Source organism: Gopherus flavomarginatus, chromosome 18, assembly GCF_025201925.1.
Source record: "Gopherus flavomarginatus isolate rGopFla2 chromosome 18, rGopFla2.mat.asm, whole genome shotgun sequence".
Classification (NCBI taxonomy): domain Eukaryota; kingdom Metazoa; phylum Chordata; order Testudines; family Testudinidae; genus Gopherus; species Gopherus flavomarginatus.
Window position 1 is genome coordinate 558297 of NC_066634.1, and position 67418 is coordinate 625714.

The following is a 67418-nucleotide window of genomic DNA, read 5'->3' on the forward strand; positions in this document are numbered from 1 at the left end:
ACTAGCCCCCAGCACTTATCTCCATCCCCCTCCTGCTTCCTGCTCGGTGCCCCCACCACCTCTCCCACCCCCCTCCTGCTACCTACCCCCCTCCGGTCCCCAGCCCCCTCTCCCACCCCGCTCCTGCTACCTCCCCCTTCCGGTCCCCAGCCCCCTGGCCCCTCTCCCACCCGTCCCCTTCCTGCTACCTCCCCCCTGGCCTCTCTCCCACCCCTCCCCCCCTGCTACCTCCCCCCCGGTCCCCAGCCCCTTGGCCCCTCGCCCACCCCTCCCCCTCCTGTTACCTCCCCCCTCCGGTCTCCAGCCCCCGGCCCTCCCCCTCCTGCTACCTCCCCCCTGGCCCCTCTCCCTCCTGCTACCTCCCCCCCGGTCCCCAGCCCCTCCCCCCTTCCTCCGCACCTGGCACCGGCAACCCCACTCGACTCGGCTGCGCCCGTCTCCCTTCGGTCCCCCCCTTCTTTTGCGTCACAGCCGCGGCCCCGCCCACGAGACATGATCTCACAATGGTCCCACCCACCACGGAAGTGAGTGCGCACCAAGGGGGCGGGGCCTGGGGGCCGGAAGTACGTTAAGGACAGGGACTAAGGACTCGCTGTACTGTGACTGGCTGGAACGCTGCCATCTCCTGTACTCTGATTGGTGGAGCTGGGGATACCCGGAGCGCTGATTGGCAGAACGCCTGATTGGTGCCCGCTTCACACGCAACGTTCTTCTCCACGCATTGGTGAAGGGGGGTTTACACCGCGCGTGGGTCCCCGGCCGCTGACACGTGACACCATGCTCGGGTACCCTAGGGGCTGTCACGTGACACCATGCTCGGGTGCCCTAGTGCTGTCATGTGACACTATGGTAGCCCCCCCCCGGCCGCCGTCACGTGACACCATGCGCGGGTGCCCTAGTGCTGTCACGTGACACTACGGTAGGGCCCCCCCCCCCCGGCCGCTAACACGTGACACCATGCTCGGGTACCCTAGGGGCTGTCACGTGACACCATGGTAGGGTACCCTAGTGCTGTCATGTGACACCATGTTCGGGTGCCCTAGTGCTGTCACGTGACACTATGGTAGGGCCCCCCCCGGCCGCTGTCACGTGGCACCATGCTCAGGTACCCTAGGGGCTGGCACATAACACTATGGTAGGGTACCCTAGTGCTGACACGTGACACCATGCTCTGGTGCCCTAGTGCTGTCATGTAACACTATGGTAGGGCCCCCCCGGCCGCTGACACGTGACACCATGCTCAGGTACCCTAGGGGCTGTCACGTGACACCATGCTCCGGTGCCCTAGTGCTGTCACGTGACACTATGGTAGGGCCCCCTGGCCGCTGTCACGTGGCACCATGCTCAGGTACCCTAGGGGCTGTCACGTAACACTATGGTAGGGTCCCCCAGGCGCTGACACGTGGCACCATGCTCAGGTACCCCGGGTGCTGACACGTGACACCATGCTCGGGTACCCTAGTCCTGTCACCTGACACCATGCTCGGGTACCCTAGGCGCTGAGGGGTGGGTCGTGTCCCTGCCCCCTCCCCGCCATCTATCCTGTGATTGGTGGGATTGGGCCCCCCACCCCCAAGGTTTGTGTCAATAACATGAAATGGGCGGGCAAGGCCCAGCAAACACCAGGCCCCAAAACTTCTTTCCCCCTGCACACTCCCAGGCCTGGTCACCAGCTACCTCCCACCCCAGTGCCACAGCCAAATCCGGGGGTCATCGGTGGTGCCCTCTTCCACCCAGCCTCGCCCCAGGGCCCCTGGGGCCTGGCGTCAGCCCACGTCAGCCCTTGCTGCTTGTTTGTTCTCTTTTCCTCTCCCTGGGGTTGGGAGCGGCAGGGTCTGGGAACATTTCATCATCCTGCACACACCTGCGGCTCTGTCCTTCTGCCAGGCACGGCCAGGCCCATGTAGCTGGCCCCGGGAGCAGCCAGCACGCAGTTTGTTCTGACCCTTCACTCCTGAAGCTCGGCCTAGAGCCTCCAGGGTGGCACTGTCTCCTGCCCTAGCCCCACGTTTTATCCTGATTGCTGCTAACGATCTGTCTGACTGTCATACCTAGGAACTCTGGCTGGGAACCAGGCAGCTGTAGGGCTCGACTCTGGTCAGACACAGAAAAGGCCAGTCCCAGAGCCCCAGCGCTGACCAACTGTGCAGGCCCACATGCGCAGACAGACCCATAGGGCCAATAGCGTTCGCTCCACCATACTGCGGGCTCTGCACACCTCTAGCCCAATGGCTGGCAAGTCTAGGGCAGGAGAGTTTTAAGGTGAGGGCGGAAGGTGAGTCAGGCGCTGGCACAGGAACGGAGGCAGCACAAAAGGTCTTTGACAGATTGGTAAGGGGGCAACAGAGGTTGGGTTCACGCGCAGCTCAGGGCCAGGGTTTGCCCCTTCCTTATTGAGTGAGAGATGACTGATGTCCATGGGGGAGCCATGAAGGGCCTCAAAAGTCAAGACAAACATGAATTGCTGGAGCAAGGGGGAGCTGTAGAGAGGGGAAGTGAGACCGGCAGTGGGACAGGCTAGGAGAATGACTGGCAGAACGTGCTCACCAGCTGAGGTGCAGGGGAGGATGGTGATCAAAGGCAGAGGGCTCTGGGAAGAGCCCCAAGAACAATCACGGGCTAGAAAACCTGTCTTCCAGCAAGACACAACAAGAGCTCTATTAAAACGTAAGAATGGCCAGACTGGGTCAGCCCAAAGGTCCATCTAGCTCCATCTCCCAACAGTGGCCAATATCAGGTGCCCCAGAAGGAATGAACAGAACAGGAAATCAAGTGATCCATCCCATCACCCATTCCTCGCTTCTGGCAAACAGAGGCTAGGGACACCATCCCTGCCCATCCTGGCTAATAACCATTGATGGACCTGTCCTCCACTAATTAATCTAGTTCTTCATTGAACCATGTTTACTCTTGCCTGTCACAACATCCACTGGCAAATTGTTCCACAGACTGACTGTGCATTGAGAGAAGAAATACTTCCTTGTGTTTGTGTTAAACCTGCTGCCTATTCATTTCATTTGGCGAGCCCTAGTTCTTGTGTTAGGAGGAGTAAATAACACTTCCTTATTTACTTTCTCCACACCAGTCATGATTTTATAGATCTCTACCATAACCCCTCGCTTAGTCGCCTCTTTTTCAAGATGAAAAGTCCCAGGCTTATTAATCTCTCCTCATATGGAAGCTGTTCCATGCCCCTAACCATTTTTGTTGCCCTTTTCTGAACCTTTTCCAATATCTCTTTTTTGAGATGGGATGACCATATCTACACAGAGTATTCAAGATGTGGGTGTACGATGGATTTATATAGAGGCAATATATTTTCTGTCTTATTAGCTATCCCTTTCCTCAAAATTCCCCATATTGAGTGGATGTGTTCAGAGAACTCTCCACAATGAAACCAAGATCTCTCGAGTGGTAACAGCTAATTTAGCCCCCATCCCTTTATATGGACAGTTGGGATTATATTTCCCAACGTGCATTACTTTGCATTTATCAATATTGAATTTCCTCTGCCCGTGGCTTGCCCAGACCCCAGTTTATTTAGCTTCACACAGAGGTTAAGGGTTGACTTGATCTCCTTCTCTCAGGACCTCGTGGGGCACAAATAGTAGGTGAGAGGCTCTTCAGCCGAGCAGAAGAAAGGCCACACCCCCTCCACCTCTGCCCCCATCACACCAGCCCCCAAGGATGGACACCAGCCTCTGCACTCTCTGCGCTGCATTTATTCAGACCCCATGGAGGGCCCAGGCTGTGGGACGTTACAGACCCCTCTGCCCTCAAGCTAGAACACCCCCCTCACCCCGCAGTTTCTCCTCTCAGCAGAGGGGGACACGACTGAATCACCACAGCAGGGAGGGGACTGACCCAAGCAGATCCCCATCCCCACCAGGCTGGAACTGGGGGCATCACTCTCCATGGAACGGGGATAATTCCAGGGTAGAGAAGAGGGAACAAGCCCCTCCACACTCAGAGACTGTCCGTAAGGGAAGGAATGCACCTGGGTTTAACACCTGCCTGGGGGAACAAGGCACTTAGAGGGGATGGGGCCTTGACTTCCCAGCCACCAGCGAAGAAATCAGTGGGGCAGGCACCCTGCCAGAAACAATCTGGCCCATCCTTGCGGGGGCCGGAGAAAGGGGACCCCCTGCCAGACCCAAGGAGCAAGCCCCCCTTCCCAGCATGGGGCAGACAGCACAGTGTCAGGGGAGGGGGTCACTGGCCATCAGCCTTTCTTTGGGGGATGCAGCCCTCCATCTCCAGCGCTTCCGGCCAGCCTTCGTACTTGTTGGTGCTCTTGCTGTTCTTGGTGTGCTGGGGGAGAGGACAGCCCACGTTAAGGCATAGAAGGGGCCCCCCAGCTTCTCCACCCCCTCAGTCCCAGGGCCCCCAGTCTCTTCCCCCCCACAAGCTGTGACCCACACTCCCAGCTTCTCCACCCCCTCAGTCCCAGGTCCCCCAGCCTCTTCCCCCCCCCCACAAGCTGTGACCCATTCCCCTACCGGGCCCCCTCAGCTTCTCCACCCCCTCAGTCCCAGGGGCCCCAGCCTCTTCCCCCCCACAAGCTGTGACCCATCCCCCTACCAGCCCCCCCCCCCCCCCAGCTTCTCCACCCCCTCAGTCCCAGGTCGCCCAGCCTCTCCGCCCCCCCCCCCCAAGCTGTGACCCATTCCCCTACCAGGCCCCCCCAGCTTCACCCCCTCAGTCCCAGGGGCCCCAGTCTCTTCCCCCCCCAAGCTGTGACCCATCCCCCCCTCCCCCAGGCCTCCACTCATGGAAATCTCTGCAGGCATGACAGGACACCTGCTGGCTGGCCCCAGGTCTGCCCTTGGGAAGCCAATCAGCTGGGGATGGGGAGATGAGTGGGGCTGGCCCCCAGGAACAGGGAAATGGGAGGGTGGGGGGCTCACCTGCTCAAAGGGGCTTTTGTCCTGCACCCCCTTGGCCCCCACGAAGACCCAGCTGTCGCGGAATCCAAGCTCCTTGGCCACACTGCTGCCGAGCTCGCTGAAAATCCTCCGCGTCTCTTCGTTCATCCTGGGGGCAGAGCCCTGGCTCAGCAGGAGGATCAGGGCCCTGCACCGAGCCAGCCAGGGCCCCCACCTTGGGGCTGGATGGGAGCTGGCACCTGCCAGAGGGGAAAGGCCCCAGGCCCCATTCCCCACCCAGTGAGGCAGCTAGTCCCCGCCCTGGGGCCGGATGGGAGCTGGTGCCCCCTAGAGGGGAGAGGACCTATATCCTGCCCCCCAAGCCAGACAAGCCCCCCACCACTGGCCCTGAGGCTGGATGGGAGCCAGCATCCCCAGAGGGGTGAGGCCCCAGGCCCCATTCCCAACCCCCCTAAGCCAGCCAGTCCCCGCCCTGGGGCTGAATGGGAGCCGGCACCCCCAGAGGGGAAAGGCCCCACTGGGCCCGCATCCCACACCCACTTGGTGGCTGGGTCGTCGTATGAGGCCACGAACACCAGGGTTCCCTCGTGCAGCGTCCGAATGAATTTCAGCAGCTCGTTGACGTCTGGGGTGAAAGACGCAGGGTGAGTGCAGGCCTGGGCCCCCCTGACCCACAGGGTTCTCGTGAGCCTCCCCCGAGGTTCCTGCCTATCACACAGACCTCCCATACCAGCGTCTCCCAACTGGAGCCCCCATGGATTCCCCCCGCCCCCCAAGCCCCTCCCACAACATCCTCAGTGGCTGCCCCACGACCCCCAGCCCTCCTGCCCCACAGGGCTTCCGAGCCTCCTCCCCCCACACTTTCCTTTCTCTCACAGACTCCCCACCCCCTGCACCAGGCTCTCCCACCTGGAGCCCCCACAGATTCCCCCCCCCCGACATCCTCAGGTGCTGCCCCCCTCTCACCTCCAGCCCACATGTCGAAGAACCTGGCATCAATGAGCTCCCCATTGACCCCTGGAACCAGAGAGAGAGAGAGAGTCAGAGCCTGCCCCACCGCAGCCCCCCTCCTTCCCCAGGCCAGCTCCCCTTTCCTGGCCCTGGTGCCCCCTCCCCAGTTCCCCACACCCTCTGCAGCCCCCCTCTTCCCCAGCCCCCCCATACTCTCTGCCCTGCCCAGTGCCCGACCCCACAACAATGTTCCCCCTCCCCCCCCCCACTCACCATTCACCAGGGCGATGTTCAGGCCCCGCCCCACATTGTTCTTCACGCTGCTCATTAGCCTGGAATGAAAGTGAGGTGAGAACAGCCCACCCACCACCTACAGGGGAACAGGGACACCTGGGTTCTTTCCCTGGCTCTGGCAGGGGCGTGCAGTCCAGTGGGCTGGGAGGCAGCCCGGACTCCTGGGTCCGCCCCACAGTTCTGCCCCTGATTAGCACGCTGCCTTCTCTCACCTTCCATGCTGAGCCCCGAACCCGCAACTCACATTTTATCCTCCAGGCAGATCTTGGGCCCGATGACGTTGGCGGCACCGCTGACCAGGCGGAAGGCGAGATGCTGCTCGGGGCAGGGCTGTGGGAGGCCACACTTATACCTCCTGGGCCGCGGCTCTGGGGAGGGGTGTGGGGAGATGTGGGGAGGTCGCCAAGACACCCTCATATCACACACCACCCCTGGTCCCCTGGGCTAGGCAGCTCCCACACCAGTCAAGGGTGCCATGGCCCCACCATGAGGGGGACGGGCTCCTGGGAGGGGGGCACTAGTGGGGGAACGTGAGCTGAGGGACATAGGACCACGGGAGTCACCTGTTAAATGGAGGGGTCCTCCTCCCTCACCCTATGGGATTGGGACACCCTCCACCCCTGCCGGTAGGGACACTTGAGGTGATGCACCAGGGTCCCTGCCCCTGTATCTGGGACCCAGCCCCCTGCTACCACAGCCTCCCATGGGGTCCTGCTCCCAGCCTGGGACCCAGCCCCCTGCTACCCGCTCCCATGGGGTCCAAGCTCCCGGCCTGGGACCCAGCCCCCTGCTACCGCCCCCATGAGGTCCTGCTCCCAAACTGGGACCCAATCCCCTGCTACCCCCCCAACCCCTGCCATGAGGTCCCTGCTCCCAGCCTGGGACCCAGCCCCCTATGGGGTCCCTGCTCCTAGCCTGGGACCCAGCCCCCTGCTACCACAGCCCCCCATGGGGTCCCTGCTCCCAGCCTAGGACCCAATCCCCTGCTACCACAGCTCCCCATGGGGTCCTGGCTCCCAGCCTGGGACCCAGCCCCCTGCTACCACAGCCCCCCATGGGGTCCTGGCTCCTAGCCTGGGACCCAGCCCCCCGCCGCCCACCCCCCGCCATGAGGTCCCGGCTCCCGGCCTGGGACCCAGCCCCCCGCTGCCCACCCCCCGCCATGAGGTCCCGGCTCCCAGCCTGGGACCCAGCCCAGGAGCTGCCCCCCGCCATGAGGTCCCTGCTCCCAGCCTGGGACCCAGCCCCCTGCTACCACAGCCCCCCATAGGGTCCCTGCTCCCAGCCTGGGACCCAGCCCCCTGCTGCCCCCCGCCATGGGGTCCCTGCTCCCAGCCTGGGACCCAGCCCCCTGCTGCCCCCCGCCATGGGTTCCCTGCTCCCACCTTGGGACCCAGCCCCCTGCTGCCCCCCGCCATGGGTTCCCTGCTCCCACCTTGGGACCCAGCCCCCCGCTACCGCTGCCCTCCACTCCCCAGGCCAGAGACTCACTGTTGTGTCTGCTTCTGGCTCCCGCCCTGCCTGAGGGGGCGGTGCTGGCCTGAAGGGGCACAGCCGAGCTGCCCCAGCCTGACACTGGGGGCAAGAAGAGAGGGGGCTGGTGAGGGGAAGGGGAAGCACCCTGGAGCCCAGCCCCCCTTCTCTCCCCAGACTGGGCCGCCAGCCAGGACCCCCTGCCCCCAGCATGGCACAGACCCAGGGGAGAGCAGGACAAGCCCCTGTCCCAGAGTAGCAGCTCCTTGGCCAGTCACTCACCTGCCGTGGGGAGGTTCTCAGGACCTGTGGGGAGAGAAAAAGCAGCCCCAGTGACTCACAGCACAATATGCCCAACCCCCACCACCGCGCTGGGGGTCCAGAACTTGGTCTCTACGTCCTTCCCCCCTGCCCACTGCTTGGGGGGCAGGAGTCTGCCCCAGGCAAAGACCTCGTCACCCAACCCCGCCAGGATTTAGGGCCTTGTACCATAGCACTGGGTGGAGTCATCCCCTGTGAAACTCCCTGCCAAAAGGCAACCGGGTGTCCTTACTGGGGGAGGGGGGATACTACAGCCCTTGGCCCCCCCAATCCCAAGGGCAGATCCCTCCAGGGGGCACCCCTGCTCCTGCCACTATAGCTGTGGATGACGTTGCCCTGTGGAACTGCCTGCCACAAGATGCCCATGGGGGGGGGGGCAGCTCTTACTGCCGAGAAGCTGCTGGAGGCGAGAGAAGCCACTCTGGGTGCCCAGCAGGAGGCTGACGAGGATCCAGGTGAGCCCAGCAGTGAGGATGATCACCACCACGCGTAGGGGACCTTGGGGGAGGGAAGCAGGGGCTCAGAGCTGGGGCATGAGGCACAGCCAGCCCCCCCAGAGCAGGCCCCCCCTTGCTGCAAACTCAGCCCCCACACCCAACCCCCCCTACTGCCCACACCAGCCCCCCACAGCCAACCCAGCCTCTCACCTGCCAGTCTCATGGCACCGTCCAAGGGCTCCCTCCGCCCCAGGGGGGCGGAAGGTGGAGTCTGAGAGCAGAGGAACCGGAGCTGGAAGGGAAGTGAAAGGTCGGTCAGAGTCCAGAACCAGCCCAAATCCTGTGACCCACCTGCCCCACAGCCTCCATCTCCCCAGGGTACCCCAACCCCACAGCCCCCCAATACCCTCACACACACCGCTTCTCCCACAGCTCCCTTCCCCTCCAGGGTGCCACAACCCCACAGCTCCCCAATACCCTCACACCTCACTTCCCTCACAGCCCCCATCTTCTCCAGGGTACCCCAACCCCCACAATACCCTCACACACACCACTTCCCCCACAGCCCCCATCTCCCCAGGGTACCCCAACCCCCACAGCCCCCCAATACCCTCAAACACACCGCTTCTCCCACAGCCCCCATCTCCCGTAGGGTACCCCAACCCCCACAGCCCCCATCTCCCCAGGGTGCCACAACCCCACAGCTCCCCAATACCCTCACACCCCACTTCCCTCACAGTCCCCATCTCCTCCAGGGTACCCCAACCCCCACAGCCCCCCAATACCCTCAAACACACCGCTTCTCCCACAGCCCCCATCTCCCGTAGGGTACCCCAACCCCCACAGCCCCCCAATACTCTCACACACGCCACTTCCCCCACAGCTCCCATCCCCTCCAGGGTACCCCAACCCCCACAGCCCCCCAATACTCTCACACACACTGCTTCTCCCACAGCCCCCATCTCCCGCAGGGTACCCCAACTCCCACAGCCCCCCAACACCCTCACACACACCCCGCTTCCCCCAGCCCCCTAGCCCCACAGAGTCCCCCCGCAGCCCCGATAAGCCCCGTGTGCGCCCCACATCTCCCAACCCCCCCGATACTGTCACACACCCCATAGCCGCTCCAACTCCCCCTCGATACCCGCTAATCCTCCTGCCCCCCAGGCGCTGCTCACCGGGCGGCTCCTGCTCGCAGCTCCGGCTCCAGCGGGCCGCGGCCCGGAGCAGGGAGGAACCGAGCGAGCCCCGGAACCCGCCTCCCGATTCTCCGCCCCCCCCTCGGCTCCGCCCCCCACCATAGCCACCCTCCGGCTCCGCCCCACCCCGCTAGAACCCGCCCCGGCTCCGCCCCCGGCTCTAGCTCCGCCCCCCACCATAGCCACCCTCCGGCTCCGCCCCACCCCGCTAGAACCCGCCCCGGCTCCGCCCCCGGCTCTAGCTCCGCCCCCCACCATAGCCACCCTCCGGCTCCGCCCCACCCCGCTAGAACCCGCCCCGGCTCCGCCCCCGCCTCTAGCTCCGCCCCCCACCATAGCCACCCTCTGGCTCCGCCCCACCCCGCTAGGAAACGCCTCTAGCTCCGCCCCCACCCCGCTAGAACCCGCCCCGGCTCCGCCCCCGCCTCTAGCTCCGCCCCCACCATAGCCACCCTCCGGCTCCGCCCCACCCCGCTAGGAAACGCCTCTAGCTCCGCCCCCACCCCGCTAGAACCTGCCCCGGCTCCGCCCCCGCCTCTAGCTCCGCCCCCCACCATGGCAACCCTCCGGCTCCGCCCCACCCCGCTAGGAAACGCCTCTAGCTCCGCCCCCACCCCGCTAGAACCCGCCCCGGCTCCGCCCCCGCCTCTAGCTCCGCCCCCCACTATAGCCACCCTCTGGCTCCAGGACCCGCCCATGGCTCTGCACACCACCCCCACTAGGATCCGCCCCTGGCTCCGCCCCGCACTATATCCACCCTCCGGCTCCGCCCCACCCCGCTAGAACCCGCCCCGGCTCCGCCCCCGCCTCTAGCTCCGCCCCCCACCATAGCCACCCTCCGGCTCCGCCCCACCCCGCTAGAACCCGCCCCGGCTCCGCCCCCGCCTCTAGCTCCGCCCCCCACCATAGCCACCCTCCGGCTCCGCCCCACCCCGCTAGGAAACGCCTCTAGCTCCGCCCCCACCCCGCTAGAACCCGCCCCGGCTCCGCCCCCGCCTCTAGCTCCGCCCCCCACCATGGCAACCCTCCGGCTCCGCCCCACCCCGCTAGGAAACGCCTCTAGCTCCGCCCCCCACCATAGCCACCCTCCGGCTCCGCCCCACCCCGCTAGGAAACGCCTCTAGCTCCGCCCCCATCATGGCAACTCTCCGGCTCCGCCCCACCCCGCTAGGAAACGCCTCTAGCTCCGCCCCCACCCCGCTAGAACCCGCCCCGGCTCCGCCCCCGCCTCTAGCTCCGCCCCCGCCTCTAGCTCCGCCCCCCACCATGGCAACCCTCCGGCTCTGCCCCACCCCGCTAGGAAACGCCTCTAGCTCCGCCCCCACCCCGCTAGAACCCGCCCCGGCTCCGCCCCCGCCTCTAGCTCCGCCCCCCACCATGGCAACCCTCCGGCTCCGCCCCACCCCGCTAGGAAACGCCTCTAGCTCCGCCCCCCACCATAGCCACCCTCCGGCTCCGCCCCACCCTGCTAGAACCCGCCCCAGCTCCGCCCCCGCCTCTAGCTCCGCCCCCCACCATGGCAACCCTCCGGCTCCGCCCCACCCCGCTAGGAAATGCCTCTAGCTCCGCCCCAACCCCACTAGAACCCGCCCCGGCTCCGCCCCCGCCTCTAGCTCCGCCCCCCACTATAGCCACCCTCTGGCTCCAGGACCCGCCCATGGCTCTGCACACCACCCCCACTAGGATCCGCCCCTGGCTCCGCCCCGCACTATATCCACCCTCCGGCTCCGGCCTCTGCCCCGCTTGGACCCGCCTCTAGCTCCGCCCCCTCCTCTAGCTCCGCCCCCCCATTATCTCCACCTTCCGGCTCCGCCCCCCCCCCCCCCCCGCTAGGACACAAGCCTGGCTCCACCTCCCGCCTATAGCTCCGCCCCCCGCCTATATCCACCCTCCAGCTCCGCCCCCTAGCCTGTAGGACCCGCCCCTTGCTCCACACCCGCCTATATCCACCCTCCGGATCCGCCCCTGGGTACCCACCCCCAATCCTTTGCCCCCCCTCCTTGCCTGGATCCACCCCCTCCCCATCCCCACAGCCCAGCTCCCACCCACATATTGCAGGGGGAGGTCTGGGGCAGTGGGGCAGGGCCCCCCCCCAGATAGGAGTTTCCATCCGGGGGCACAGAAAGAGGCTGCAATTGTGACGGTCTGTTAACTGGCCCTTAATTATACCCGGCTGGACAAAGTGGTGACAATGTGGGGGGTCCTCTAGGGCGAGTGGGGGCTCTTCTCAGTGGGGATGGAGAAAAGTGGGGGGAAATCTCTCCCTGGAGGAGGGGCCCAGGACACTGGGGGCATGTTCCCAGGAACAGCCCCATGGGCCACCTAGACCTGTGTCCCAACTCCCATAATCAGAGGAGTGGCCGTGTTAGTCTGGATCTGTAAAAGCAGCAAAGAATCCTGTGGCACCTTATAGACTAACAGACGTTTTAGAGCATGAGCTTTCGTGGGTGAATACCCACTTTGTCAGATGCATGTAGTGGAAATTTCCAGGGGCAGGTATATATATGCAGGCAAGCTAGAGATAATGAGGTTAGTTCAATCAGGGAGGATGAGGCCCTGTTCTAGCAGCTGAGATGTGAAAACCAAGGGAGGAGAAACTGATTCTGTAACTGGCAAGCCATTCACAGTCTTTGTTTAATCCTGAGCTGATGGTGTCAAATTTGCAGATGAACTGAAGCCCAGCAGTTTCTCTTTGAAGTCTGCTCCTGAAGTTTTTTTGCTGCAGGATGGCCACCTTAAGGTCTGCTATAGTGTGGCCAGGGAGGCTGAAGTGTTCTCCTACAGGTTTTTGTATATTGCCATTCCTAATATCTGATTTGTGTCCGTTTATCCTTTTCCGTAGCGACTGTCCAGTTTGGCCGATGTACATAGCAGAGGGGCATTGCTGGCATATGATGGCGTATATTACATTGGTGGACGTGCAGGTGAATGAACTGGTGATGGTGTGGCTGATCTGGTTAGGTCCTGTAATTGTGTGTGAGGATCCTATTTCAAATTTGATGACAATATATATCTCCAGATCAGTGGCACAGCTATGGGCACCCGCTTGGCCCCACAATATGGCAATATTTTTATGGCCAACCTGGAACAACGCTTCCTCAGCTCTCGTCCACTCACGCCCCTTCTCTACCTACGCTACATTGATGACATCTTCATCATCTGGACCCATGGGAAGGAGACTCTGGAAAAATTCCACCACGATTTCAACAGCTTCCACCCCACCATCAACCTCAGCCTGGACCAATCTACACGGGAGGTCCACTTCCTAGACACCACGGTGCAAATAAGTGATGGTCACATTACCACCACTCTATACTGAAAACCTACCGACCGCTATGCCTACCTTCATGCCTCCAGCTTCCATCCCGGACACATCACACGATCCATTGTCTACAGCCAAGCACTGAGGTACAACCGCATCTGCTCTAACCCCTCAGACAGAGACGAACACCTACAAAATCTCCACCAACCATTCTCAAAACTACAATACCCGCATGAGGAAATAAGGAAACAGATCAACAGAGCCAGACGTGTACCCAGAAGCCTCCCACTGCAAGACAAACCCAAGAAAGAAACCAACAGGACTCCACTGGCCATCACATACAGTCCCCAGCTAAAACCTCTCCAACGCATCATCAGGGACCTACAACCCATCCTGGACGATGATCCCACACTTTCACAGGCCTTGGGTGGCAGGCCAGTCCTCACCCACAGGCCACCTGCCAACCTGAAACACATTCTCACCAGTAACTGCACACCGCACCATAGTAACTCTAGCTCAGGAACCAATCCATGCAACAAACCTCGATGCCAGCTCTGCCCACATATCTACACCAGCGACACCATCACAGGACCTAACCAGATCAGCCACACCATCACCGGTTAATTCACCTGCACGTCCACCAATGTAATATACGCCATCATATGCCAGCAATGCCCCTCTGCTATGTACATCAGCCAAACTGGACAGTCGCTACGGAAAAGGATAAATGGACACAAATCAGACATTAGGAATGGCAATATACAAAAACCTGTAGGAGAACACTTCAACCTCCCTGGCCACACTATAGCAGACCTTAAGGTGGCCATCCTGCAGCAAAAAATCTTCAGAACCAGACTTCAAAGAGAAACTGCTGGGCTTCAGTTTATCTGCAAATTTGACACCATCAGCTCAGGATTAAACAAAGACTGTGAATGGCTTGCCAATTACAGAACCAGTTTCTCCTCCCTTGGTTTTCACACCTCAACTGCTAGAACAGGGCCTCATCCTCCCTGATTGAACTACCTCATTATCTCTAGCTTGCCTGCATATATATACCTGCCCCTGGAAATTTCCACTACATGCATCTGACGAAGTGAGTATTCACCCACGAAAGCTCATGCTCTAAAACGTCTGTTAGTCTATAAGGTGCCACAGGATTCTTTGCTGCTTTTACAACTCCCATAATGCTGCAATGCCCCAGCATGAAATGAATGAACCTTGGAGATGGAGGGGGGCATGCTGTTCCCACACCTCACCCCAGAAGTGGCTGCATCTCAGCACTGGGCAAAGGCTCTCCGTATAACCAGCCCCTTTGCCCTGCCATGGGGTGTGTGTGCGTCAGAGCTGGGCGAGGGGTCCCTGTGTAACCAGCCCCTGCCCCACCCCAGAGGGGCCACATCCTGGCACTGGGCAGGGGGGTCCCTGTATAACCAGCGCCTGCCAGAGCTGCCCACAGCCGAGTGCTGGAGTATGAGGGTGTGTGTGCGCATACACACACACATACACTCTCTGGTGGGCTCTTTTTTAACACTTCCCTGACCCACATGGGACCCTGCCAAGCCCTAGCCCTCAGTGCTGTTGAGTGGCAGGGAGTCCCACTGGTTTGCGGTGAACAAGTTACCCCCGCTCCTCCATGAGCCACAAACGCCAAGCGCCACCCTCCTTCCAGGTGGCATTTTAGCCTGTCCCCTCCAAGAAAACATCAATTGCAGCATTCTCTCTCCATCTTCATACCAGGACGCCTGGATTCTCTCCTTTAGAGCGTGAGGCGGGGGGGGGGGGCGGTGCTGGGAGCCGGACTCCTGGGTTCTCTCCCTTAGAGCGTGAGGGGGGGCGGTGCTGGGAGCCGGACTCCTGGATTCTCTCCCTTAGAGCGTGAGGGGGGGGCGGTGCTGGGAGCCAGACTCCTGGGTTCTCTCCCTTAGAGCGTGGGGGGGGGGGAGCGGTGCTGGGAGCCGGACTCCTGGGTTCTGTCCCTTAGAGCGTGAGGGGGGGCGGTGCTGGGAGCCGGACTCCTGGGTTCTCTCCCTTAGAGCGTGAGGGGGGGCGGTGCTGGGAGCTGGACTCCTGGGTTCTCTCCCAGCTCTGGGGGCATAAATATATTTCTTCTGTAGACATGGAGCTCATAAAGATGTATGAGCTACCCCTGATACTTCTATAGACATGGGGCTCTAAGCGCCCTTGTTCAACCACCACTGAGCAGCTTTGTACCCAGCAGAGGGCGCTGTCCTACCATAGCAGCCCAGAGACTCTGGGCCCAGCCCCGCAAGCTGGGGCGAGGCTCTGGGGCGCTTAAAATCCTAATGGGTTGCCAGGTGTGGGCATGCTGGGTTCTGGTATAAGCCCCTCCCCGTTCTAACCCACCAGCCCCCCGCCTCCCAGAGCTGGGGGGGGAGAACCCAGGAGTCCTGGCTCCCAGCCCCCACTGCCCTCCCAGAGCTGGGGGAAGAACCCAGGAGTCCTGGCTCCCAGCTTCCGCCCCACCCTCTCAGCTCAGTGTGTCACTGTGCATCAAGCAATTAATGTGCTAAAAGCCCCGTGGATCATAATTAATCTTTATGAGCCAGGGCCTGAGCTTGCCACAACCATCTCCCCTCCCCCATCCACGTCAGGGGAGATTTATGGGGCGGTGTGTGTAGGGAGACGAGCCAGGGATGGGTCTGGAACATGTCTGAGGTTTGCATTGCAGGCGAGCGGTACATCCTGGGGGTGGGGATGGACATGCCTCACCCCTGAGCCCCCCAAGCCACCAATCCAACAGCCCCAGGATTGCTAGAAAAGGACCCACAACAGTACTCAGCATTTCAGCTGCAGCTTGTGACATCACAGTGCTGGGCCTCCCTTAATGAGAGTGGGGGGAAGGGAGGGGCTGCACCCCCCTCACCAGGGAAACTGAGACACTTGGGGCTCAGGTATTAACCCAGCCCCCCACCAACTGCAACCCAGTAAACCGCCACTTCCCCCCAGAGCCAGGGAGAGAACCCAGGAGTCCTGTCAGGGCCACTCAGAGGATTCAGGGAGCCTGGGGTCTTCGGCGGCGGGGGTCCTTCCGCTCCGGGTCTTCAGGGCACTTCAGCGGCGGGTTCCAGAGCGAGTGAAGGACTGGCTGCCGAATTGCCAAATTGCCACGGAAGCAGCTCTGGGTCTTCGGCGGCCGGTCCTTCACTCACTTCAGGTGCATTCGGCGGCACTGAAGGACCGGCCGCCGAAGACCCGCCAAAAACTCTCATGGGGGCCGCTACAGGGCCTGGGGCACGGGGCAAATTGCCCCACTTGCCTGCCCCCACTCTCCCGGCGGCCTTGAGTCCTGGCTCCCAGCTCCACCCCACCAGACTCCACTCCCATCCCAGAGCCAGGGTGAGAACCCAGGAGTCCTGGTTCCTCCCCAGGCCCCAAGGTTGTGTTATTAGCTGGGACCTTGGCATGGCTCAGGCAGGGCAACATTAACAATGCTGGAGTCGTTATTAATGGGTCTGGGGTCTGGGGTCTGGCCAGGTGAGGGGGATAATGAACAGGGCTGGCACCATGCCAGGCTGAGCTGGGAACCAGACGCGTTGCTGGGGGCCAGAGCCGAGACGGTGCCCTAAGGGAGAAAGGCCCTGGTCCCCCAGTCCCAGCCACCCTGAGCCAGCCAGCCCTGAACCCATCACCCCTGCCCAGCTCTCCCCGCACACATGTTCACCCATTTTGGGGTAGATCCCTCTCCTCCTTATAGGATCCTGGCACTGAGCCAAGGACCCTCCCCTGGCCCCAATTTCTTTTTTCCTGGGAGGAGGGGTTGTTTGACACCACCCAGCTACCTGTTCTGGCCCTGCCTGGCCCCACACTAACTTGGTTCCTCCTCACTCCCTGGACATGGACTTATGGCTCTGCCACTTGTTCTCACAGGGTTTTTTTTGAGACTGGAACGTTAAAAATGCCTTTACGAGGCTGTTAGCGCTGGGGTGGGGGCAGGCCGAGGGAGGGCACGGGGTGCTCTACCCTGGCAGTCCGGACTGGGGGCTGTGGGGAGCACCATGGGGCAGGGAACAGGGTGCTGGGCAGGGGACGTGCTCCCCTGAAAGGCAGGGCCGGACAGCAGCGGGTGCTGTGCTGCCCGGTCTCCCATCCAAACTGTAAACTGGGCTTTCCCTGCTTAGCAGGGGCCTGGTTAGCCAGCTCCAGCTGACAGGTGTGTGGGGGTCCCAGGGGAGCTCCCCCTCCCCCCTGTCTCTGTCCATTAACCTCCCATCAGTTGCCGGGCCAGAGAGCAGATGAATAATTAAAAATCAACAGGCACAGATGGTGCAAGCTCCAGGGGGAGCTCAGGGCTGGGCTGGCAGGGGCTGCGGGTCGGGAGTGAGGGGAATGGGTGCATGGATTTCTTTAAAACTTCCTTTAATTGCCCCTCCCCACCCGGAACTGAAGGGCCCATCACTTATTCATCCAGCTGACACCACCACATCTTTCACCTCCCTCCACCCCACCGCCGCTTGCTTCTGAGGCAGACGCCAGAGCGGGGCCAGGCACGAGCCCCGAATCCCTCCTGTCCCAGCTGAGGCAGAGTGAAATCTCCCCCCTGAGCCATCCCGGCTCCAGCAACAGCAGCAGCAAGAAGCTCCCCCGGGAGAGAAACTGCCTCTTCTCGACCTCAGCAGTATTACTGGGAAAGCCCTCGCCTCCGGGGCCCGAAGCCCGTTCTGCCAGCAGTTTTGCCTGTTGTCCAGTGGCGGGAAGTTCCACTGGATTGTCGAGCATCACGGTTCAGTCAGACTCAAACAGCAGCCTTGGTGTTAGAACTCCCCTCCTCTAGCTCCACTCTGTTGGGGGGGCGGATGTCCGTGCGGGGCCTGGCGTGATGCGAACACCCCGAGCTCGTCAGAGGAGGGGCTCTGTGTGGCCCCCACCATGGTATATGAGCCCTCCCAACACAATGGCCCAGTTGGGGGCGGTTGTTTTTTTTTCAGCACTTTAATTAACAAAAGAAAAGTTAATTATAAAATGAACAGAGAAAACAGCTGCGTGGGAGCGAGGGAAGGGGTCTGTCCTGCTTCCCCCAAATCTCGGGGGGGGGGTCAGGCCCCCCTCCTCGCACCCACATGTAGTATGACTGTTTACACAGATATGGGGGGGGTTACACTGAAATTTCTTACACCTGGGACTAAATTTACACCGAACCCCCCTGAGACGCAATAAATTATTCAGTAATTAAGGCACCACGTCGCCGGGAAAGGGGGAGCTGGGAGGGGGCTGGGAAGGGGAATCCCTGGGAAAATGGGGTGCTGGGGGGGACGGCTGTCGAGAGGAGTCCCTAGGAGAAGGGAGCGCAGGGAGGTCCCTGGGACAAGGGGGTGCCCGGGGGAAAGGCTACGGAGGGGGTCTCTGGGCTGGGGGAACTGGGGGGGGGGAAGGGCTGGGGAGGGGGGTCCCTGGGACACAGGTTAAATCTCCAATTCCCATTGTCACTGTCACCAAAACAAGAGGCAAAATTCCACCAGCTATTTGGGGGGGCTGTACAGGGGGGAGGTGGGAGGCTCCTTTCAGCTGCTGGGCTGGGGGTGCATTGGGAGGCTGGGGAAGGGGGTCAAACAGTACTGGGGGTCTGTACAGTTTTGGGGATGGGGGTCCGGTATTGGGGTGAAAGGGGGGGTCATTGCTCCAGCCCAGTCAGATCCGCCCCCCAGCCCTGCCCCCCCCATCGCACCCCCCCCTTCGCCACCAGCAGCCCCTCTGGGTTATTGCTACGAGGCCAGGTCCCGGAGGCATTGGGGGGGACCCTCCCATCCAGAGCCGCTGTCCCCCAAAAGTCAGCCTGCCCCTGAGCCAGGAGTCGAAGGTCACATGGTCCCGGAGGAGGTCGAAGGTCGCACTGGCTGGCCATGGGGCCAGCCCCCCTCAGCTGTTGGTGGAGACCAAGGCGATGACCTGCTCCAGCCGCTGGCGCAGCCGCTGCTTCCGGCAAACCCCGTCCCGCTCCAGCGCGGTCAGCACCTGTGGGCGAGGGGCACCCGGGGGTCTCACCTCCTGCCCCATGTACTGGCAGAGCTCGCCCAGCGGCGGGCGGGGTTGGTGGGACTGGGGGGGGCAGTGAGGCGGGGGCTCGCCCAGCACCGGGCGGGGTTGGTAGGACTGGGGGGATCAGGGGGACAGTGGGGCGGGGGCTCGCCCAGCGCCAGGCGGGGTTGGTAGGACTGGGGGGATCAGGGGGACAGTGGGGCGGGGGCTCGCCCAGCGCCGGGTTGGTGGGACTGGGGGGGGGGGGCAGTGGGGCGGGGGCTCGCCCAGTGCCAGGTTGGTGGGACTGGGGGGGGGCAGTGGGGCGGGGGCTCCCCCAGCGCCAGGCGGGGTTGGTAGGACTGGGGGGGATCAGGGGGACAGTAGGGCGGGTCTCACCCAGCGCCGGGTGGTGGAGCAGTGGAGCAGGGGCTCCCCCCAGTGCCGGGGGGGGTTGGTGGGACTGGGGAGATCAGGGGGGCAGGTCTCACCCAGGGCCGGGTGGGAGGGCAGTGGAGCGGGGGCTCCCCAGCGCCGGTCGGGGTTGGTGGGACTGGGGGGGCGAGGTTGGCGGGGGGGGATGGTGGGGTTCAGGGGGTGGGGAGCAGGGGCAGCAATGATGGGTCAGGGGGGCTCACCTCCTGGCGGTAGCGCCCCACGTACTGGTAGAGCTCCCCCAGCGCCCCCAGTGTGTTGAACTCCCCGGCGTGCAGCCGCGACTGCTCCCCCAGATAGGCGTCCATGTCCTGGTCACTGATGGGCGCCATCCTGGCAATGTCCCGGTAGTACCTGGGGGACAGAGGGTGAGGGGGGGCAGGGTCACCTCCCCCACTGCCCCCCCAGTCCCATTACCGCTTCTACCCCCTCCCCCCACTGCCCCTCGACCCCATTACCCCTTCTACCCCCTGCATCCTGGTGCCCCTCCCCCCACTGCTCCCCATTACCCCTCCTACCCCCTCCCCTCCACATCTCAGTGCCCCTCCCCCCACTTCCCCCCAAGTCCTCGTTACCCCTTCTACCCCCTGCATCCCGGTGCCCCTCCCCGCTTGCCCTGCCCATGGCCCCATTACCCCTTTTACTCCCCAACCCATGTATCCTGATGCCCCTCCCCCACTTCTCCCATCAGGAAGCCCCCTGCTTCACCCACTCCCTCAAACCCCAACTCATCTCAGCCCCTCCCCTGCCCCCCACTCCCTCCTGCAGTGTGGCCCCAGCTCTCGCTGCCCCCACACTGTGCCCCCTGCCTGGCTCCCCTCACTCACCGCTCCACCCAGCCGCGGTAGCCAGGCAGGTCCTTGGCATAGAGCAGTTTGGTGGAGGGTGAGTCCTTGCCCAGGCGCTGGGGCGACGTGGAACACGAGTCCATGAACGTCTGGGCCACCACGGAGAGACACGCGTCCGTGATGCTGCTCTTGTGCACGTCGAACACAAACTGCGGGTTCTTGATCACGTTCACCCAGAACCGCAGGGGCAGGCTGGGGGGGACGGGGGTCAGAGAGTGCCAGAGACCCCCCCGGGACCCCTATCCGCCCCATGGCCCCCCAACACCCCGCCAGCCCCCCCATCGCCCTGATCACATCACCCAGAACTGCAGGGGAGGCGGGGGGGGGGACATGGGTCAGAGAGTGCCAGAGACCCCACCAGGACCCCCAGCCCCCCCCCACGGCCCCCCAACACCCAGATCATGTTCACCCAGAACCGCAGGGGCAGGCTGGGGGGGACGGGGGTCAGAGAGTGCCAGAGACCCCCCCGGGACCCCTATCCGCCCCATGGCCCCCCAACACCCCGCCAGCCCCCCCATCGCCCTCCCCAACACCCTGATCACATCACCCAGAACTGCAGGGGAGGCGGGGGGGGGACATGGGTCAGAGAGTACCAGAGACCCCACCAGGACCCCCAGCCCCCCCCCACGGCCCCCCAACACCCAGATCATGTTCACCCAGAACCGCAGGGGCAGGCTGAGGGGGCAGGGGTCAGAGAGTGCCAGAGACCCCCCCCAGGACCCGCAGCCCCCCAATCACATCACCCAGAGCCGCAGGGGCAGGCAGGGGAGGCAGAGCCCCGAGCCCCTCCAGGGGTCTCACCAGTTGCTCTTCCAGGTGTGCCGCACGTCGGGGTCGCTGATCTGGCGCCGATCCGCCTGCTCGTCCAGGAAGTCGAACATGTATTTGATGGGCAGGGGCAGGGCGCTGGCCCGGTGTGCCGTGCTGAACAGCGTCTCGAACAGGTCATCCAGGAACTTCTGCAACGTGCCCTGGGGGCGCCGGGGGTCAGACTGGCACACCTGGCCCCGCCCCTGCCCCACACCCCGCCCTCAGCTCCCTGCACCCCATACCTTGGTGGCCAGGAGCCGGGTGAGGTAGATTTCCGACACCATCTTGCTGCCCCCCTCCTTGGGGTCGCCCAGCGGGTCGTGGCTGCGGACGAGGTGCCAGAGCCGGGTGCCCCCATCGTGCTCGGGGCTCAGCATGGGGGCACGGGAGCGCAGGCTGTCGGGGCTGCTGGATGGCCGCAGGAGGCTCTCTGGGGCGGGGTGACAGGTCATGGGGAGGCATCGGAGCCCCAAGTCCGTTGCCCAGCCCAGAGCCCCTTGCTCCCCCTCCCCGCCCATCCAGCAGCATAGGGGAGACCATTTTGACTACTCCCTCCACCCAGTCTGGATGGGATACGGGGCTGGGGGGATCAGAGCGGGTCTTCTGATTGGGGCAGGTAGGGCTCGGGGGGGGGCAGGGGCTGAACAAGGTGTCTGGGATGTGGGGGGCAGACAATCCCTGCAGCTCTCCAAGTCCCAGCCCCACCCTCCCACAACACCATGTCGCTCTAGGGCAGCTGGGATGACCAGATGTCTTGATTTTATAGGGACAGTCCTGTTTTTGGGGTCTTTTTCTTATATAGGCTCCTATTACCCCCCACTCCCATCCCAATTTTTCGGACTTGCTGTCTGGTCACCCTAAGGGCAGCACAGGCCCCGTCAGGCTGGGGGGGGGGTGTCTCTGTGGGACAGGCGGGGGGAAGTGGGTGAGTCTCTTGGGGGGTCCAGGGAGCCTTACCGTAGCGGCTCAGTGAGCGGCTGAAGGTGCAGGAGTTGGGCACGTTGCACCCCGAGACCTGCCGGGGTGTCAGGGCCACCTTGGAGCCATCAGTCACCTGGGGGAGAGGCAGCAGGTGAGGGGGGCGGGGGAGGGCCATGGGGGACTGTCTGGGGATGATATAGGGGGGGTGCCTGCCCCAGTGCGCTGCTGCAATTCCAGGCAGGGTGTGGGGTAGGGATGGAGGTGTAGGGCCATGGGGGGGCAGTGAGGGGGCCCTATGTGGGGGCCTGTCCCACGTGGTTGGGACCTAGCGCACTGACACATTTCCATTTGGGGTGTGAGGGTGGGGAGCAGGAGGTTATGGGAGGAGCAGGGGGCTCTGGGAAGGCAGTGGGGAGAGCAGGGGCTGGGGGGAGTGGGCGGCTCTGGGGGTACCCGCCCCACCTGGTAGTTGAGGTGTGGATGGGGAGCAGGGACCTATAAGGGGCTCTGGGGGGCTGGGGGGAGGTGTGAGGCTCTGGGGGTCCCCGCCCCACCTGGTAGTTGAGGTGTGGATGGGGAGCAGGGAGCTACAGGGGGCTCTGGGCAGCTGGGGGGAGGTGGGGGGCTCTGGGGGTCCCCGCCCCACCTGGTAGTGCCCCAGAGTGTTGAGCTGTTTCCAGTCGCCCTCGATGCGGCTCGTCGCATCCTCATCCTGTAGGAGAGTTCGGCCCGACCGGTCCTGGCGCCACTCTGGGAACGGGGTGTGTGTCAGACCCCCAAATACAGCCCCACACCCATCAAACACCCCTTGGGCAGCAACACCTGCCCCCCACCCCCCAGCCTCCCCTGAGGCAGCCTTGTGCCCCGGGCCTCCCCCCCTTGCGCCTCCTACATAACCCAAGCCCCCCTGGGCCCCAAAGCCCCATTACCCCTTCCCCAGTGGCCCCCCCTGGCATTTTCAGCTCCGTGTCATCAGCCCAGGGGCACTGGGAATAGGGGACCCCCTGTACTCCCTCCATCTCCTCCGTACTCAGCTCCGTGTCGTCGGCCCAGGGGTGCAGGAAACAGGGACCCCCCTGTACCCCCCGTACCAATCTCCGTGTGGTCGGCCTGGGGGCACTGGGAGTAGGGGACCTCAGATACCCCCCATCTCCCCGGTACCCAGCTTTGTGTTGGCCTGGGGGTGCTGGGAATAGGGGACCCCCCAGTACCCCCCATCTCCCCTGTACCAGCTCCGTGTCGTCAGCCTGGGGATGCTGGGAATAGGGGACCCCCCGGTACCCCCCATCTCCCCCATACCCAGCTCCGTGTCGTCAGCCCGGGGGCGCTGGGAATAGGGGACCCCCCTGTACACAGCGTCCAGCAGCTTCTCCTTGGCCTGGGTGATGGTGTCACAGTTCAGCACCTTCACGGGCACCTCGGGGCCACCAGGGGGGCCGGGGCTGGCACAGTACAGCGTCTGGGGGGGATGGCAGGTCAGGGGGGGTCCCTTCAGTCTGAGTCCCCCTCCCCTCCCCCCCCTTCCAGCCCTTACCCCCTGGGAGTTTCTAGCAGAGGTGTGACTCGGTTTCTCCATCCCCGGAGGGAGTGACCCATGGGTGGGGGAATGACACATGCCCAGAGCCCCCACAAGCAATGCTGGGTGCCAGGGGGCGAATGGGATTTTGGGGGGCTGCTGGAGACACACAGACAGGGGGACACAGGGTTGGAGGAGGGCCCCCGGGCACCCTGGGAGATGCGTGGGGCCAGAGAGGTCACTCCCCAGGGCTCTGATAACAGCTGGGGCACGGCCCAGCACCTGGGCAAATAGGGTCCCCCAGCCCGACAGCCCCCCCGGCCCCCTGCCCCCAGCCAACCAGGGTCTTGTAGTCGATCTGCTGGCGGATGAGCTTGTCCTCGCTCAGCGAGTACCGCGCCTCCCCCGTCACCGCGTCCATCGGCCCCTTCTCCATCTGCTGCTTGATGGCACAGAACAGCAGGAACAGCGGCTCCCCAGCACACTCCTGGGGGGGCATTACTGCTGAGAACCCAGGCGTCCGGGGTTCCAGCCCCCCAGCTCTGACCACCAGCCCCTACTCCCCTCCCAGAGCCGGGAGAGAACCCAGGAGTCCTGGCTCCCAGCCCCCTGCTCTGACCACCAGAACCCGCTCCCCTCCCAGAGCCGGGGAGAAAACCCAGGAGTTCGGGGGGGCTCCTAGCCCCCACCCCTCTCTCACCTTCAGGAACCGATGCAGCAGGAAGGTGAACCAGTTTGTCAGCATCTTCTCAGCTACTGACTCCGTCCTGGGGGAGGGAGAGACCGGGGAGCCAGGAGTTCAGGTTACTGTGGGTCACAGGGGGTGTCGGGGGGGGTCTCCCCTGTGGCAGAATGGGGGCCCGGGGAATGGGGTTCTGGGGTTACAGGGGAACAGAGGAGATCTTGGGGGTCCCAAGGAAATGGGTGGATTCAGGGAGGTCCTGGGAGGTCCTGGGAGGTCCCAGGGGAACGGGGGGTCCCAGGCAGCCCCGGGGGTGTCGGGGAGGTCCCAGGGGAACGGGGGGGTCCCAGGCAGCCGCGGGGGTGTCGGGGAGGTCCCAGGGGAATGGGGGGCGGTCCCAGAGGGGTTGGGAGCTCCCCAGGCCCCACCTGCGCAGCAGCAGCTTGGGATGGGCCCGGTTCTGCAGATTCTTCTCTATGAGGTCGGCCAGCAGCTGCTTGAGGACGCCAGTGGCGTAGTCCAGCCGGCCCTGCAGGGCCACCAGCGTGAGGGAGGCCACAGCTCCCCGGTCCCGCATGGAGAACCCGCGCTGCCCCTCCAGCGCGTGGATGAAGGTCAGCAGGAAGGGCTGGCAATGCAGGAGCTGCCCGAAGAGCCGCAGGCCCCGCTCTGCCCCGGGGGGCGCCTGGGGGGGCAGGGGGTGAGATACATGCCCCGCTCTGCCCCCCAGAACCCCGGGGCCAGCCACTGCTCTGCCCACCAGTCCCCCCAGCCCAGCCCCCTGCTCTGCCCCCCCGAACCCCGGGGCCAGCCACTGCTCTGCCCGCCAGTCCCCCCAGTCCAGCCCAGCCCCCACTCTGCCCTCCAGTCCCCCTGGCCCAGCCCAGTTCCCGCTCTACCCCCCAGCCCCCCGCTCTGCCCCCCAGAACCCCAGGGCCAGCCCCCTGCTGTGCTCCCTAGTCCAGCCCAGTCCCCCACTCTGCCCTCCAGTCCCCCTGGCCCAGCCCAGTTCCCGCTCTACCCCCCAGCCCCCCGCTCTGCCCCCCAGTCCAGACCCTCCTCTCTGCTCTGCAGCCCACCCTGGCCCGGCCCCCACTCACGTGGCCATGGCGCAGCATGGGGGGCTCCTCGCCAGGGAACAGCACCCGCAGAGCGTACGTCCGATAGTCCAGGAATGGGATCTTCACCCCGTCCAGGTTGTTCGTCAGCTCATTGATGTCGGTCTGCAGCTCTGCAAAGGCTGGGGGAGGGCGAAGGGGTCAGGGGGGGTCCCCCACCCCTGCCCTTCCCCCATGCAGGGGCAACTGCTTGCCCCCCATCCCAACGTCTCCTGCCCCCCAACTCGGCACCTGCCAAGCACCACAGCAGGACCCCCCAGCCCTGTGCTCCTTCCCTCCAACCCAAACCCCTCATCTTAGCCCCCTCTGCCCAGAGCCCCAGCCCCTCTCCCAGTCCCCCCTTCCTCTCAATCCATACCCAGGGCCCCTTCTGCCTCCTATCCCTCCCCCACCGCAGCCTGCGTCCCCCTCCCTCCCTGCACTCCAGCCCCCCAGTCCAACCCACTCTCTGCGCTCCTGCCGCCCCTCCCCGCCCACCAGCCTCACCCTCCTTGCACTCCAGCGCGACCCGTGACTCCAGATTGTCCATCTGCAGCTGCAGCCGCTTAAGGGTCCGGTCGGCGTCGCGGGTCTTGCGCTTGTAGGCAACCAGCACCCCGATAATGGCCAGGAGCAGCAGGGACCCCCCTGCGCCCAGCCCCACCAGCGCTCCCAGGGGCAGGGCTGCCTCAGGGTAGATGTGCAGGGAGCCGGGCGAGAAGGACAGGCCCCCCACCAGGATCTGGAACAAGGGGAGGGAGTGGAGGTTGACAGGGGGGTGCCCCCAACTTTCCAGGAATGAACCCCCCCAGAATGTGGCAGAGGGGATCGGGGGCACCTCCCCCAACATTTTGGCAACCCTCCCAGATCTGCTATGGGGGGGTACAAATTCCCCCATGGTTCTGATGAGACAACCCCCTCCCAGCCCCGCCACTCAGTCTGTCCCCCCCAAACGCACCCTGCAGAAGTAACCTCCCCCCACAGCTCCCCAAGAGGGACTGCTCACCTGCCCAACGCCCTGTGATCTCTGATCCCCGTCCATGTCCTGCCCCCACACCACAGAGCTAGGGGCTGCCCCCCCCCCAGGACACGTGCCCCCAGCCCCACGCCCCGGGGGAGCCCCTGGCTATGCCCTCCAGCAACGCACCGTGACTGGCTGCTCCCCTGTCTGGCTGGGCGAGTCGCAGAGCAGCTGGGTCTCTGACACCGTCAGGGCGCAGGGCTCCCCCCCAATCAGCACCGTGTAGTTCAGACGGGCCCCCCCAGCAGCTGCTGGGATCAGGTTCCTGCCCTGTGGGGGGTGGGACAGTGAAAGGGGGAGGGAGATTGGACCCAGGTATCCGAGCCAGACACAGCACCAATGGTGCCCCTCACTCCCAACCCGCAGCCCCCTGCTAGCCCAGCCCTGGGTTCCCCACCCCCCCCACCCCTGCCAGTGCCTCTCAGTCCTGACCCACAGCCCCTACTAGCCCAGCCCTGCCCCCCAGCTCTGCCGGTGCCCCTCACTCCCAACCTGCAGCCCCTGCTAGCCCAACCCTGGGTTCCCCACCCCCCCCAGCTCTGCCAGTGCCCCTCACTCACGACCTGCAGCCTCTGCTAGTCCAGCCCTGCCCCCTAGCCCTGCCAGTGCCCCTCAGTCCCGACCTGCAGCCCTTGCTAGCCCCCCTTCCCCTCATACCTTGAGGACAATGTGGGAGCCGGGTTTCACCTCCAGCACCCCCGCAGGGCTGAAGGGCTCGACCTGGGGGTCAGGGTAGTAGGTGAAGGCCGAGCGGTTGAGGGTTCGAGCCGCCTGGACATGGTCCAGCAGGAAGCCGAATTCGTCAGGGGAGGCCCCCACCGCGGGCAGCTCCCGCCCCCCCAGCACAATGCCAGGCGCCTGGCACAGCATGACAGAGTCATTCAGCACCCGGCAGCTCTGCAGGGAGGCAGAGGGTCAGTGGGGATGGCTGGGAACGGGGGGGACACGACTCCGGGCGGAGGCAGCAGTTCGGGGGTATGGTCAGCGTGTTGAGTGGTTCAGCAGCCCAGCAGGGGCGTCCAGGAATGGGGGGAGCAGCATGTCGGGGGATTCCGTGGGGAAGGCACAGGGCACAAGCTGGGGGGGTCTGATCCGGGGGGACAGCAGGGAAAAGTTATGGGTCTATCAGTTCGAGTGCTGAAGGGGGGTGGATCGGGAGGCTCAGGATTCCCTTGCAGGAAACTGTCCCGTCCCCTCCAGAACTGTTCCCTCGTCTCCCCACCCCACTCAGATCCCCTGTCCCCAGCTGATGGACCCCCGCTGCGTCCCCTTCCCCTCACCCCAGTCCCCTGCCCTCCCCCCCTCGTCATGGGGGCATGACTCACATTGACGGTTTCGACGCCCCCGTACAGGGCTCGGACACGTGGCTCCTGGATGCTCAGCAGGTGGGTCCCAGTCACTGTCAGGCTGGTGCTGCCGCTGGAGGGGGGGGAAGACATCAGCCCCCCCGGGGGAATGCAGCTTGGTGGTGGGTGAGGGCTGGCATGGGAGGTGGCCCTTTGGGCTGTGGCTCATCTCCTGCCAATCGGGCCATGTCCTTCCCCCCGCATCACAGCTACCCTCTGCCCTGCCCCCCCACAGCTACCTTGCGCCCTGCTTGGATGCTGGGACCCCACCCAGCCCAGCTCAGTGCCAACACCAAGATGCTCACCAGGGCCAGAGGCTGTGGGGGTGTGACGAAGTGGGACCGTTCTTAATGGTTTCTCTGAATATTGTGTGAGTGCCTCAGTTTCCCCTATGCTTTTCTTAATCTAGCTGGTGGGATAAGGGGGTGTGATTGGTGCAGAGCCCGAGGGGGCCCGTGTGAGGCTGTCTGCAGAGAATGGCCAATGCCCTGGCTCCGGGCCCCCCCCCCACCCCCCCACTGCAAGGTGCCAGCTGAAGGTGTTGGAGCACAAAGAGATCAGGTGCCTCCTGGCCTGGCAGAGAGACAAAGGGAGAGGAGGGGGCTGGAGAGTTTCAGTTTGGAGCTGGCTGGGAAAATGGAGGGAGCCCCAGGGCTGGGGTCTAAGCTCCCTGCCCCCCAGAATGGACCCGGCCGAGGGGTCCGGTTCGCTGTACCTACAAGCTCTGTGTTAGACCCTGTTCCTGCCATCGAATAAACCTCTGTGTCACTGGCTGGCTGAGAGCCACGTCTGACTGCGCAGTGGGGGGGCAGGACCCTGTGGCCCCCGCAGGACCCCGCCGGGGCGGACTCGCTGTGAGAAGCGCACGGAGGGGCACATGCTGAATGCTCCAAGGAGAGACCCAGGATGGTAGAAGCTGGCGAAGCTGCTCGCCCTGGGGACAGTCTGCTCCGAGAGAGGAGGCTCCCCAGAGTCCTGCCTGGCTTGGTGGGGAGCAGCTCCAGAGCATCGCCCGGGGACTCCATGACGGGGGGGACCAGGCCGCACCGGGCGTGGGGTGAATGGATCAACGTGGCCTGAGGCGACGGACCAGGACCAGAACTGGGCCCGGACGGAGCCCCCTGGCCCCACCTGTGGTGCACCCCGCTGGACATGGGTTACATGAACCTGTGTCACAGCGGGCTGGGAGCGTGGGGAGGGGGACGGGGCGAAGGGGGGCACTGGGGGATGGCAGGGGTGTGGAGGTCAGGGGGCTGGGAGTATGGGTGTGCGGAGGGGGATGGGGCACAGGGGGCAGGTGGGCGCAGTGGGGGGGGTCAGCAGAGGGCTGTGTGGGGGTGACAAGGATGGGGCACACAAGGGGGGACAGTGGGGGGTCTCTTACTTGACGATGCTCCATTGAGGTTCGACGTGGGTCACCGCCGGATCGGGGGTGTAGCGGAAGATCAGGACGGGGGGGCTGGTGGTGCCATTGGGGGGTTCGGGGGGGGCCAGGCTGGCACGGTCGATGAAGACACTGAAGGGGGCTGGACCAGGGCCCAGCATGGACGGGGGTGTTAGGCAGATGATTTCCTCAGGGTCCCTCCTGCCAGAAAAGGGAAAGTGAGAGACCCCTCAAATTCCCCTCTGCCCCACATCTCCCCACTGAGTCCTGACCTACCCACCCCCGTCCCAACATCCCCTGCCCCAAAATTCCCACCACCTGCCCCCATACCAACAACCCTAATCCTGCCCCCATCCCTGTCTCCCCACACCCACCCCGCCCCGCATCCCTGTCTCCCCACACCATCCTCATCGCTGTCCCCGCAACCCACCACAACCCCATCCCTCCACCCCCATGCCCCGCCCACTATCCCTGTCCCCGCCACACCCAGCCCGCCCCATCTCTCTGCTCCCCCCACCCACTCATCCATGTCCCCCCCGGCTCCCCCCACCCCCCACTGTCATCCAGGCCCCACCACCTCCCATGCCTGCCCCCCCCAAGTACCTAAGCAGCTGGCAGGGTGCCCCCTGCAATGAGATGTTGACGCTGCTGCCCGCGTCCAGATGGGTCCCAGTGAGGGTAATGCGGGTTCCCCCTGACACTGGCCCCCCCGCAGGGTTCAGTCCCCGCAGTCTGGGGGTCTGGGGCGGGAGACAGCAGTTATGGGGGTAAATGCACACAGAGCCCCCCAGCCAATCCCATGCCTCACAACCCCCCATGCCCCACAACTACCCTGCTCCCCCCACAGACCCAGGGGCCACCCCCACAACACCCCCATGACCCACAACTACCCTGCTCCCCCCACAGACACATAGGCCATCCCCCAGCCCCTCCCAACCCCCAGAACACCCCCATGACCCACAACTACCCTGCCCCCCCACAGACCCCACGAGCGACCCCCCAGCCCCTCCCACCCCCACAACACCCCCATGACCCACAACTACCCTGCCCCCCCACAGACCCCACGGGCTACCCCCCAGCCCCTCCCACCCCCACAACACCCCCATGACCCACAACTACCCTGCTCCCCCCACAGACACATAGGCCATCCCCCAGCCCCTCCCAACCCCCAGAACACCCCCATGACCCACAACTACCCTGCCCCCCCACAGACCCCACGGGCTACCCCCCAGCCCCTCCCACCCCCATGACCCACAACTACCCTGCTCCCCCCACAGACCCAGGGGCCACCCCCACAACACCCCCATGACCCACAACTACCCTGCTCCCCCCACAGACACATAGGCCATCCCCCAGCCCCTCCCAACCCCCAGAACACCCCCATGACCCACAACTACCCTGCCCCCCCACAGACCCCACGGGCGACCCCCCAGCCCCTCCCACCCCCACAACACCCCCATGACCCACAACTACCCTGCCCCCCCACAGACCCCACGGGCTACCCCCAGCCCCTCCCACCCCCACAACACCCCCATGACCCACAACTACCCTGCTCCCCCCACAGACACATAGGCCATCCCCCAGCCCCTCCCAACCCCCAGAACACCCCCATGACCCACAACTACCCTGCCCCCCCACAGACCCCACGGGCTACCCCCCAGCCCCTCCCACCCCCATGACCCACAACTACCCTGCTCCCCCCACAGACCCACGGGCCATCCCCCAGCCCCTCCCAACCCCCAGAACACCCCCATGACCCACAACTACCCTGCCCCCCCACAGGCCCCACGGGCCACTCCCCAGCCCCTCCCACACCCCACAACACCCTCATGACCCATAACTACCCTGCTCCCCCCACAGACCCCACAGGCCACCCCCCAGCCGCTCCCACCCCCCACAACTCCCCTATGACCCACAACTACCCTGTTCCCCCCACAGACCCCACAGGCCACCCCACAACCCCCCAATGACCCACAGTTTTCCCCTCCCCCCACAGCCCCCTCCCCCCAGAATTCCTTTCCTCACGGAGGCCCTGCCCTGGTACCACGAAGGTGAAGGGAATCGGGGAGTGGGCCCGGTAGTCGACACCACAGTCACCCACACAAATCTCCACGGGGCCGGGCGGGGGGTCGGGCACCAGCGACTCCTCCATCTCGCACACCAGTCTGGGGGGAACACGGGGGTGAGACCCCTGGCTCCTGCCCCCCCGGCTCCCACATCCCAGCCCCCCACCCGACCCCTCAGCTCCTGCCCGATCAAATACGCCCCCGCCTGACCCCCCCTGCATCCCAGCTCCCCCTCCCGACCCCCCAGCTCCCGCCTGATCAAACACATCCCTGCCTGACCCCCTACATCCCAGCTCCCCACCAGCTCCCGCCCGATCAAATACACCCCCGCCTGACCCCCCCCCTGCATCCCAGCTCCCCCTCCCGACCCCCCAGCTCCCGCCTGATCAAACACATCCCTGCCTGACCCCCTACATCCCAGCCCCCCACCCAACCCCTCAGCTCCTGCCCGATCAAATACGTCCCTGCCTGACCCCCTACATCCCAGCTCCCCACCAGCTCCCGCCCGATCAAATACACCCCCGCCTGACCCCCCCCTGCATCCCAGCTCCCCCTCCCGACCCCCTCAGCTCCTGCCTGATCAAACACACCCCCGCCTGACCCCCCCGCGTCCCAGCTCCCCCTCCCGACCCCCTGAGCTCCCACCTGATCAAACATGTCCCTGCCTGACCCTCGTGTCCCAGCTCCCCCCCAGCCCCTGCCCGATCAAACACACCCCCGCTTGACCCCCTGCATCCCAGCTCCCTACCAGCTCCCTCCCGATCAAATAGGCCCCCCTGAGCCCCCCTGCATCCCAGCTCCCCCTCCTGACCCCCTCAGCTCCCGCCTGATCAAACACACCCCCACCTGACCCGTCTGCGTCCCAGCTGCCCCCCGATCAAACACATCCCCACCTGACCCCCTGCGTCCCAGCTCCCACATCCCCGCCTGACCCCCTGCGTCCCAGCTCCCCCCCAACTCCCACGTCCCCACTTGACCCTCCTGCGTCCCAGCTCCCCCCCAACTCCCACGTCCCCACCTGACCCTCCTGTGTCCCAGCTCCCCCCCAACTCCCACGTCCCCACCTGACCCTCCTGTGTCCCAGCTCCCCCCCAACTCCCACATCCCCGCCTGACCCCCTGCATCCCAGCTCCCCCCCAGCTCCCACGCCCCGCCTGACCCCGTGTCCCAGCTCCCCCCCAGCTCCCACGGCCCCGCCTGACTCCCTGCGTCCCAGCTCCCCCCCAGCTCCCACGTCCCCGCCTGACCCCCTGCGTCCCAGCTGCCCCCTGATCAAACACGTCCCCGCCTGACCCCCTGCATCCCAGCTCCCGCCCGATCAAATACGCCCCCGCCTGACCCCCCCTGCATCCCAGCTCCCTCTCCCGACCCCTCCAGCTCCCACCTGATCAAACACGTCCCCACCTGACCCCCCCCGTGTCCCAGCTCCCTCCACCCGACCCCCTAGCTCCTGCCTGATCAAACATGCCCCCGCCTGACCCCCATGTGTCCCAGCTCCCCCCACCCAACCCGCAACAGCTCCTGCCTGATCAAACACGCCCCCGCCTGACCCCCCCCGCATCCTAGCCCCCCCTCCCTGACCACCCAGGTCCCACCCGATCAAACACGCCCCTGCCTGAGACCCCCTGTGTCCCAGCTCGCCCTCCCAACCCCCCCAGCTCCCGCCCATTCAAACACGTCCTCGCCTGACCCCCCTGCATCCCAGCTCCCCCCGCCCGACCTCATCTGACATCCCCCTCCTCCCCCTGCCCCCACTGCCCCCCTCACCTCTGGGCAGGGACGTACTGGCCTGGCAGCGAGTTGCAGCGCACGCCGGCCACGCGCACCACGACCTCGTGAAACTGCAGCCCCAGGTTCTCCCCCTCGACCGTCACCCGCGTGCCGCCCTCCTTGGGCCCTGCCACCGGCATCACCTGGGAGACCCCCGGGGGAGTCAGTGGGGCAGAGACCCCCCCACCCCCACCCCCAGCCGCCCTCCTTGGGCCCTACCACCAGCACCACCTGGGGGAGCACGGGAGTCAGTAGGGCAGAGACCCCCCCACCCCCACTCCCAGCCGCCCTCCTTGGGCCCTGCCACCGGCACCACCTGGGGGAGCCCAGGGGAGTCAGTGGGGCAGAGACCCCTCCACCCCTGCCCAGGCCCCCAAACCACATGAACCCCCCCAGGTGAGGCGGCAGAGCTAGGGAGTGTCCACAACAGAGATGGGGCCTGGCTGCGGTTGGGGTGTGGGTTCCAGTGGGGTGGGCACAGGGAGCCACCATTTTTGGGGCACTGCGAGGGGGCTGTTACCTTGGAGAGCTGGGGAGGGGGCTGTTACCGGGATGCTGCAGGGAGGGGGCAGTGTGACGAAGTGTGGGAGGTTCTTGGGGTTTTCTGTGTTTTCCAGTGGTTTGCATGCAGAGGGGGTGGGACTCAGGCCTTGGCTACACTGGCGCTTTACAGCGCTGCAACTTCCTCGCTCAGGGGTGTGAAAAAACACCCCCCTGAGCGTTGCAAGATACAGTGCTGCAAAGCGCCAGTGTAAACAGTGCCCCAGCGCTGGGAGCGCAGCTCCTAGCGCTGCAAGCTAATCCCCTCGGGGAGGTGCAGTACGCGCAGCGCTGGGAGAGCTCTCCCCCAGCACCGCGCCACCTCTCACGTCCTCTCCCCCAGCACCGCGCCACCTCTCACGTCCTCTCCCCCAGCACCGCGCCACCTCTCACGTCCTCTCCCCCAGCACCGCGCCAACTCTCACGTCCTCTCCCCCAGCACTGCAAGCTAATCCCCTCAGGGAGGTGCAGTACGCGCAGCGCTGGGAGAGCTCTCCCCCAGCACCGCGCCACCTCTCACGTCCTCACCCCCAGCACCGCGCCAACTCTCACGTCCTCTCCCCCAGCACCGCGCCACCTCTCACGTCCTCTCCCCCAGCACCGCACCAACTCTCACGTCCTCTCTCCCAGCGCTGCAAGCTAATCCCCTCGGGGAGGTGCAGTACGCGCAGCGCTGGGAGAGCTCTCCCCCAGCACCGCGCCACCTCTCACGTCCTCTCCCCCAGCACCGCGCCAACTCTCACGTCCTCTCCCCCAGCACCGCGCCACCTCTCACGTCCTCTCCCCCAGCACCGCGCCACCTCTCACGTCCTCTCTCCCAGCACCGCGCCACCTCTCACGTCCTCTCCCCCAGCACCGCGCCACCTCTCACGTCCTCTCCCCCAGCGCTGCGCCGCAACCACACTGGCACTTCAAAGCGCTGCCGCGGGAGCGCTGCACAGCTGCAGGTGTAGCCAAGCCCTCAGTGTCCCTGGGTGTTACTGGTTTAACGAGGGGAGGGGAGGGGAGAGGGAATTTGTTGGGGGACAGGACCCGAGAGGGAACTTGGGACCCCGGCCGATGGCCTGGAGGATGGAGACCCCAGTGACTGGTGACCTGAATGCCCAGCTCAGGAGTTGCAGCCGGTTCTGGCCAATGGGGGACAATGGGCTGTGGGGAGAGGACCCCGGTGACCTGACCAGCCGGCTCTGGCCAGAGGGGGGCTGAGAGGAGAGGAGACCCAGGCCTTCTGGTTTTACGAGCTTGTTTACCTGGAGAGAAGACAGAGGCCCAGCTGGGAAGCAGGGGGGCTCTGGGCTGGTGGGGGAGCAGGAAGAGCCCCCTTGGCTGCCGGGGGACTGGGATGTGCTGGGCTGAGGGAGGCCAGGCCTGAGGCCCTGAGAGGTTCCTGTGCTGGATTCAACTCTCAATAAACCCTCCTGTTTTATGCTGGCTGAGAGTCACTCCGGGCTAGAGAACACGAGGGGGTGGGATGGGGGGATTATCCCCTGCGGGGGTGGAGGCCCCCAGGGCCCAGAGTGAGGGGACTCCCTGGGGGGGCCCACAGCAGAGACAGACGTGCTAAGATTCAGAGAGGTGCAGCTCCAGGAGTTGGAGGGGCCTGACCCCGAGGGAGAGTGGCCCCCCGAGAAGGGCTGTCACACTGAAAGGGGCACCTCCCATGGACCGCTTGGGGCCACGAGTGGGCACGATCTGTGAGTCTAACGGGGGGGGGGGGCATTACCCAGGTGATGTGGGGGGGGGGTTACCTGGGTGATGCGGGGGTGGCTGCAGCGAGCCCCGCGTCGGCCGGGGGGCACCCAGTTGAGTTTGGGGGCTGGGCATTGGGGGCGCAGAAGGCAGCGTCGCTCGGCCAGGCACCAGCCGCACTCATAGCGTGGGTCGGAGCGGAGACAGAGCCCACAGCTGGGGCGCTGGGCTGGGCACTTGTAGAGCAGGGCTGGGGGGAGAGAGGGGGGTCAGAGACAGGCAGCCCCCCTGTCCCCCACCCCCCAACACCCCTCCCCTGGGCACTGCCCTCCCCACCCCTCCCCCATGACACTTCCCCACTCTGACCCAGCCCCCGCCCCCTCAGGGTGCAGCCCCCTGGACCTTTGAAGCCGGGGGGCTGGTCGATGGGGAAGTCGCTGTCCCAGACGACGGAGAAGTCCACAGGCAGCTCCCCAACCGCGTCGCCCTCGTACCAGTACTGGGGGGAGAACAGGGGGTCAGAGCAGGGCAGTGGAGGGGGTGAGGTATAGACAGGGAGGTGGGGGGCATGGAGAGCCACAGGGGAGCAGCCTCGCTGCCCCCCAGCCCTGGGGCTAGGCAGGGAGAGAGCAACAGGACCGCAAAGGGTTAAAAGGAGGTACCAAGGCATCTCCTAGCAACAGAGATGGCAACTGTCATGTCACCTAGCAACAGAGCATCCCCCCCTACAAGGGGTGAAACATCAAACATATCCCGCCCCCCACCAGCTCTGCAGTGCCCCTCACTCCGACCCGCAGCCCCTGCTAGCCTGGACCTGCCCCCACCAGCCCTGCTGGTGCCCCTCACTCCTGACCCGCAGCCCAGCTCAGACATTTACAAGCAGCTCCTTAACCCCAGCACGTTGCTGGCTGTGGGCCTGCAGCCAGTGGGGAGTTGATGGCTGGCGGGGGGAGTGTCTGGCACTGGGCCCTGACACAGAGCCCATTGGGTTAGAGACCTCCCAGCTGCCCATCCCCCTCCCAGCCAGACAGCAGGGCCCAAAATTTTCTCCCACCCTCCCAGGGGTCTGGCTGAACCCAGCTTGAATGCCCCTCCCTCATCACTGGGGCCGGACACAAGCTGATAAATGTCTATCAGGGATGGTCTAGACAGTATTTGGTCCTGCCATGATGGCAGGGGACTGGACTCGATGACCTCTCGAGGTCCCTTCCAGTCCTAGAGTCTATGAGTCTATGAGTCTATGATGCCCCTCCACCCAAAAAAAGGGTGCTCAGAAGTGGGAGGGGTGCAGGTGCAAAGGGTGTCACCACGGTGCCCTGACTCCGCATGTGTCTGAGGAGCAAAGGGAGCCGGGCTGGTGGGATCCAGGCCAGGGGGCTAGTGGGGGGGGCGGGGGGTCTGGGCCAGGGGGCTAGCGGGAGGGGCAAGAGGTCTGGGCCTGGGGGCTAGCGGGAGGGGCAGGGGACCCGGGCCAGGGGGCTAGCGGGGAGACAGAGGGCCCGGGCCGGGGGGCTAGCGGGGGGGCAGAGGACCTGGGCCGGGGGGCTAGCGGGGGATCCAGGGGGCTAGCAGGGGGGCAGGGGGCCCAGGTCGGAGGGCTAGCAGGGGGGCAGGGGATCCAGGCCAGGGGGCTAGCAGGGCGGCAGGGGGTCCAGACTGGGGGGCTAGCGGGGGAGCAGGGGATCCAGGCCCGGGGGCAAGCGGGGGGCAGGGTGCCCGGGCCGAGGGGCTAGTGGGGCGGCAGGGGATCCAGCCAGGGGGCTAGCGGGGGGGCAGAGGGCCCGGGCCCGGGGGGCTAGCAGGGGATCCAGGGGGTTAGCAGGGGGGCAGGGGATCCAGGCCAGGGGGCTAGCAGGGGGCAGGGGGCCCGGGTCGGGGGGCTAGTGGGGGGGCAGGGGATCCAGCCAGGGGGCTAGCGGGGGGCAGGGGGCCCGGGTCGGGGGGCTAGCAGGGGAGCAGGGAATCCAGGCCCGGGGGCTGGGGGGGCAGGAGGCCCGGGCCAGGGGGCTAGCAGGGGGGCAGGGGATCCAGGCCAGGGGCTAGTGGGGGGCGGGGGGCCTGGGCCGGGGGGCTAGTGGGGGGGCAGGTGATCCAGGACAGGGGGCTACCGGGGGGCAGGGGGTCCAGACTAGGGGGCTAGCAGGTGGCAGGGGGCCTGGGCCAGGGGGCTAGCAGGGGGCCAGGGTATCCAGGACAGGGGGCTACCGGGGGGCAGGGGGTCCAGACTGGGAGGCTAGCAGGTGGCAGGGGGCCCAGGCCAGGGGGCTAGCGGGGGACAGGGGGCCCGGGCTGGGGGGCTAGCAGGGGAGCAGGGAATCCAGGCCTGGGGGCTGGGGGGGCAGGGGGTCCGGGCCAGGGGGCTAGCAGGGGGGCAGAGGATCCAGGCCTGGTGGCTAGCGGGGGGCGGGGGCCCGGGCCGGGGGGCTAGCAGGGGGGCAGGGGGCCCTGGCCAAGGGGCTAGCAGGGGGGCAGGGAATCCAGGCCCGGGGGCTAGCGGGGGGCAGGGGGCCCATGCCAGGGGGCTAGCAAGGGGGCAGGGGATCCAGGCCTAGTGGCTAGCGGGGGGCAGGGGGCCCGGGCCAGGGAGATAGCAGGGGGGCAGGGGGCCCGGGCCGGGGGGCTAGCAGGGGAGCAGGGAATCCAGGCCTGGGGGCTTGGGGGACCGGGGCCCCGGGCCAGGGGGCTAGCGGGGGGCCCGGGCCGAGGGGCTAGCGGGGGGGCAGGGGATCCAGCCAGGGGGCTAGCGGGGGGCGGGGGCCCGGGCAGGGGGGCTAGCGGGGGGCGGGGGATCCAGGCCCGGGGGCTAGCAGGGGGCAGGGGGCCCGTGCCAGGGGGCTAGCAGGGGGGCAGGGGATCCAGCCCCGGGGGCTAGCAAGGGGCGGGGGGCCCGGGCCGGGGGGCTAGCAAGGGGGGCAGGGTATCCAGGCCCGGGAGATAGCGGGGGGCAGGGGGCCCAGGCCGGGGGGGCTAGCAGGGGAGCAGGGAATCCTGGCCCGGGGGCTAGCAGGGGGGCAGGGGGCCTGGGCCAGGGGGCTAGCAGGGGGGCAGGGGATCCAGGCCCGGGGGCTAGCGGGGAGCCCGGGCCGAGGGGCTAGCGGGGGGGCAGGGGATCCAGCTAGAGGGCTAGCGGGGGGCAGGGGGCCCGGGCCTGGGGGCTAGCAGGGGGGCAGGGGATCCAGGCCCGGGGGCTAGCGGGGGGCCCGGGCCGAGGGGCTAGCGGGGGGGCAGGGGATCCAGGCCTGGTGGCTAGCGGGGGGCAGGGGGCCCGGGCCGGGTAGCTAGCAAGGGGGCAGGGAATCCAGGCCCGGGGGCTAGCGGGGGGCAGGAGGCCCGTTCCAGGGGGCTAGCAAGGGGGCAGGGGATCCAGGCCTGGTGGCTAGCGGTCGGCAGGGTGCCCGGGCCAGGGGACTAGCAGGGGAGCAGGGAATCCAGGCCCGGGGGCTGGGGGGACCGGGGCCCCGGGCCAGGGGGCTAGCGGGGGGCCCGGGCTAGGGGCTAGCGGGGGGCAGGGGATCCAGCCAGGGGGCTAGCGGAAGGCAGGGGGCCCAGGCCGGGGGGCTAGCAGGGGGGCAGGGGATCCAGGCCTGGGGGCTAGCGGGAGGCAGGGGGCCCGGGCCGGGGGGCTAGCAGGGGGGCAGGGGATCCAGGCCCGGGGGCTAGCGGGGGGCCCGGGCCGAGGGGCTAGTGGAGGGGCAGGGGATCCAGCCAGGGGGCTAGCGGGGGGCGGGGGCCTGGGCCAGGGGGCTAGCAGGGGGGCAGGGGATCCAGACCCAGGGGCTAGCGGGGGGCCCGGGCCGGGGGGCTAGCAGGGGGGCAGGGGATCCAGCCAGAGGGCTAGCGGGGGGCGGGGGCCCGGGCCGAGGGGCTAGCAGGGGGGCAGGGGATCCAGCCAGGGGGCTAGCAAGGGGGCAGGGGATCCAGGCCTGGTGGCTAGCAGGGGGCAGGGGATCCAGGCCCGGGGGCTAGCGGGGGGCCCGGGCCGAGGGGCTAGCGGGGGGGCAGGGGATCCAGGCCCGGGGGCTAGCGGGGGGCGGGGGCCCGGGCCGGGGGGCTAGCAGGGGGCAGGGGATCCAGGCCCGGGGGCTAGCAGGGGGCAGGGGATCCAGGCCCGGGGGCTAGCGGGGGGCCCGGACCGAGGGGCTAGCGGGGGGGCAGGGGATCCAGCCAGGGGCTAGCGGGGGGGCAGGGGCCCGGGCCGGGGGGCTAGCAGGGGGCAGGGGATCCAGGCCCGGGGGCTAGCGGGGGGCCCGGGCCGGGGGGCTAGCGGGGGGGCAGGGGATCCAGCCAGGGGGCTAGCGGGGGCCGGGGGACCCAGCCAGGGGGCTAGCGGGGGCCGGGGGACCCAGCCAGGGGGCTAGCGGGGGGCAGGGGATCCAGGCCCGGGGGCTAGCGGGGGGCCCGGACCGAGGGGCTAGCGGGGGGGCAGGGGCCCGGGCCGGGGGGCTAGCAGGGGGCAGGGGATCCAGGCCCGGGGGCTAGCAGGGGGCAGGGGATCCAGGCCCGGGGGCTAGCGGGGGGCCCGGACCGAGGGGCTAGCGGGGGGGCAGGGGCCCGGGCCGGGGGGCTAGCAGGGGGCAGGGGATCCAGGCCCGGGGGCTAGCGGGGGGCCCGGACCGAGGGGCTAGCGGGGGGGCAGGGGATCCAGCCAGGGGGCTAGCGGGGGGCCCGGACCGAGGGGCTAGCGGGGGGACAGGGGATCCAGCCAGGGGGCTAGCGGGGGGCCCGGGCCGAGGGGCTAGCAGGGGGGCAGGGGATCCAGCCAGGGGGCTAGCGGGGGGCCCGGGCCGGGGGGCTAGCAGGGGGCAGGGGATCCAGGCCCGGGGGCTAGCGGGGGGCCCGGACCGAGGGGCTAGCGGGGGGGCAGGGGATCCAGCCAGGGGGCTAGCGGGGGGCAGGGGCCCGGGCCGGGGGGCTAGCGGGGGGGCAGGGGATCCAGGCCCGGGGGCTAGCGGGGGGCCCGGGCCGGGGGGCTAGCAGGGGGGCAGGGGATCCAGCCAGGGGCTAGCGGGGGGGCAGGGGATCCAGCCAGGGGCTAGCGGGGGGGCAGGGGATCCAGGCCCGGGGGCTAGCGGGGGGCCCGGGCCGAGGGGCTAGTGGAGGGGCAGGGGATCCAGCCAGGGGGCTAGCGGGGGGCGGGGGCCTGGGCCAGGGGGCTAGCGGGGGGCAGGGGATCCAGACCCGGGGGCTAGCGGGGGGCCCGGACCGAGGGGCTAGCAGGGGGCAGGGGATCCAGGCCCGGGGGCTAGCGGGGGGCCCGGACCGAGGGGCTAGCAGGGGGCAGGGGATCCAGGCCCGGGGGCTAGCGGGGGGCCCGGGCCGGGGGGCTAGCGGGGGGGCAGGGGATCCAGGCCCGGGGGCTAGCAGGGGGCAGGGGATCCAGCCAGGGGGCTAGCGGGGGGCAGGGGCCCGGGCCGGGGGGCTAGCGGGGGGCAGGGGATCCAGGCCCGAGGGCTAGCGGGGGGCCCGGACCGAGGGGCTAGCGGGGGGGCAGGGGCCCGGGCCGGGGGGCTCACCGAGGTGTTCTGACACTGCACGCTGCTGGAGTTGAAGCGCACGGCTGGGACCCGCTGGCGCCGCCCCTGCACGGCGAAGACGCACTCGTAGCTCTTCTGGCCCGACTGCGGCTGTGGCAGGTTCTTGGCCCGGAGCGTGATCGGCTGCAGCACCCCCACCGGGATCAGGATCTCGCCCGCAGGGAGCAGCTCCGGGCAGCCCTGGGGAGAGAGAGTCATGGGGACCTTGGCTGGGGAGAGCCGGGAGAACCCAGGAGTCCGGGCTCCCAGGCCCCCCAGCGCCAGTGGATGGAGCTGGAGATACAGGATCCTGGATCTCTGGGCGCTGCCATGGCAACCGCAGCTGGTTAATTGTTACTTGGTGGGGGAGGGACTTCTCTTTTTTTTGTAGGGGGGACACTGGCAATAAAGGAAAGGAATCCCCAGAGCCACTTCCTTCCACCCCTGCACCCGCCCCAGCCCTGCCGGTGCCCCTCACTCCCGACCCGCAGCCCCTGCTAGCCCAGCCCTGTTCCCCCCCAGCCCTGCCGGTGCCCCTCACTCCCGACCCGCAGCCCCTGCTAGCCCAGCCCTGTTCCCCCCGAGCCCTGCCAGTGCCCCTCACTCCCGACCTGCAGCCCCTGCTAGCCCAGCCCTGTTCCCCCCCAGCCCTGCCGGTGCCCCTCACTCCCGACCTGCAGCCCCTGCTAGCCCAGCCCTGTTCCCCCCCAGCCCTGCCAGTGCCCCTCACTCCCGACCTGCAGCCCCTGCTAGCCCGGCCCTGTTCCCCCCCAGCCCTGCCGATGCCCCTCACTCCCAACCCGCAGCCCCCTGCCAGCCCTGCCCCACACAGCTCTGCCGGTGCCCCTCACTCCCTACCCGCAGCCCCCTGCCAGCCCAGCCCTGCCCCCACTTGTTAGACACTGATTATGGGGAAGTGGCTCAGAGACTGACTGGGGAGCGGGGGCAGAAGGGAGGCAGCGAAAGCTAGTTTCCCCTCCCTCGAGTCCTCAGGGCCCCATTGCATGGCCCTGGGCGTTGTCTGCGGCCGCTACTCCAAACCACAGCCCTGGCGCTATCAATTATCCTGACCACAGGGCACCGCCTGGCGCATCGATCCAGCCGGGGTCCCCCCGTCCCATCGATCCCGCCACAGCCAATTACGCTCCATTAGGGGCAGCCGCATGGTCTGACATCTGCCATCCCTTCCCCTCCGCAGCTAGGATCCAGCTCAAAGCCCCGGTATGCAGCTGGCTCTGGCGGGGGGCAGGGGCTGTTACCAGGGGCCCGTTGCCTGGTGCTGGGACAGGGCCCCTGTGGGGTGGGGCCAGGAGACGGTTATCCAGGGACCCCTCACCCGGTGCAGAGATATGTCTGGCTCTGGGGCGGGGCAGGGGGCTGGTTACACAGGGACCCACCTCAGTGGTGCTGACCCGCCCCTCAGCAAAAGCACACTCCCGGGGATCGTGGGTGCAGACGTGCCGATATTTGCACCACTGGCAGGCGAACCGGCTCCTCACACAGGACAGACACCTGGGGAGGGCAGCAAAGGGTTAAGGGGGGGGGAATCTCCCCCTCCCCCACCCGACTGACCCCCATGCCCCAGATGTTGGGCGCCCCCCCCCCTTCCCAGACCCATTGTTTCCCTGCGGCCAGGGACAATGCTGGCACCACTGCCCCCCACCGCCCTCTCGTGTTTTCATGGGAGGAAGTGGGGGAGGGGATTATATTAGCCCGGCCCCACCAAGGAGCCATCTGCCCCCCCCACCCCCCAATGAGAGACACAGGGTCCCTCCACACACAGAGTGTGAGGGGGCTGCGGGTCAGGAGTGAGGGGCGCCGGCGGGGCCGGGGGCTGCGGGTCGGGAGTGAGGGGCGCCGGCGGGGCCGGGGGCTGTGGGTCGGGAGTGAGGGGCAGGGCCGGGGGCTGCGGGTCCGGAGTGAGGGGCGCCGGCGGGGCCGGGGGCTGCGGGTCCGGAGTGAGGGGCGCTGGCGGGGCTGGGGGCTGCGGGTCGGGAGTGAGGGGCAGGGCTGGGGGCTGCGGGTCGGGAGGGGCGCCGGCGGGGCCGGGGGCTGCGGGTCGGGAGTGAGGGGCGCCGGCGGGGCCGGGGGCTGCGGGTCGGGAGTGAGGGGCGCCGGCGGGGCCGGGGGCTTAGGGTCGGAAGTGAGGGGCAGGGCCGGGGGCTGCGGATCGGGAGTGAGGGGCGCTGGCGGGGCTGGGGGCTGCGGGTCGGGAGTGAAGGGCAGGGCCGGGGGCTGCGGGTCGGGAGTGAGGGGCGCCGGCGGGGCCGGGGGCTGCGGGTCGGGAGTGAGGGGCGGGGCCGGGGGCTGCGGGTCGGGAGTTAGGGGCGCCGGCGGGGCCGGGGGCTGCGGGTCGGGAGTGAGGGGCGCCGGCGGGGCCGGGGGCTGCGGGTCGGGAGTGAGGGGCAGGGCCGGGGGCTGCGGGTCGGGAGTGAGGGGCGCCGGCGGGGCCGGGGGCTGCGGGTCGGGAGTGAGGGGCGCCGGCGGGGCCGGGGGCTGCGGGTCGGGAGTGAGCGGCGCCGGCGGGGCCGGGGGCTGCGGGTCGGGAGTGAGGGGCGCCGGCGGGGCCGGGGGCTGCGGGTCGGGAGTGAGGGGCGCCGGCGGGGCCGGGGGCTGCGGGTCGGGAGTGAGGGGCGCCGGCGGGGCCGGGGGCTGCGGGTCGGGAGTGAGGGGCGCCGGCGGGGCCGGGGGCTGCGGGTCAGGAGTGAGGGGCGGGGCCGGGGGCTGCGGGTCGGGAGTGAGGGGCGCCGGCGGGGCCGGGGGCTGCGGGTCGGGAGTGAGGGGCAGGGCCGGGGGCTGCGGGTCGGGAGTGAGGGGCGCCGGTGGGGCCGGGGGCTGCGGGTCGGGAGTGAGGGGCGCCGGTGGGGCCGGGGGCTGCGGGTCGGGAGTGAGGGGCAGGGCCGGGGGCTGCGGGTCGGGAGTGAGGGGCGCCGGCGGGGCCGGGGGCTGCGGGTCGGGAGTGAGGGGCGCCGGCGGGGCCGGGGGCTGCGGGTCGGGAGTGAGGGGCGCCGGCGGGGCTGGGGGCTGCGGGTCGGGAGTGAGGGGCGCCGGTGGGGCCGGGGGCTGCGGGTCGGGAGTGAGGGGCAGGGCCGGGGGCTGCGGGTCGGGAGTGAGGGGCGCCGGCGGGGCCGGGGGCTGCGGGTCGGGAGTGAGGGGCGCCGGTGGGGCCGGGGGCTGCGGGTCGGGAGTGAGGGGCGCCGGTGGGGCCGGGGGCTGCGGGTCGGGAGTGAGGGGCGGGGCCGGGGGCTGCGGGTCGGGAGTTAGGGGCAGGGCCAGGGGCTGCAGGTCGGGAGTGAGGGGCGCCGGCGGGGCCGGGGGCTGCGAGTTGGGAGTGAGGGGCAGGGCCGGGGGCTGCGGGTCGGGAGTGAGGGGCGCCGGCGGGGTCGGGGGCTGCGGGTCGGGAGTGAGGGGCGCTGGCGGGGCCGGGGGCTGCGGGTCGGGAGTGAGGGGCAGGGCCAGGGGCTGCGGGTCGGGAGTGAGGGGCGCCGGCGGGGGGGACTCACGACGGGAGGAGGCTGCAGTCGTAGAAGACGAAGTCAGAGCCAGCAAAGTCCATCCCAGTCTCAAGCGAGCGAAGCTGAAGCCGTATGGCGCGAGCGTCACCTGGGAGGGCCGGGGGGCAGCGTCATGGGGGGCAGAGCTGAACCCCCCCCAGCAGGGAGACCCCCCAGGGCTATGACCCCTAACCCCAAATGTGTTCCTGATCTTTGCCCTCTGCCCTGCCCTCCCCTGTCACCCTGGCACTGACCTTTGCCCTTTGAACTCTCCTGCCTGCCTCCCCCACTCACCATGGGGGCCGGTACCAGGGGGCAGCTCCCTGGGGGTGGGCGACTGGCAGCGGATGAGGCCCCCAGGCAGCACCTCAGCCTTGCTCTGCCCCAGGCCCTCGAAGGAGCAGGTCACGCCAGGCCCCAGATCCGGGAGGTTCTGCACCGTCAGCTGCAGCTAGACCCCCAGAGAGACAGGGTTAGAGCTGGGGGCCAGGGTCCCCCCCAGGGACCTAGAGACAGGGGGCAGGATCTCCCCAGAGATGGGAGTTACAGATGTGGGGCGGATTCCCCCCAGAGACGGGGGTTAGAGATGGGTGTCAGGGTCCCCCCAGAGACGGGGGTTAGAGATGGGTGTCAGGGTCCCTCCAGACTTGGGGGGTTGGAGATGGGGGTCGGGTCCCCCCAGACTTGGGGGTGGGGTCCCCCCAGAGTTGCAGGTTAGAGATGGGAGTCGGGTCCCATCCCCTCCCTCTCCAGAGACACCGGGGGGCTGTTCCCCTCTGTCCCCACATCTCCCAAGCCAGGCCCCAGGCGTCCGGCCCCCGCACTCACCAGGACACTGGGCGCAGTGACGGACACGTTATTGGGCTCCACGAGCAGCCGGGGGCAGGGGCCTGACACGGCCGCAAACCGCTGCGACTCCAGTGCCCGGGGACACTCGCTCTCCCGGCAGCACCTGCGGGGGGGTGGGGGGGTCAGGCACAGACTGGGAACCCCCCAGTCTGCTCCCCACCCTGCGCCGGGCAGGCACTGTCACAGGGGGAGCTCACAACGCTGGGGGAGGGCAGCCCAGGGAGCTCATTAACCAGCCAGTGGCTTCCACCCTGGGAAGTTGGGGACGCGGCATCCGGTGCCAGAAGCCCCTCACCCGCCAGGGGGGTTGCGGCTCAGGATTGAGGGGCAGAGATGGGGGGGCAGGGCTGGGCTAGCAGGGGCTGCAGGTTGGGAGTGAGGGGCACCGGCAGAACTCGGGGGGGAGTCGGAGGGGCTGATCTCTGCTCTATCCCCCATCTGGGGGGTTGGGGGGGGCCTCACCTCAAGTGTCTGTATTGAGCCAGGAGGTGCGATTCTGGCAGAGGTTGGCGGGAGTTACGGGGGGGAGGCTGCTCCATCTCCCCCTACTGAGATGGGGGTGGGGGAGGGGCTCTGAACAGGGCTAATCCCCCCTTCACTGCCTGGCCAAGCTGGGGGGCGATTGCTAATTTATTACATGTTCCCAGGCTACAGCTGCCAGTCTGTCACCCCCACAACCCTCAGTGTCCCCCCCACCTCCCCAAACCCAGACTTTCCACCCCCACCCCCGCTCTGCGCCCCCTCCCGCCTCTGCTCCAGGCACTCTGATAAGGGAAGGAAGGTCTTGGCCAGGAGCCGCGGGGAGGGGGAGCCGCATTCCTCCAACAGGCCAGAGACCCCCCAGCACACACAAGGTGGGACCCCTGGCTAGGCTGGGAGCCAGGACTCCTGGGTTCTCTCCCCGTGCTGGGAGGGGGGTGGGGGAGGTTGGCTGGGAGCCAGGACTCCTGGGTTCTCTCCCCAGCTCCAGGGGGGTCTCACCGGTTGTGCAGGACACACCAGCCGCAGTGGGGGTCCCCAGAGCCCAGGCAGGCGTCACACGTGGGGTACTGGCCACAGGTCTCCACCGGCAGCCGCACCACCTGCGGAGGGAGGGGTTAGCGTCTGGGGTGGTACATCAGACCCCCTCCCCTATAGCAGCCCCTCCCAGCTACTCCCCCCACATCGCCTGCCCCTCTTCCCTCCTCCACCTCAGTCCCCAGCCCCCTTTCCCCAACCTCAGCCCCCCGGAACCAGGGGCCCCCCTTCCTGCTGCCCCCCAGTCCCACCTCTCCATGGCTCAGCAGGTAAAGGTGTCTCTGGTCTGGGCTGAGCTCCATGTCCCTGAGCAGGGGCTGCCCGGGGGTCACTGGCACCGACTCGTACAGATGGGCGTCCTGGGGGCCGTCTACCCGCACCTGGGGGGGAGCTGTGAGAGAGAGATGCCCCCAGCCCCCCGAGCCACCCACCTCCCTCGACCCCCCAACCCCACACCTCTGCACTGCCCCCCCATGTTCAGCAGCATGCAAGGGGGGCCCACAAGCAGGTGTGGGGGGAGGGGAGAGAAGTATCGGTGTCTCCCCCCCACCTGCCGGCCACCCCTTTCCCTCTCCCCCGTTACCCTCCAGCCCAGAGGTTCAGCCCCCCCACACCAGGCAGGCTCAACGACCCCTTTCATCCCCACCAACAAGGGCCCATTGACGGGGGTCTGACCCAAAGCAGCCCCCCCAGCAGGCCCCCGGCCTCCCCCTCCCCAGGGACAAAGGGTCCTTTCAGAGCTGGGGGCCACAGCCCCCCGAGGACACCCCCAGGATGAGGGGCTGAGAGCTCAGACAAGGGAGCCAGTGTCAAGGGAGAGGAGCTACCTCCCACCCCCCGAATTCTCCTCTGTGCACCCAGCCCCCCTCAGTCCCCAGCCCCTCCTCCCTCAGTCCCCCAGCTTCTCCCCTCCCCCTCCCCACCAGCCTAACTGAATTAGCCCCATTTACAGGCTGAGGGATTGCGGCCCGCCCCCAGGGGGGTCAGGAGTTCAGAGCTAGACAGGCGAGACCCCCCCACACGTAACCCAATTCCCTGGTCAGGGCCAGGGCAGCCAGCCTGACACTCCAGACACTGAGCCCCTGGGACTCCCCAGGCATGGCAGCTGGCAGGAAGAGAGGATGGAGGAGCTGTGGGGGGGCAGGGCTGGCTAGCAGGGACTGTGGGTCGGGAGTGAGGGGCACCGCAGAGCTGGGGGGGCAGGGCTGGGCTAACAGGGGCTGCGGGTCAAGAGTGAGGGGCACCGGCAGAGCTGGGGGGGCAGGGCCGGGCTAGCAGAGGCTGCAGGTCGGGAGTGAGGGGCACCGGCAGAGCTGGGGGGGCAGGGCTGGGCTAACAGGGGCTGCGGGTCAAGAGTGAGGGGCACCGGCAGAGCTGGGGGGGCAGGGCTGGCTAGCAGGGACTGTGGGTCGGGAGTGAGGGGCACCGCAGAGCTGGGGGGGCAGGGCTGGGCTAACAGGGGCTGCGGGTCAAGAGTGAGGGGCACCGGCAGAGCTGGGGGGGCAGGGCCGGGCTAGCAGAGGCTGCAGGTCGGGAGTGAGGGGCACCGGCAGAGCTGGGGGGGCAGGGCTGGGCTAACAGGGGCTGCGGGTCAAGAGTGAGGGGCACCGGCAGAGCTGGGGGGGCAGGGCTGGGCTAGCAGGGGCTGCGGGACGGGAGTGAGGGGCACCGGCAGGGCTCGGGGTGGGTGGGGGCCCTGGGCACTGTCCCCTCTCTGTGGTGCGGCCACTCTATGGTTAACTTTTGCCCAGACACATTTTCCACCCCAAACCGCCAACTTTTATGTTGGCTTTTTAAGAGCCAGTTTGGAAGGAACTGAGTTGGTTTGCGGGGAGTTGGGGGGGGCAGGAGGGGACCGCGCCCCATGGCGCTGAGCTGGCAGATCATCCACCCTCTCCCGCAGCCCTGCTGGTGCCCCTCACTCCTGACCCGCAGCCCCTCTGTTGTGTCCCCTTCCCGGCCGAGCAGCCTGAGACTGGCTGGGGCGAAGGAGGGGACCTGGCATGTCCCTTTGCTGCCCTGCTAATGTTCAATGGGCCCCAGCTCTGTCCTGGGGATGGGGGGTGGGGGCTGCCCCCCAACTCTGCTCTGTCAGGAGGACAGGGCTGGGAATACCCTCCCCTTCCAGGCATCAGATCTGGGGTGGGCACCGGCAGAGCTGGGCGGGGGAGCCCGGGGCTAGGGTAGCAGGGGCTGCGGGTCAGGAGTGAGGAGCATCAGCAGAGCTGGGGAGGCAGGGGGCTGCGGGTCAGGAGTGAGGGGCACCGGCAAGGCTGGGGAAGCCCAGGGCTGGGCTGGCAGGGGCTGCGGGTCAGGAGTGAGGGGCACCAGCAAGGCTGTGGGGGGGCAGGGCTGGGCTGGCAGGGGCTGTGGGTCAGGAGTGAGGGGCACTGGCAGGGTTGGGAGAGCCCAGGGCTAGGCTAGCAGGGGCTGCAGGTCTGGAGTGAGGGGCACCGGCAGAGCTGGAGGTCAGGGCTGGGCTGGCAGGGACTGTGGGTCGGGAGTGAGGGGCACCAGCAGAACTGGGGGAGCCCAGGGCTGGGCTAGCAGGGGCTGCGGGTCGGGAGTGAGGGGCACTGACAGGGTTGGGGGGGGAAGGGCTGGCAGGGGCTGCAGGTCGGGAGTGAGGGGCACCGGCAGAGCTGGGGGTCAGGGCAGGGCCGGCAGGGACTGCGGGTCAGGAGTGAGGGACACTGGCAGAGGTGGGGGTCAGGGCTGGGCTGGCAGGGGCTGCGGGTCGGGAGTGAGGGGCACCGGCAGAGCTGGGGGTCAGGGCTTGGCTGGCAGGGGCTGCGGGTCAGGAGTGAGGGGCACCGGCAGGGCTGGGGGGACAGACACATTTGGAGCCCCATGGGGACACCCCCTCCTGCGGTGGGGCGTTAGTGGGTGCGGGTGGGCGGAGACCCCCTCCCCTCCCCCGGCGCGTGCCCCACCTTTCTGAGGGTCCCGGCGCGGGTCCCCAGGAAGACGACCGAGTGGCCCTGGTACGTGTAGGCGGTGACGCTGGCCAGCCCCTCGCTGCGCTCGGCCAGCAGGGGTCGCCCCTCAATGACCTGCAGCCCCCCCAGCGGCTGGTTCAGCACCAACCCGCAGAAATTCCCATTGATCTGCATGGGCTGGGGAGAGAGGGGAGGTCAGGGACAGCCCCTCAAAACACCCTGCCCCCCACCTCCCAATAGCCCCCCCAGCCCCCCAAAACACCCTGCCCCCACCTCCCAATGGCCCCCCAGCCCCCCAATACACCCTGCCCCCCACCTCCCTATAGCCCCCAGCTCTCAATACAACCTGCCCCCACCTCCCCATAGCCCCCAGCCCCGAATACACCCTGCCCCCACCTCCCAATAGCCCCCAGCCCCCCAATGCACCCTGCCCCCACCTCCCAATAGCCCCCCAGCCCCCCAATGCACCCTGCCCCCACCTCCTAATAGCCCCCCAGCTCCCCAATACACCCTGCCCCCACCTCTCAATAGCCCCGCAGCCCCAATACACCCTGCCCCCACCTCCCAATAGCCCCCAGCCCCCCAATACACCCTCCCCCCACCTCCCAATAGCCCCCAGTCCCCTAATACACCCTGCCCCCACCTCCCAATAGCCCCCAGCCCCCCAATACATCCCCAGTCCCCACCCTCTCCATTGCCCCAAGATACTCTCACCACCTCCAGCCTCTACCTTTCCTCCCACTCCCGGGCTCTGGGAGGGGAAGGGGTCTGGTGGGTTAGAGCGAGGGGGTCTGGGAGCCCAGACTCCTGGGTTCTCTCTCTGGGAGGGGAGAGGGGGCTGGTGGGTTAGAACAGGGGGGCTGGGAGCCAGGATTCCTGGGTTCTCTCCCCGGCTCTAGGAGGGGAGAGGGGGCTGGGAGCCCGGACTCCTGGGTTCTCTCCCCGGCTCTAGGACAGGAGAGGGGGCTGGGAGCCCGGACTCCTGGGTTCTCTCCCCGGCTCTGGGAGGGGAGTGGGGGCTGGTGGGTTAGAACAGGGGGGCTGGGAGCCAGGACTCCTGGGTTCTCTCCCCGGCACTAGGAGGGGAGAGGGGGCTGGGAGCCCGGACTCCTGGGTTCTCTCTCTGGGAGGGGAGCCGGGCCGTGTGGCTAAGCGGGGGCTGCGCGAGGCTCCCGGACGCCTGGGTCACGCCTGGGTACCGTGTTGATGCAAGGCAGCTCCTTGTTGAGCAGCCAGGGCAGGGAGAGGTGCCCTTCGCCACGGTAGCAGCTCTGGATCCGCTCCTGGATGCGCCGATTGACCTCGTCCAGCGTGAAGAGGCAGAGCAGGCTCTGGCGGGGCGGTGCTGCCCGGTTCTTCTGGCCCTGGGCGAAGGCTGCGTAGAGCACGTCCTGCCCCTCAGCCAGCCCCAGTGCCCGCGCCAGCCGGCGCCCGGCCTTGGCCAGCCGGGCAGCCTGCACCAGGCGGTACTCCACCCCGGCGTGGGCGCAGCCCAGTGGGAACTCCACGTAGGAGTAGAACTCGGCATCGCGGGCGCAGAGCCGCACCAGCTTGGAGGAGAAGAAGCGCTCGGCCCCGGGGGCCACCCCGCCGCTGGGCCCCCCGCCCGGCCCCTCCAGTGCCGCCTGCTGCGTGTCCAGCTGCAGGGTGAGGAAGTAGACGAAGGCACTTGAGACGAAGGCCGAGACGTAGTAGATGTCGAAGGCCGGGTGCAGCGCCAGGGTGTCCGAGGGGACCTTGACCTGCGAGGAGACGAACTCGTCCTGGTAGACCAGGCTGAACATGTCGGGGCTGGCAGGGTCGGGCGCCAGGCGGCGGCTGGACAGGGTGGGGAAGTACTCGGAGCGCCCCTCCACCGAGGTGCCCACGAAGAGCCGGCTGGGCTGGCCCGGCTGCTCCAGGATCACGCCGGCCATGGCGTCGGCCTCGCGCCCGCCCGACAGGTAGTGCTCCTTGCGCTGGTGCGGCTCGCCCAGCTTGGCCAGGTCGCCCAGGCGCAGCAGCTGGCAGACGCCCTGCCAGACGCTGCCGCAGGCCACCAGCCGCCCGCCCGCGTAGTCCAGCAGCAGCAGCTTGTTGACATTGTCGGCCGGGGCCAGCGGGTGCTGGCAGAGCCGCACGGCGGGTGGCGGGTAGCACCGGGCGTCGTCCGGCACCGGCCCCGTCCCATGCACTCGCAGCTCGCTCAGGTTGGCCGCCAACTTGTAGACCCGGTTTACGGCGCCGGCAAATACCTCGCCCGTCTCGCGGTGCACCGCCAGGTGGGTCAGCCCCCCATCCGGCACCGAGAAGGAGGCCCGGGAGGCTGAGAGGGGAGGGAGCGGCGGAGGGGGGGACCCTGGCCGGACCAGGGGAGGCAGCAGCAGCAGCAGAGCCAGGGCCGCCAGCAGCAGTGGGGCGGCCATGGTGGGATGCTTGGGGGGCGGCAGGCCTGGAAGGAGGAGAGATGGGGGTGAGAGAGGGGTACCTCCCCCATGCCAGAGAGCCCCCCACCCAGCTGCCCACTTCCCCCTGGCTGACCCCCCAAAACCCACAGCCAGTTTGCCCACCCCCCAGCCCCCACTTCCCCATGGCTGACCCACAACACCCGCAGCCAGAGCACCCACCCCCAGCACCCCACTTCTGCATGGTTGACCCCCCAACACTCACAGCCAGAGCACTCACCTCCCAGCCCCCCACTTCCCCATGGCTGACCCCAACACCAGCAGCCAGAGCGCCCACCCCCAGCTCCCCACTTCCCCATGCCTGACCCCCAAACACCCACAGGCAGAGCACCCACCCCCAGCCCCCCACTTCCCCATGGCTGACCTCAAACACCAGCAGCCAGAGCGCCCACCCCCAGCTCCCCACTTCCCCATGTCTGACCCCCAAACACCCACAGGCAGAGCACCCACCCCCCAGCCCCCCACTTCCCCATGGCTGACCCCAAACACCAGCAGCCAGAGCTCCCACCCCCCAGCCCCCCACTTCCCCATGGCTGACCCCTAATACCCACAGCCAGAGCACCCATCCCCAGCTCCCCACTTTCCCATGCCTGACCCCCAACACCAGCAGCCAGAACTCCCACCCCCCAGCCTCTCACTTCCCCATGGCTGACTCCCAACACCCGCAGCCAAAGCACCCACCCCCCAGCCCCCTACTTCCCCACAGCTGACCCCCAACACCCACAGCCAGAGCGCCCAGCCCCAGCCCCCACTTCCAGACGACTGACCCCCAAACACCCACAGCCAGAGCTCTCACCCCCAGTCCCCCACTTCCCTATAACTGACCCCCAACTCTCCAGCCAGAGAGCCCACCCCAGCCCCCCACTTCCCCATGGCTGACCCCCAACCCTCCCCTAGGCTGAGAGCCCAACACTGATTTCCCTACACCCACAACCAGTGGTACTCCCAGCCCCCCGCTTTACCAGAACTGACCCCCCCAACACCCACAGCCAGAGAGCCCACCCCCCAGCCCCCCACTTCTCCATGGCTGGCCCCCCAACACCGACAGTCTGGGTCACCCAGACCCCCTTCCCCATAGCTGAACCCCCAACACCCAATCTCCTCAGCTAATTTGCCCCCTAGCCTCCCCATAGCAGACTCAGCCCTCCCACCCTACACAAGCCCCTGTCCCAACAGGGTTACCCCCCCTGGCCTGTGCCCCCCAATCCTCCCCACTTAGGGTCAACCCACCCCCCGGCTCATCTCCCCTATAACTGAAACCCTGCCCGTCTCCAGATCCCCAACCCACTCCAGATGGGGCTACTTCTGGGCCTAGGCTCGCCCCCATCATACCCCCCCCAGCTCCCTCCCCACTGGGCACTGAGGGCAGAGAGAGTGCCTCACCACCAGACACCCCCCGCCTTTCTTAGCACCCCCTCAACACCACCCACGCACACATGGATTCTTGTTAACACCCTGTGCAAGGAGTCAAAACACCCCTCCCTCGCAGCGCCAGGGTGGGGGGCTCGTGACCTGGAGAATGGGGAGGGGGGGCCCACAGTGCGGGTGGCAAGCAAGAGGGGAGAATCCCTGAGACTGGGATGGGTCAGAGGATTCCAAGCAACACGAGCCCCACAGCCCTTCCCAACACACCCAGGACCCCCAGCCCCAGCCCCCACAACACACACGGGTTCCCCATCATCACTAGACCCCCAGAGCCCCCCTCACTCCCCCTCAGGCCACAGCTCCTCCCACTCCCAGGCCCTGCCCCCACATATCCCAAGCCCCGCCCCCAGCTCCACCCCAATCACACCCCGCCCCACTCCCAGGGCTTAAGAGCCCTGAAAACAGGCCTGGGGCCTTCTAATGAGCCAGGGCTGGTGGAACCCTCTGATCCATGGGCTGCTGCCCCATACCTGCTTCCCCCAGGCTAAAGAGCCCAGCAGCTTGGGGGGGGCCTGGAGACCTCACTACAGCCCCCCTGAGCTGGCAGAGGGGTGAAGAAGACCAGGGGGAGCAGAGGTGAGGCTGGGGGGTGCCAGACCCTTACTTTTCACACTCACTTTAAGCAGTTCCCCCCCCCCCCCGTGAGATAACCACAGAGACATGGGTCAGAGGCTCCTACCAGCCCAGCCCCATAGGCCCAAGCCCCTTTCCCACCCAGCCCCACAACCTCTCTTCCCACCCTGGCCCCAGAGCCCCACAAGCTCAGCCCACAGCGTGTTACAACCACCCAGCAGATGTGAAGCTGACCCTGGCCCAGTCTTAGGGCCCAGCCTTAGGACCCAGCGCTTGCCCACCAGCTTTCTCTAAGCCCCCTGCCCACCCACCCCAGCTTTTGTCTCCCTCTGGGAGAGAGGATCCCAGTGCCCCAGAAAAGGGCCAGGAAAGACACAAGTCAGGTGCGCCCCCCCCTCCCCATTCCTGAACTACACCCCCATCCAGGGATCTGCAGGGAAATGGCTACCTGCTTTCCCCCAGCCCAACATTGCTATGCAGGAAAAAAACCCAGGAGTCCTGGCTCCCAGCCCACTGTCTGCTCTACCACCCCACCCCTCCCAGAGCTGGGGAGAAAACCCAGGAGTCCTGGCTCCCAGCCCCCCTCCATCCGACCCAGCTTAGTGCCCACCTAGGGTCAGGACCAAGGGGGGTTTTATGGGGGTAGATCCCCTCACTTCACTCTGCTGGGAGAATGGGCAGCTCAGACAGCCGTGGGGATGCCCCAGAGTGACACCCCCTGCAGCCCTCCACCTGACAACTTGGGTATGGGCCCCCCAGAGCAACAGCAGGCAGAGGGGCTGCACCCCCAGGGCTGAGAGGGAGTCCCCCAGTATGGGGGCTCTGCTCTCATCCCCCCAATCCTCCCTGCATGGGCTGATCTGGGGGCTGCCCCTCCCAGGCCCCCTGCTCCAATCCTAGGGGTGTCACCTCCCCACCCCAGTCCCTGACGCCCAAATCCTGGCCCTCCCCCCTATGCAGAGCCCCCTTCGCGCCGTGAGCCACCGGCTCCAAAGCACTGATCTGTGGGGGACTTACCCAATGAACGGAGCCCCACACACCCAGCATCCTCCAATGCACCGACCCCCCTCCCCGTGCACCGATCCTGGAGGCGCCCCCCAATGCACCGGCCCCCCGATCCTGGGGGTCCCTCCAATGCACCGACCCCCTCCCCGCACCCCTATGCCCCGATCCTGGGGTCCCCCCACTGCACCGAGCTCCCTCCCCGCCCCCCGTGCACCGATCCTGGGGTGCCCCCAATGCACCGACCTCCTCCCCGCCCCCCGATCCCGGGGATCCTCCCACTGCACCGACTCCCTCCCCGTGCACCGATCCTGGGGAGCCCCCAATGCACCGACCCCCCTCCCGCCACCCGATCCCGGGGATCCCCCCCACTGCACCGACTCCTTCCCCTCCCCCCGATCTTGGGGTCCCCCCACTGCACCGACCCCCTCCCCGCCCGCCGTGCACCGATCCTGGGGGGCCCCCACTGCACCGAGCTCCCTCCCCGCCCCCCGATCCTGAGGGGCCCCCCACTGCACCGACTCCCTTCTCGCCCCCCGTGCACCGATCCTGGGGGGCCCCCACTGCACCGACTCCCTTCTCGCCCCCCGTGCACCGATCCTGGGGGGCCCCCACTGCACCGACTCCCTCCTCGCCTCCCGTGCACCGATCCTGGGGGGCCCCCACTGCACCGAGCTCCCCTCCCGCCCCCCGATCCTGGGGGGCCCCCACTGCACCGAGCTCCCCTCCCGCCCCCCGATCCTGGGGGGCCCCCACTGCACCGAGCTCCCCTCCCGCCCCCCGATCCTGGGGTCCCCCCAATGCACTGACCCCCTCCCGCCCCCCGATCCTGGGGTCCCCCCAATGCACTGACCCCCTCCCGCCCCCCGATCCTGGAAGGCCCCGCCCCGGCTCTACCTGCAGCTTCAGCCGCGCGCCCCGCTCCGGCTCTGCCCCCTCCCCGCCCGGCCGGGCCCTTTAAACGCGGGCTGCACCATTGAGGCCGGGGGGGGGTGGGATTAGGGGCTGGGATGGGGGAGCTGCCCCAAGGGTCCCTCCCTGCGACCCCCTGATCCCGTCCTGCCCTGCTCCCCCTAGAACCCCCCTCGGGAGATGGGGCGTCAGGCGAGTCACCCCCCATCTCCTGAGCCCTCCCCCCGCTGCAGGAATGGATCAGCCCGATCATTCATTGCAGCCCCGCGGTCGCTGGCTGGAGCCACAGGGGGGCGAGTGTGCAAGGGGCTCGCGCGTGCCCGGAGTGTGCAAGGCCTGGCCCCACGCACCCTGCATCTCGGTTGTGCAAGGAGATATCTTGCACAGACTGTGTGCGAGGTGTTTTCACACACTCTGCTGTCTAGGTGTGCAAGGGGCTCGCATGCACTGTGACAGTGCAAGGCATTCACATTCCCCTGGTGCCCTGAGTCTACAAGGGGCTGTCACTCACTTGCACGCTGAGGGTGTGAGGCATTTTCACACATACTGCCTGCTGAACATGCGAGGGACTCACACCCTAAGTGTGCAAGGGCCTTACACACACCACACATGTGCAAGGCCTTTTCATGCACACCCTGTCACCTGGGTGTGTAAGAGATTCAGACACCCAGACACACTGCCCTTTGATTGTGCAAGGCCTCATCACACAGCCACTCCCCTGCAGACGGTGACTATCTCCAGGGGGTGCGAAACCACTGGCAGCCGGATAGGCAGAGTGAGGGATCCTGGTGTCCCCTCCTAGACACACCTGGGCAGAAAAGAGGCAGAGGAGGTGGGTCAGGGCCTGGCAGGACTCCTGGGTTCTATCCCCAGCTCTGTGAGGGGAGTGGCTTAGATGGGGGGGGTTGGGTGTCAGTGACTGATTCTGCCAGTGCCCCTCACTCCCAGCCCACAGCCACCTGCTAGCCCTGTCCCTCACCCAGCCCTGCAGGTGCCCCTCACACCCAGCACACACCCCCACCCGTGCCCCTCACTCCTGACCTGCAGCCCCTGCTAGCCCAGCCCTGCCGGTGCCCCTCACTCCCGACCCACAGCCCCTGTTAGCCCTGCCCCCGCCACCAGTCCCCTCACTCCCGAAATGCAGGCCCTGCTAGCACAGCCCCACCCCCACCGGTGCCCCTCACTCCCAACCTGAAGCCCCCTGCTGGCCCTGTCCCTCACCCACCCCCACCAGTGCCCCTCACTCCCAACCTGCAGCCCCTGCCAGCCTAGCCCTGCCGATGCCCCTCACTCCCAGCCCACAGCCTAGCCCAGCAGCCCTGCCGGTGCCCCTCACTCCTGACCTGCAGGCCCTGCTAGCCCAGCCCCCCCAGCTGCCAGTGCCCCTCACTCCCAGCCCACAGCCCCTGCCAGCCCCGCCCGCCCCCAGCCCTGCTGGTGCCCCTCACACCCAGCTGCCCCCTCACCAGTGCCTCTCACTCCCAACCTGCAGACCCTGCCAGCCCAGCCCTGCTGCGCTGGTGCCCCTCACTCCTGACCCACAGCCCTGGCTAGCCCAGCCCTGTGCTCCCACCAGCTCTGCCAGTGCCCCTCACTCCCGATCCTCAGCCCCTGCTAGCCCAGCCCTGCCGGTGCCCCTCACTCTCGACCCTCAGCCCCTGCTAGCCCAGCCCTGCCGGTGCCCCTCACTCCCGACCCGCAGCCCCCTGCCAACCCATCTGTTGCCTCCTTCTGGGGAGATCTGAGCCCAGGGGTCCCACCTGAGGAGCTCCCAGCCCCCCCCACTGATCCACTTCCCACTTGTTCCTCCCCCCATCCCCCTCCCTGGAGGCCCCCCCATTTCAGGGTGAGGAGGGGGAATCAGCACATGCTGCCACCGCGTGTTTCCATGGTGATGGAGCGAGGAGACAGAGGATGGACGCCATGGCAACGCCCCATGGGCACGGGAGGGGAAGGGATGGGGCAGCCAGCGGTGGGGCAGGGAGAGAGGACAGAGCTGGGGGGAAGGGGAGTGCTGGGCACAAAGGGGGGGAAGGGATGGGGCAGCTAGCAGGGGGCAGGGGGAGAGGACCATCTGTTGGGGGGGAAGGGGGGTGCTGGGCATGGAGGGGGGAAGTGGGGACAGGGGTAGAGGACAGAGCTGGGGAGAAGGGGGGCTCTGGGCATGGAGGGGGGATGTGGGGGCAGGGGGAGAGGATGGAGCTGGAGGGAATGGGGGCGCTGGGCATGGGGGGGAGATGCTGGGAGGTATTGGAGGACCCAGGCAAAGAAAGGGCTGAAAATTGAGGGGGGGGCTCATCACTCTAGAGATGGTGGGGATCTGGGGGGGGGGGATCAGTCAAAGTAGGGAGGCACATAGGGGGGAACTTAGGGCTGGATGGGATGGGGGGAGCCAGGCACTGGGGGTAGTTTTAGGGGGGAAATGGGGTGCTAGTCAGGGGGCACAGAGTCCCCATCTCTTCCTGTCCCCCCAGCCCTGCCCCCCCCCCCCCCGCAGCTGGCCTCTTACTGGTAGTTTCGGTCTTTTGCTATAAAAAACATTTTGCTCATTCACTGCCTGTGACTCACTGTGTGTGGGGGGTGTCAGTGGTTGGGGGGCTGGGCTGGTGTCCGGAGCCTGGTGTGTGTGTGTGGGGGAGGGCTAGGCGGGTGTCCCAGGCCCAGTTGGAGGGAGGAGGCCAGCCTGGGGCTGTGGTGGGGTGTTTGCGGATGGGTGGGTGTCAGGGGCGGGAGGCTGGACCAGTGTCCCAGGCCTGGTTGGAGGGAGTGGGCCGGCCTGGGGCTGTGGTGGGGTGTTTGCGGATGGGTGGGTGTCAGGGGCGGGGGGCTGGACCAGTGTCCCAGGCCTGGTTGGAGGGAGGGGGCCGGCCTGGGGCTGTGGTGGGGTGTTTGCGGCTGGGTGGGAATCGTAGGCCCATGTGGGGGGCAGGGGGCTGGCACTGCGATTCACCATCCCGCCTGCCATGTAAACAGTTGAAATGTAAAACCCCAGAGCTGCTGATAGGAAGCAGATGCGGCTCCGGAGCCAGGCCGGGCACGTGCCAAGGGCCTGGGCCAGGCGTGAGCCTGCGTGGCCGGGGCAAGGGACGGGGAGCGAGTGAGCCACGGGAGTGTGACCAGCGGGGTGGTGACTGAGCACCCGTGGGTGCAGGCACAAGTCTGCAAAGGAGGTGGCACGGTGGGTGTGTCAAGGCGCGGTGAGTGTGCACTGAGCATGCCAGAGGGTGATGGTGCAAAGGCAGGGGGAGCATGCCCTGAGTGCACTGGGCAAAGGCAGGGTGCTTGTGCAAAGGTGGGATGAGTGTGCACTGGGTGTGCCGGGGGATGAGCGTGCACTGGGCGTGCCCAGGAGGGCTCACTTGCTATGGAAGCACCAAGTAACATTTTTTTTCCTTTTAAGGTGTTTTTACAACATTATCATCAAAGGAAAATACCTTGGAAGGATCAGGGAACCCAGGAGTCTGGGCCCCGCCCTGCCCTCTTCCCCCCCCCCCCCGGCTCTGCCTTGGGGTGCGGCTGGCCGGGAGGGGGGTGTCTGGCCTGACTGCTCTGTGAGAGCGACGCTGCTGCCACCTGGTGTCTGTGAGGGCATCGGCGGGGCCAGGAGCACAGATTGTGTGTCCGCCCCCTCCCCGTGCCGGCTGGAGCCCAGGCTCCTGCGTTTTGCCCCAGCTTTGGGAGGGGCGGGGGGTTGGAGGGTGATAGCAGGAGGAGCTGGGAGCCAGGACTCCTGGGTTCTCTCCCGGCTCTTCCCCGAACCCCTCTCTGTCCCTCAGTCGTCCGCCCCTGCCCGTGGCTGGACAGGCTAGGACAGGGGTGGGCAAACTACACCCCGCAGGCCACATCCAGCCCTCCAGCTGCTTTAATCCGGACCTGGCGCTCCAGCTGGGGAGCGAGGTCGGAGGTCGCTCCGCATGCGTGTGCGGAGGCTCCTGGAAGCAGCAGCATGTCCCATCTCCGGCTCCTAGGTGTAGGGGCAGCCAGGGGTCTGCACACTGCCCCCACCCCAAGTGCCACCCCCACAGCTCCCATTGACTAGGAACTGCGGCGAATGGGAGCTGCAGGGGTGGTGCCTGTGTAGGGGGAAGTGCACAGAGCCACCTGGCTGCACCTCCACATAGGAGCCGGAGGGGGGACATGCTGCTGCTTCCAGCACCTGCTCGAGGTAAGCGCCACCCGCAGCCTGCACCCATGACTCCCTCCCATGCCCCTGCCCCAGCCCAGAGCCCCCACCTGCACCCTGAGCTCCTAATTTCTGGCCCCACCCCAGAGCCAGCACCCCCAGCCAGAGCCCTCACCCCCTCCTGCACCCCAAACCCAATTTCCTGAGCATTCATGGCCCACGGTACAATTTCTATACCCAGATGTGGCCCTCGGGCCAAAAAGTTTGCCCACCTTTGTACTAGGAACTCTTCTGGATGTGTGTGTGGGTCAGTGCAGAGCCCAGCTCATTGGGACCCCCCCCGCCCCCGATTTCAGCTACCGTAAGCCCGCTAATAATGAGCAGGTAATGGGGCTGTGGTCCCAGCTACCGTAATACTGCTAATTACTTGCATCCCGTAATGGAGCCTGGGTCCTGGCTACCATCACCCCATAAGACTGGCCTCCACTGCTGTAATGTGGCCAAGAATGTGCAGGCTAGACCGTCCCCCATCTTGGTTGGGCAAGCGCAATAGGTGAGATGGGAAATATGGGGCAGATCGTTAACAGTGGACGTGATTAGCCGCCGGCAGAGCAGAAATCTAGACTGGAGGTTCCCCTGGCAGGTCGGCTCCGGGAATTGGGGGGCCGTTCTCCAACTGATGTTACGATCACACTGGTCCTGTCTGTCCTTGGGCTCTAGGAATCTATAAAATAAATTGCCAATGTTAATGGGCAAGCAGGAAACCCTGATTTAAATCATTGATTCCTCTGGTGTCTCTCAGATCCTGCTCGGTCACTTTCTGAATGAAAGTTTTGTTCGTGGTGGCCGATAACCCCCTGCAGCCCTTGCGCCATTGTGCCAGCTGGACGAAATGCTGGCTCTGGACAATGATACAGTTCGATGGGTTTCTCCCAGTGCTTCATTTTCCCCCCTTTTCTGGTGTTAGAAAATGCTGAGTGATGCTTTTCTTGTTTCCTACCCGATGATTCCTTCTGGGGATTGTGTCCAGCTCCGTGTGGCTGGAAATTGAGTTCAGTGAGAAATGCACAGAAACAGCATTTAAATGTGTGGTTTGTTCTTCATCTACCCAGCACACTGAGAGTAGTTTTACTGAACAAAGTTTCTCAGTTTAAAGGCTGTTTCTCCTTAAAGCTAACCAATTTCTTCAACAAAGGCAGAATGGTTGGTGAGTGAATTGAGCCGGCTGCGTTTGGTCACCAGGCCCTTGGTAATGTTAGAAGTAGTACCTTCATCTTTTCACACCTCATTTTATTCATAGATCAGAAGAGGGAAGCCAATTTTCCTGCTTTTTTACAGCTCTCCGTCTGTGTGTTCTCTTTGCCCGAGCCCATGACTGAACTGAACGAGCTGAATAGATGGAACCGAAGAAAATGTCATCTCTGCAGGAGGCGAGCGCCGTACAAAGCTGGTTCAACCCTTCACTAGCTGCTGGTTCTGGGTGCTGAGCCGGGACTCCAGCCAGGGCAGTGGGTAGACGTTTGAGAAAAGGTGAGCAGTAAACCTGAGCCGCTTCACGTCCTCTTGTGCTAGAGGAAAGTTAGTGACTTCAGTGGAGGGCAGGGAGTTGAGGCCTGAACGTGGGTTGTGTCAACATCAGACCAGGAATATATTTCATGTAACTGGTTACACTATGGGGTGGGGGGGGCGGTTGTTCACCTCAGAGGAGCCTAAATGTTGGACTTGCGCATCTCAGGCACCTTGTGAACATAGCCCAAAATGTTCCGGGGGCCTCTGCGTGCAAAAGGAGGTGGCCGAGAGCTCCTGGCCCTGAGAAGTGTCCCACAGGCCACTGTCGGATGGTGCTTGCTGTGCGCATTCAGGGATTGCCAGGCGCTGGGACTCCCCCCCACCCCGGGAAGCTGCTTGTTGGGCTTTGCACGCAGCGGCCCTGAGGTTTGACTCTGCCAGGTTGGCTGTGAACTTGGGCCAGATTGTCATAAACAGATTGTTAAGGGTTAATGTCTCTCGTACCTGTAAAGGATTACAAGCAGGGAACGGGACACCTGACCAGAAGACAAGATACTTTTAAATTTGGGCGGAGGGAAGCTTTTGTGTGTGTTCTTTGTTCGTTGTGTGTTCTTCTCTCGGAGGGTCTGAGAGAGACCAGACATTACTACAGGCTCTCTAAGTTTCTTGTACAAATAGTAAGTAAAAATAGGCAGTTTAGGCTTTTTGATTGTTTTACTCTATTTGCAATTGTGGATCTGGCTGGTTAACTTTTATATGTGTAGTTGCTGGGAATATTTTGATTTGTATTGGTAGTGGGGGGAAAGTCTCTTTCTGGTGTCTGTAAGCTATAGGACCCTGTAATAGTTACATCTTGAAGTTACAGAGATAATTCTTTACTTTTTCCTTTCTTTTATTAAAAGGTTTCTTTTTAGAGAACCTGATTGATTTTTTTTTTCTTGTCTCCCTTGTTTTATTCCAGGGGATTGGGATAATTTACCAGGACAGGTGGGGGAGACGGGAGGGGGAGAGAGAGAATCTCTCTGTTTTCCTTGAATCTGTTTGCCACTTTGTGGAAGGGAAGGGAGATGCTTCTCTGTATGGTGATTTAGAGGTTGGATCAGTGTCTCTCAGGATAGCCCAGGGAGGGAAATTCTGGGAGGGGGAAAGGTGGAGGAATGGTTTATTTCTCCTTGTTTTAAGAACCCAAGGGATCTGGGTTCTTGGGGTCCCCAGGGAAGGTTGGGGAGGTCAGAGTGCCCCAAAACACTATATTTTTGGGTGGTGGCAGTGCTATCAGATCTAAGCTGGTAATTAATCTTAGAGGATTCAGGTGCTAGTATCTCATTTTCTGAACTCTAAGGTTCAGATCTGAGAAGGAATGCTATGACAAGAGTTCAGCTGAGAGGCAGGGAGAAGAGGGGGAGGGTTATGCCCCAAATCAGCCCGGTTCCCCCCAAAGTGGGTCTGGGCAAGGGGTGAACACGTGTGGCAGGCTGGGGCCTAACAGGGAGCGGTGTTTGGCAGCACTGCGGTAAGCCCGGCCCCTCAGGATCCCTGGCTGCTGCCATGTCCCTTTCCATAGCTCCTGATGCCAGCAGGGAGCAGCGTGATGACCCAGTGTGAGCCACGTGGCGTGGGCCAGGGACCTGCCCCGAACGAGCTCCTGGTCGGATGTGAGCTGGGCTCTCAGGAAAATGGCCAGGGATGGGAACCCTCCACAGCCTTGGGAACTCGCTCCTGGGCTTAGCTGCTGAATTCGTCCCATGTCAGCTCCCAGGGCCGTGGGAGACCTGGATCCAGTGCTCACTGGGCTCTTTATCGATATTTGGTCCCCAGGCAGGTACCTGCAGATGGTGGTCAAGTCACCCCCCCCCCAAAACCGATGGAGCGGCCCCCTCCAGAGCCCTTTTTCTGACCCTTCAGTTCCTCCACAACTCTTCTTGGAGCCTCTCCAACAGATCCCCGGCCTTGTGGAGCTGCGGGTACCAGAACCAGAGCCGGGACCCAGCAGCATCTACGCCAGCACCGAACACAGAGGTAAAATAACCTCCTTGCTGCTATGAGAGAGCCCCCAGTTTGTGCAGGCCAGGGCGGTGGCGGCATTGCACTGGGAGCTCCTATTCCCACGGCCCCCAGATCTTTTCCAGAGCTGCCGTGTCCCAGGAGAGCTCCCAGCCTCGGAGCACGGCCCACGTGCTGCATCCCTATTGTGTTAAATGCATCTCACTGGCTTGCACCCAGCTGATTCAGGTTGCTGTGGGTCGGGGCCTGTCCTCTTGGTTATTTACCAGCACCCAGCACTTGGGTCATCCGTGATTGTTGTATGTTTTCTTCCAGCTCACTGATGAAAAAGCGAAACAGCCCCTGGCCAAGAAACAATCCCATCAGCAGGACCCCAGTAGCCTCCGCCTGCTTGCTCCAGGCTGGTTTCCTGTTCTCAGCTACATTCTGAGACCAAGCACTTAGTACATTTAATGTTGGACTGGGAGTCTTTACTTACCCAGGTCATCCCATTTACCCTTTTCAAACACTGGTACAATGTTCTTTCCTCCACACTTCTGGAACTTCCCCAGTTTTCAATAGTTGTTGACCATCACCATTAATGGCCCAGTGAGTTTCTCAGCCAGCTCTTTTAAAACTCTTGGTTATGTGGACCTGCTGATTTTAAAAAGGTTTCTGAAGTTATAGAATGGAAAATGTTTCATTATATGCTATGGCTCCCTGTAGCGAGGGGGCCCCACTCCCCCGTGCTCCTGAGGGACATAGGCCAGAGAAGGGGTGCCCATGGGCGAAGGCGCCGCCGCCTGTCCCCGCCCCCTGGAAGTCAATGAGTGGGACAGGAAGTCCAAGGCCCGTCCTGCCTGTCCCCGCCACCTGGAAGTCAGGGGGCGGGACCGGAAGTACAAAAAGCCTGGCCCCAGGCTCAGTTAGGAGGAGGCTGCGAGAGAAGGCAGACGCTAGGGCCTGAGCTCCTGCTGGGCCCGGCCTACCGCGTGCCCGGTACTCAGAGGGGTACTGGCCTGACCTCCCCTGGGGCCAGTGCTCGGCCTGTGGAGGAGCTGTCTGGACCTCCCGACGCCCCGAGGAGTGGACCGGACCTCCCGACGCCCGGTGCCCCGAGGAGTGGACCGGACCGCCCGACGCCCCGAGGAGTGGACCGGACCTCCCGACGCCCCGAGGAGTGGACCGGACCGCCCGACGCCCGACGCCCCGAGGAGTGGACCGGACCTCCCGACGCCCGGTGCCCCGAGGAGTGGACCGGACCTCCCGACGCCCCGAGGAGTGGACCGGACCTCCCGACGCCCGACGCCCCGAGGAGTGGACCGGACCTCCCGACGCCCCGAGGAGTGGACCGGACCTCCCGACGCCCCGTACCCCGAGGAGTGGACCGGACCTCCCGACGCCCCGAGGAGTGGACCGGACCTCCCAAGGAGTGGACCGGACCGCCCGACGCCCCGAGGAGTGGACCGGACCGCCCGACGCCCCGAGGAGTGGACCGGACCTCCCGAGGAGTGGACCGGACCGCCCGACGCCCCGTACCCCGAGGAGTGGACCGGACCGCCCGACGCCCCGAGGAGTGGACCGGACCTCCTGACGCCAGACACCCTGAGGAACCCATGCTCTGGGACCCCCCAGACTACGCTGGCAGAGGGCAGGTACCCAGTGAGGGGGAGGTTGGAAGTGGCCCGGGGGCAGCTGACCCCAGTCAGGCTGCAGGCTCACCTGAGCCAATGGCAGTGTGTTTCGATCAGGATCCCCCACTGACCGCTAGCGGTGTTGACCGCTACTAGGGCCCTGGGCTGGAATGTAGTGGAGTGGTAGGGCCTGCGTTCCCCCTGCCACCCCTTCAAGGGTGGCAGCCTTCCCCTCCCCTGACCGGTGGAAGCTATATACTGTTCCCCTGTCGCTCAGCCCTTGCTGAAAGGCCTGAGCGTAGACTGTGTGTGTCACCCCGCCCTGCCCAAGGGCCTGGGCCACTTGCTAACTGTTGTGGGTTCAATCCGCCCCGCAGCAAGGGACGGGCCCCGAATCGACGGAGCGAAGTGGGCCAGCATGGCTCCCCTCCGCCCGCAAGGAGGGTTGCGCCCCGGCGCTGCTCGACTACACTACCTCATGTATTTTTCTTAAACAGGACAGAAATATTAATTGGACACTTCTGCCGTTTCTGCATCATTGACATCTCTGCTACCATAGAGTTCTCCTGGTCTCCTTTGCTTCCCTCATCAATTTTCTACATTTCCTAGTTCCTAATTATATCTTCATTACTGTCATCTCCCCTTTATTCCATTAGTTATATATATATTTTTCCTCCTCTTGCTGCAAATCTCTGATCAGACCTGTAACCTCCACCTCTGTCAGCGCCAGCCAGGGAAAATTCCATTGCTTAATGGGCCAGGACTGAGGCCCTAAACCAGCCCCTCTTGCATGTTTCTGATCCATTGCGCCTGAGTGGCAGATGTCACCTCCGAGCTGTTGGGATGCTGCCATGCTTGGAGCTGGGGATGTGATGGGGGAGTTTTCCATCCTTTAGCTTGAAATGCACACGCTTTTTTACCAACCCCCCCGACACCACTGCCTGCCTCCCCCGGACAATAGTGTGTTGGGTGATGGGGGGGACACGCACAGTTCACTATTGCCCCCCTGGTCAATAGCGTGTTGGGTGGTAAGGGGGGGACATGCACGGTTCACTATTGCCCCTCCTGGACAATAGCGTGTTGGGTAATAAGGGGGGGACACGCACAGTTCACTATTGCCTCCCCCGGACAATAGCGTGTTGGGTGATAAGGGGGGGACACGCACAGTTCACTGTTGCCCCCCCCGGACAATAGCGTGTTGGGTGATAAGGGGGGGGGACACGCACAGTTCACTATTGCCTCCTCCGGACAATAGCGTGTTGGGTGATAAGGGGGTGGACACGCACAGTTCACTGTTGCCCCCCCCAGACAATAGCGTGTTGGGTGATAAGGGGGGGACACGCACAGTTCACTATTGCCTCCCCCGGACAATAGCGTGATGGGTGATAAGGGGGGGACACGCACAGTTCACTGTTGCCCCCCCCGGACAATAGCGTGTTGGGTGATAAGGGGGGGGACACGCACAGTTCACTATTGCCTCCTCCGGACAATAGCGTGTTGGGTGATAAGGGGGTGGACACGCACAGTTCACTGTTGCCCCCCCCAGACAATAGCGTGTTGGGTGATAAGGGGGGGACACGCACAGTTCACTATTACCCCCTCCCCGGACAATAGCGTGTTGAGTGATAAGGGGGGGACACGCACAGTTCACTATTGCCCCCCCCCGGACAATAGCGTGTTGGGTGATAAGGGGGGGACACGCACAGTTCACTGTTGCCCCCCCCCAGACAATAGCGTGTTGGGTGATAAGGGGGGGACATGCACAGTTCACTGTTGCCCCCCCCGGACAATAGCGTGTTGGGTGATAAGGGGGGGGTTAGCATGAAAAACCTCCAAGCTTAGTTACCAGCTTGGACCTGGTATTGCTGCCACCACCCAAAAAATTAGAGTGTTTTGGGGCACTCTAGTCCCCCCAAAAACCTTCCCTGGGGACCCCAAGACCCAAATCCCTTGAGTCTCACAACAAAGGGAAATAACTCTTTTCCCTCCCCCCCTCCAGGTGCTCCTGGAGAGATACACAGAAGCAACCTCCGACACTCTTTAGCGCTTGCCAGAGAAAACCTAAAGGATGCTCAGGAAGAGCAAAAGGCCTGGTATGACAGACATGCCAGAGAACGTTCCTTCAAGGTAGGAGACCAGGTTATGGTCTTGAAGGCGCAACAGGCCCATAAGATGGAAGCATCATGGGAAGGGCCATTCACGGTCCAAGAGCACCTGGGAACTGTAAACTACCTCATAGCATTTCCCAATTCCTCACTAAAACCTAGAGTTTACCATGTTAATTCTCTCAAGCCTTTCTATTCCAGAGACTTACAGGTTTGTCAGTTTACAGTCCAGGGAGATGATGCTGAGTGGCCTGACGGTGTCTACTACGACGGGAAAAAAGATGGTGGCGTGGAAGAGGTGAACCTCTCAACCACCCTGGAACGTCTGCAGCGGCGACAAATCAAGGAGCTGTGCACTAGCTTCGCCCCATTGTTCTCAGCCACCCCATGACGGACTGAACGGGCATACCACTCCATTGACACAGGTAATGCTCACCCCATTAGAACCCCACCCTATCGGGTGTCTCCTCATGCCCAAGCTGCTATAGAACGGGAGATCCAGAACATGCTATAGATGGGAATAATCCGCTCATCTACCAGTGCATGGGCATCTCCAGTGGTTCTGGTACCCAAACCAGATGGGGAAATACGCTTTTGCGTGGACTACCGTAAGCTAAATGTGGTAACTCGTCCAGACAACTATCCAATGCCACGTACCGATGAGCTATTGGAAAAGTTGGGACGTGCCCAGTTCATCTCTACAATAGACTTAACCAAGGGGTACTGGCAAGTACCGCTAGATGAGCCTGCCAAGGAGAGGTCAGCATTCGTCACCCATGCGGGGGTGTATGAATTTAATGTCCTTCCTTTCGGCCTTCGAAATGCACCCGCCACCTTCCAGAGGCTGGTAGATGGTCTACTAGCAGGACTGGGAGAATTTGCAGTTGCCTACCTCGATGATGTGGCCATTTTTTCAGACTCCTGGCCCGAACACCTACTACACCTGGAAAAGGTCTTTGAGCGCATCAGGCAGGC

General features: G+C 65.7%; 3 protein-coding genes across 11 annotated transcripts in view; all 3 read right to left on the reverse strand.

Annotated features, from left to right (window-relative positions):
• Window positions 1–478, reverse strand: part of LOC127036995 (P3 protein-like) — a 3245-nt gene extending 2767 nt beyond the window's left edge. The window contains exon 1 of the mRNA XM_050928295.1: window positions 400–478. The gene's annotated coding sequence lies outside the window, so the exon portion shown is untranslated. The remainder of the gene's footprint in view (window positions 1–399) is intronic.
• A 3229-nt stretch (window positions 479–3707) lies between these two features.
• Window positions 3708–59553, reverse strand: LOC127036997 (protein FAM3A-like). Of its 5 annotated transcripts, none has more exons than XM_050928301.1 (11): window positions 59548–59553; window positions 8573–8600; window positions 8313–8423; window positions 7887–7910; window positions 7623–7706; window positions 6376–6499; window positions 6111–6169; window positions 5853–5903; window positions 5427–5511; window positions 4908–5034; window positions 3708–4311 (listed from the first exon to the last, which is right to left on the reverse strand). In XM_050928301.1, the coding sequence occupies exons 2-11, from the start codon at window positions 8583–8585 to the stop codon at window positions 4213–4215; spliced, it is 777 nt and encodes a 258-aa protein (XP_050784258.1). In that variant the 5' UTR covers window positions 8586–8600; window positions 59548–59553; the 3' UTR covers window positions 3708–4212. The 5 variants fall into 5 exon arrangements, with proteins under 5 accessions (XP_050784258.1, XP_050784257.1, XP_050784261.1 ...); XM_050928300.1 differs by lacking the exon at window positions 59548–59553 and adding an exon at window positions 9541–9637 and having other exon boundaries at window positions 8573–8654; XM_050928304.1 differs by lacking the exons at window positions 8313–8423; window positions 59548–59553 and adding an exon at window positions 9541–9637 and having other exon boundaries at window positions 8573–8654.
• On the reverse strand, window positions 18524–55105 carry LOC127036993 (plexin-A3-like). 5 transcript variants are annotated; one of them, XM_050928290.1, is made up of 32 exons: window positions 55075–55105; window positions 49933–51164; window positions 48728–48910; window positions 46046–46174; window positions 45759–45859; window positions 44757–44880; window positions 44223–44379; window positions 43938–44037; window positions 41832–41946; window positions 40435–40635; window positions 35324–35420; window positions 34981–35171; window positions 32690–32835; window positions 30958–31021; window positions 29460–29596; window positions 28857–29057; window positions 27452–27545; window positions 26784–27023; window positions 26253–26396; window positions 25613–25847; window positions 25109–25248; window positions 24437–24693; window positions 24027–24093; window positions 23667–23813; window positions 23110–23269; window positions 22457–22560; window positions 21847–21943; window positions 21132–21319; window positions 20881–21050; window positions 20059–20271; window positions 19435–19585; window positions 18524–18793 (listed from the first exon to the last, which is right to left on the reverse strand). In XM_050928290.1, exons 2-32 carry the CDS (start codon window positions 51136–51138, stop codon window positions 18698–18700), a joined length of 5655 nt encoding a protein of 1884 aa, XP_050784247.1. In that variant the 5' UTR covers window positions 51139–51164; window positions 55075–55105; the 3' UTR covers window positions 18524–18697. The 5 variants fall into 5 exon arrangements, with proteins under 5 accessions (XP_050784247.1, XP_050784246.1, XP_050784245.1 ...); XM_050928289.1 differs by having other exon boundaries at window positions 20881–21038; window positions 30901–31021; XM_050928288.1 differs by having other exon boundaries at window positions 30901–31021.
• Window positions 59554–67418: the final 7865 nt, after the last annotated feature.

What these genes read in the sequence shown, in the direction of transcription:
- LOC127036993 (XM_050928288.1), bottom strand. Translation starts at nt 51,138, where the DNA reads ATGGCCGCCCCACTGCTGCTGGCGGCCCTGGCTCTGCTGCTGCTGCTG. An exon ending in AGCTGCCTTGCATCAACACG is followed by an intron (nt 48,911 to 49,932) that starts GTACCCAGGCGT and finishes CTCTCTCCCCAG; the next exon opens with CCCATGCAGATCAATGGGAA. An exon ending in TACCGCGGCTGGGTGGAGCG is followed by an intron (nt 19,586 to 20,058) that starts GTGAGTGAGGGG and finishes TCTGTCCCCCAG; the next exon opens with GTACTACCGGGACATTGCCA.
- LOC127036997 (XM_050928301.1), bottom strand. An exon ending in AGCCAGAAGCAGACACAACA is followed by an intron (nt 6,500 to 7,622) that starts GTGAGTCTCTGG and finishes ACCCCTCCCCAG; the next exon opens with AGCCGCGGCCCAGGAGGTAT. An exon ending in TACGACGACCCAGCCACCAA is followed by an intron (nt 5,035 to 5,426) that starts GTGGGTGTGGGA and finishes CTCTGCCCCCAG; the next exon opens with GATGAACGAAGAGACGCGGA.